This window comes from Lolium rigidum, chromosome 1 (assembly GCF_022539505.1).
Source record: "Lolium rigidum isolate FL_2022 chromosome 1, APGP_CSIRO_Lrig_0.1, whole genome shotgun sequence".
Classification (NCBI taxonomy): domain Eukaryota; kingdom Viridiplantae; phylum Streptophyta; class Magnoliopsida; order Poales; family Poaceae; genus Lolium; species Lolium rigidum.
Window position 1 is genome coordinate 279338548 of NC_061508.1, and position 72089 is coordinate 279410636.

At 42.8% G+C, this 72089-nt stretch overlaps 2 protein-coding genes across 2 annotated transcripts; one reads left to right on the forward strand and one right to left on the reverse strand.

Moving 5' to 3' along the window:
• The first annotated feature begins 10291 nt into the window (after positions 1 to 10291).
• Positions 10292 to 13954, forward strand: LOC124683764 (probable methyltransferase PMT26). Its single transcript, XM_047218215.1, has 7 exons — positions 10292 to 11317; positions 11427 to 11576; positions 12033 to 12414; positions 12514 to 12691; positions 12771 to 13043; positions 13183 to 13377; positions 13497 to 13954. The coding sequence occupies exons 1-7, from the start codon at positions 10580 to 10582 to the stop codon at positions 13705 to 13707; spliced, it is 2127 nt and encodes a 708-aa protein (XP_047074171.1). The 5' UTR covers positions 10292 to 10579; the 3' UTR covers positions 13708 to 13954.
• A 10295-nt stretch (positions 13955 to 24249) lies between these two features.
• LOC124659209 (polyadenylate-binding protein 2-like) lies at positions 24250 to 28882 on the reverse strand. Its single transcript, XM_047197142.1, has 6 exons — positions 28645 to 28882; positions 26188 to 26960; positions 26041 to 26118; positions 25847 to 25936; positions 24744 to 24935; positions 24250 to 24579 (listed from the first exon to the last, which is right to left on the reverse strand). The coding sequence occupies exons 1-6, from the start codon at positions 28880 to 28882 to the stop codon at positions 24250 to 24252; spliced, it is 1701 nt and encodes a 566-aa protein (XP_047053098.1).
• Between the last annotated feature and the right edge of the window lie 43207 nt (positions 28883 to 72089).

The following is a 72089-nucleotide window of genomic DNA, read 5'->3' on the forward strand; positions in this document are numbered from 1 at the left end:
AGACAAGAATGAGGCTATTGTTTCAAGTCTCGCCAAGGATCGAGACCATGCTCTTGAGTTGGTTGGTGACCTCAAGAAGAAGATGCTCTTGCTCGAGGAAGGCAACAAAGCTAAAGACGATGAAGGCCCCGATTCTTCCCATGATGAGCCTGTGGATCAAGTTACTTCCTTGAGGAGGCACAATGCCCTCCTCTTGGAAGTCAATGCTCTTCAAGAAGAAGCCTTGGATGAGTACTATCGCTTGTTCAAGGAGAAGACCTCATGTTGCAACCATGAAGAAGAAATTGCCGCTCTTGAGATCACCAAGGCCAAGCTATTGAGTTTGAGTAGCAAGCAAGAAGAGTCATTGGAGGAGTGTCTCCGTATGAGCAAGGAGAAGGATACATGTTGTGATCATGAGGAGCAAATTGCCACCTTGGAGAGAAGGGAAGCCAAGCTCATGGAGATCAACTCCATGCAAGAGGAAACATTGAAGGAGTACTTTCCCTTGAGCAAGGACCGTGCATGTTGCACTCATGAAAGCGACATTGCCAAGATGGAAAATGACAAGCGTTTGCTCATGAAGTTGAACGCTCTCCAAGAAGAAGCTTTGATGGAACACTTCCGGGTGAACAAGGCAAAGGAGGTCCAAGTGTTTGATATTTGTCATCCACATCCGGAGCATGAAGATGAAGTCAATCGCTTGAAGGCCAAGGTTGATAGACTCCAAGTTCAAGCCAAGTACTTGGAAGGAATCATTGAAGCAAAAGATGGAGCCAAAGAGGGCTTGAGCAATGAAGGAGGAGTGGCTACCAAGCCAAAGAGGAAGAGGAAGAGGAGGACCAAGAAGAAGATGGACAAGAAGAACATGGAGACCAACCGTGAAGGGAGCAATGCTAGCTCAAGAAGGGATGGAGTATCCAACTCCACCTCGACGGGTTTCGCTGGCTCTAACAACCCTTCTCATGTTCTTTTTGTTGATTACTATGGACATATTCGTGCTCGCTTTATTGGTCCTCAAAAGGACAATGTCGATTGGACTATTTGGGTTCCCAAGCCCCTTGTTACTAACATGCTAGGACCCATTGAAAAATGGGTACCTAAATCCAAGACTTGATTCCTTGTAGGACTATGCTTCCGGTGGCGCTAAATGGGTGGTTGATAGTGGAGCCACAAGTCATATGACCGGAAGCAAGGATATTGTTGTCGACCTTGGGCCTTCTCTCTCTACCGTTTCATATGGCGACAACACGTGCTCTAAGGTATTGGGTCTTGGCAAGGTGGTGGTAACACCCGACATCTCACTTGTGAATGTCCTCCTTGTCGAGACCCTTGGTTACAACTTACTCTCCGTTCATCAAATTGCTCGTATGGGATTATGCACATTCTTTGATGAACATATGGTGGTCCTCTTGTGGAGCAAGACACTCAATGTAGCTTTTGTTGGATATGTAGAGAACGGTTTGTATGTTGTTGATTTCTCCGGAAAGACAACGTCTTCCGCTCTTTGCCTATTCGCCAAAGGTGACAAGGGTTGGTTATGGCATCGCCGACTAGCCCATGTCAACATGAGGACTTTGCAAAGTCTCCACAAGGGTGGCCACATTCTCGGACTAAAAGAAGATGTCGCTTTTTGCAAGGATCGTGTTTGTAGGGCTTGCGTACAAGGAAAGATGCATGGAGCTCCTCACAAGGCCAAGACTATTATCTCTACCACAAGATGCTTGGAGCTCCTACATATTGATCTCTTTGGTCCACCATCTCATGAAAGTCTTGGAGGAAAGAAGTATTGCCTCGTCATCGTTGATGACTATTCACGCTATTGTTGGGTATTCTTCTTCAAGTACAAGAGTGAGACTCAACGGACCATGATGGAGTTTGCCAACCAAGTTCAACGCAAGTACGACAACAAGATTCTCGCAATAAGGAGCGACAATGGAACGGAGTTCAAGAACTATACATTGGATGAATTCCTCGGCGAGGAAGGAATCGAACACCAATACTCCACGCCATATACTCCCCAACAAAATGGGGTCGCCGAAAGGAAGAATCGAACCTTGATCGAAGCCGCTCGAACCATGATGATGGAATACAAGTCCAACTACATTTTTTGGGCGGAAGCTATCTCTACCGCTTGCCATGCTACTAATCGCCTCTACTTCCGCAAAGGTCTTAAGAAGACACCGTATGAGATCCTCACCGGCAACAAGCCTAATGTGTCATACTTCAAGGTCTTCGGATGCAAATGCTACATACTTGTCAAGGACACGCGCCTATCCAAGTTTGATTCAAGAGCTCAAGAAGGAATTTTCGTTGGCTATGCTACGGATTCTCACGCCTATAGAGTCTTCAACAAGTCAAGTGGACGCGTTGTAGAATCTTGTGATGTGACATTCGATGAAGATGATAGATCTTTGGAGGAGCGAAGTGCTTCTTGTGAGAAAGGAGATGCAATTCCCCTGGATACCATAGGAAGGATGGGTGTGGGCATCCGCCTACCTCAAACGCTACCTTCTATGAGTACCGGGGAAGGACCAAGTTCCACCCAAGTGGAGCCATCTACACCACAAGGCCAAGCTTCTTTCGTTGATCTAACAAATGCAAGCCAACCTCTACAACAACCTCAAGTTCAACCTCAACCTCAAGATCAACCTCGACATCTACAACAATAATCAAGTCCAAGTTCACCTCAACAAACTCAAGAACAACATACACCGCAAGCTCGTCTACTTCAACACCCAACATCAAGTGACCAAGGTCAAGCTTCAAGTTCCTCTCCGAGTGGTTCGGGGACAATCTTCATGGACAATGATACTCCCTATTCCCCCGAGCCGTCCGGATCTCATGACAAGGTTGCCTATTTCAACGACAATGGAGGTCAAGGCGAGGACCTAAACCGTGATGAAGGCCAAGAGGACTCTCAAGAACCATCTCCTCAAGCCGACACTCGCCGTGAAGATCCTACTACAAGACACTTGCGTCTCAAGTCTCATTCCTTGCAAAACATCATTGGTGATATCAAGAGAAATGTCACCACTCGGAGGCAACTTGCAAACTTTTGTGCGCACCATGCCTTTGTCTCTAGGGTGGAACCACTCAAAGTTGATGATGCTCTAAAAGATCCCGATTGGTTGAATGCTATGCAAGAGGAACTCAACAACTTCAAGAGGAATGATGTATGGACTCTCATGAAGCGACCCGATCACCGCCGCAATGTTATCGGCACCAAGTGGATCTTCAAGAACAAGCAAGATGAAAGTGGCACGGTCATCCGCAACAAAGCAAGATTGGTGGCACAAGGCTATTCTCAAGTCGAAGGCATGGACTTTGGTGAAACCTTTGCACCCGTTGCAAGGCTCGAGTCCATCCGTATCCTTTTGGCCTTTGCCTCACATCATGGCTTTAAGTTGCAACAAATGGATGTTAAGAGCGCTTTTCTTAATAGTCCTCTACATGAGGAAGTGTATGTGAAGCAACCCCCGGGGTTCGAGGACCCCCATTTTCCGGACCATGTCTTCAAGCTCAAAAAGGCCCTATATGGTCTCAAACAAGCTCCTAGAGCTTGGTATGAGCATCTCAAGGAGTTGCTTGAAGACCGTGGTTTCCAAGTGGGGAAAATTGATCCCACTCTTTTTACTAAGAAGGTCAATGGGGAGCTTTTCGTATGACAACTCTATGTAGATGACATCATATTTGGCTCTACTAACACAAAATTCAACGATGAGTTTGCTATGTTGATGACAAATAGGTTTGAGATGTCAATGATGGGTGAACTCAAGTACTTCCTCGGGTTCGAGATCAAGCAAATGCGACAAGGCACCTTCATCAATCAAGCAAAGTACCTCCAAGACATGCTCAAGCGCTTTGATATGAAGGACGCCAAGGGGATCGGAACTCCGATGCAACTCAAGTGTCAACTCACTCTTGACGAAGGCGGCAAGGCGGTGGATACCAAGCTCTACCGTTCGATGATAGGTTCGCTTCTCTACCTTTGTGCCTCTCGCCCGGATATCATGTTGAGCGTTGGTATGTGTGCACGGTTTCAAGCAAGTCCGAAGGAAAGCCACCTTGTGGCGGTCAGGAGGATCTTTCGATATTTAGTTGATACCCCACACTTCGGACTATGGTACCCAAGGGACACGGACTTCGCATTGGTTGGTTTCACCGACTCCGATTGGGCGGGCGACAAGATTGATAGGAAGTCTACCTCCAGAGCATGTCACTTTCTTGGAAGATCTTTGGTGTGTTGGTCCTCGAAGAAGCAAAATTGTGTCTCTGTCTCCACCGCGGAAGCCGAGTATATTGCCGCGGCGAGTAGTTGTGCTCAAATCTTATGGATGAGGCAAACCTTGCGGGACTATGGACTCGAGTATAGCAAGGTGCCTCTTTTGTGTGACAATGAGAGCGCAATCAAGATCGCCTACAATCCGGTTCTTCATGGCAAGACGAAGCACATCGAGATACGGAACCACTTCATCCGGGACCACATTGCTCGCGGAGATATTGTACTATCCTATATTGGCACCAAGGAGCAATTGGCGGACATCTTCACGAAGCCCTTGGATGAGAAGCGCTTTATTGAGTTGAGGCATGAGCTAAATATCATTGATCCGTCGAACTTTGCTTGACCGTCATGCGCACATACCAATCTTACCGTCATATCTAGTTGAAAGGCACGCATGGACATAGGGGGAGTGCAGTTTAAATTCATTGAGCTATCACTCCCCCCATAATGCATAAAGAAATCCAAAACATTTGCTATTTGTCAATTAAGTGACTTATGAGCTTCATGTTGAGTTGTAGTCCGTGAGTCCTAGATACATCTACGCGACCTCACAACTACTATACTCTTACACGGTGGCTTCGGCCACCAACACCCCCTCCTTGAGGGTTTTTCGGTTCTTCGTGACCTTATTTTGTCTTTCTTCTTTGCTTTCTTCTTCTTGTTTTAAGAACCTCATTCAAGCTTGTTTGCTCGTGATTTTTGCAAGCTTGGGTGTATGTTCTTTTTCTCCATCTCTCTAGTTACCCTCCTTTTTGGTGTTCCGATGCCAAAGGGGGAGAAGTTCCTAGGTGGATGGAGACCTTCGTTGGTTGTAGCCATTTGGTTCTAGTTGCTTATCTTGTCTTATGGCTACATCAACAACCCTATGGAGGCATCCTTTTGTGAGTTTGGGTATTCTCAAGGCTATGGTATGATAACTTCACCCAAATCTCCGTATATGATCTCATGTTGCCTCCATATTGTGCATATGCCTCTTGAACATGTCATCTATCTATGTTGCATATGTGCTTGGTTTGTAAAAACTAGGGGGAGTGATGTCTCTATAACATGTGTATTTGTATTCAAATACATATTCACGATATGCACATGTGTAGGGGAGCTCCGTCTAGTTTTTGCAAATCTAATGTTCTCATCATAATATCATATGTTATTGTCAACTCTTGTGTTGTCATCAAACACCAAAAAGGGGGAGATTGTAAGAGCAAAATTCATACCCTAAGTTTTGTGTGTTTGATGACAACACTTGAGTAATCTCACCGTGTGCCTTGAGTATCATTGTTAGATTTGCAAGTACACGGTGACCTCGCCGGACGCGTCAAGATCAGAAGACTGAAGCGTAGTTGATAGATTTTCCGGTTTTGTGTGCGTTTAGTTCGAGGTAACAAAGTTGGAGAGAAAAAGGGAAGAAAACCAGTTTTAGCCAGGCCGGTACTACCGGTACCTATAGCGGTAGTACCGCTACCCCTATAGGTACCGCCCTCGGTACCGCTCTGAGTTCTGCTGTGAATTTGTCCCCCAGAACAAGTTGCGGTACCCCTGCAGTACCTGGGGCGGTAGTACCGCTCACGAGCGGTAGTACCGCTCACGGTACCGCTCGAGGTACCGTAACGCGTTACGGCAGTACCGCCCTGGTACCGCTCTGGTACCGCTTCGAGTCCAGTAAGGTCTGGACCCTATTGCGGTACCACGAGCGGTACCTCGTGCGGTAGTACCGCTCTGTGTCCTTTGACCAGATCTGGGTCGATTTTGAACTCAGAGCGGTAGTACCGCTTACACCAAAGCGGTAGTACCGCTTAGGCCAAAACTGGGTATAACGGTTGGATTTGGAGGAACCTATTTAAGGGCCCCTTCTTCCCCACCCGATTTTATCTCTTCCCCTTCTCTCTCCTCCATTGTTGCTGAGCTTAATCCTTGAGGATCTCCTTCCCCCTCCAACCAATCTTGCCCTAATTTTGAGGATAGGTGGAGGAGACCCCGATCTATAGTTCTACCAAGAGAGATTTCACAAATACTAGCTATTCCTTAGTGGATCTTGGTGGTAGGGTTCCTTTGGTGGATCTTGGAGAAGAGTTCCTTTGGTGGAGCATTGGGGAGTTCCTTTGGTGGAGCCTTGGAGAGTTTCTTGGTGGAGCCTTGGAGAGTTTCTTGGTGGAGCATTGGAGGAGTTCCTATGGTGGAGCATTGGTGATGGGTTCCTATGGTGGAGCATTGGAGATGAGCAGCTATGGAGTCTAGCTTGGTGATGTACTAGCTCCATAGGGTGTTGGGAGCATCCTTGTGTGTGTGGAGCTCGCCCCAACCTTGTGAAGGAATCACCGCCTCGACCGGTGCCTTAGTGGAAGAGGGAGAGAACCTCCGTGGAGCTCTCTCGAGGAAGAGGGTGAGGCCTTCCTTCGTGGTGTGGCCGCCTAGTCTCTTGTGTGAGACTAGCACCTCCTCAACGCAGACGTACCTCCTTTAGTGGAGGGAACTGCGGGAAACAAACCTCGACTCGCCTCGCGCCCTCCCGGTTGTCTCGCTCCTTACTTTTACTATCTTGTTGATTCCTTTACTTGTTGCACATGCTCTTGCTTCATTGTAGGACCACCCCATTGCTAAAAGTCACACCTTTACCTTCCGTTGCATAAAAATTGAAAAAGACTAAAAATTGCCGTAGCTCCATTCACCCCCCCTCTTGTTCGCTACGATCCGTACAAGGGGATTCAGGAGATCGCCTCCGGCACCCTGCCGGAGAGGGGAATCATCTCCCGGAGGACTCTTCACCGCCATGGTCGCCTCCGGAGTGATGTGTGAGTAGTTCACCCCTGGACTATGGGCCCATAGCAGTAGCTAGATGGTCATCTTCTCCTAATTGTGCTATCATTGTTGGATCTTGTGAGCTGCCTAACATGATCAAGATCATCTATTTGTAATGCTACATGTTGCGTTTGTTGGGATCCGATGAATAATGAATGCTATGTTATGTTGATTATCAATCTATCATCTATGTGTTGTTTATGATCTTGCATGCTCTCCGTTATTAGTAGAGGCTCTGGCCAAGTTTTTACTTGTAACTCCAAGAGGGAGTATTTATGCTCGATAGTGGGTTCATGCCTCCATTAAATCCGGGACAAGTGACGTAAAGTTCTAAGGTTGTGGATGTGCTGTTGCCACTAGGGATAAAACATCAATGCTATGTCTAAGGATATATTTGTTGATTACGTTACACACCATACTTAATGCAATTGTCTGTTGTTTGCAACTTAATACTGGAAGGGGTTCGGATGATAACCTAAAGGTGGACTTTTTAGGCATAGATGCATGCTGGATAGCGGTCTATGTACTTTGTCGTAATGCCCAATTGAATTTCACACTACTCATCATAACATGTATGTGCATGGTCATGCCCTCTTTATTTGTCAATTGCCCAACTGTAATTTGTTCACCCAATATGCTATTTATCTTATGGGAGAGACACCACTAGTGAACTGTGGACCCCGGTCCATTCTTAACATGGAATACAATCTACTGCAATACTCGTTCTACTGTTCTTTGCAAACATCATCATCCACACTATACATCTAATCCTTTGTTACAGCAAGCCGGTGAGATTGACAACCTCACTGTTAAGTTGGGGCAAAGTATCTTGGTTGTGTTGTGCAGATTCCATGTTGGCGCCGGAATCCCTGGTGTTGCGCCGCACTACACTCCGCCGCCATCAACCTTCAACGTGCTTCTTGACTCCTACTGGTTCGATAACCTTGGTTTCTTACTGAGGAAAAAACTTGCCGCTGTACGCATCATACCTTCCTCTTGGGGTTCCCAACGGACGTGTGCTTTACCGTCACAAGAAGGAGGGTTCTCCTTTCCTCAACCCTAATTGTGTGTTCTCCTACTTCCATATGCCCCACTATATATAGGGGAAGGGGATAGGTGGAGGCTTTGGCCAGGCAATGTGGGACTTAAAAAGGTGGGGAGGGAAGGAGGTGGCCGGCTAGGCCCTAAGGGGGTGGCTGACTGGGCCTACTTGGGCCCATGAGCCCCCTTACCTCAAACCCTAGCCACCCCATAAGCCCATGGGGGAGGGGGTGGTGGCCGGCCACTTAATGGGTTCCCCTCCGGGAGGGGCCCATTAAGGTACTGCACCTTTTATTATTAAATATATAATTAAATATTAATTCATTTAATTTATACATAATACATACTCCCTCCGTTCCATTCTATAGTGCTTATAGTATTTTGGCACGGAAATTAGCGCAAGAGTGTTTTTTACACAAGACCTCCTGGCTGAACGATTTGAGATCATACTAAAATTAGGAAAATCAATAACTTCCTAACTTACCATAACAAATCCCACAAATCTGTCTGGTTGACTCTCCATATATGTGTAGCGAGGTTTAATTTAGAAAATAAAAACATTACTTCCTAAATCTAAGCAATCCTTGGGGACATGAATCGGTAATCTCAATTAATTGTTTCCTATTTTGTATGGATTTTTTCTCATGCATGTCGTGTGGGAGTTGACCGGTGGAGGGGGTAATTGAAAAAAGCCAAGCTACAGTCTTATATTATGAAACAAATTTCAAAAATCTATAGGCACTATAGAAAGGAACGGAGGGAGTATTATTTAACTCATGATGATCCGAGACACCTCTCGAACCACTCCGAACATCCTCCGGATTCTCCTCGAACCCATTCCGGTTCTCTCGTCTCTATTCTCCGGTGTTTCTAATGAATCAAAAACAATCTTAGTTTTCATTGAACCCTACGTCTTCTGGAGAACCTTAATGATCCCTATGTCCTCCACGAATATAAAGTCGTTGAACCGCAAATGTCGAGTCCTATTCCCTTTGTTACTTCGATACTAGACTTGTCCAGATGTGATCATTGGTATAATCATACCTAGTTCGATCTCGTTACAGACAAGGCTATTCAACTCGTTCCCATGTGATTCCATCCTCATGACCTAGTCAGGCGTTGCAACTTGGATGTAATCTCACCGAGTGGGCCCTAAGTATCTTCCGTCACGCGGTTGAACAAATTCCTCTATTGACACATACGCCTCAACCCATCCCTTTGGAATACTTGAGCAACACCTTTATGGCCACCATGTTACGGTGTGGCGGTTGATGATGCCTAAGCAGCCACCGTGATATGTTTAGATATGGCCTCACAATCTAAGGATTATGTTATAACATTTTGTTAGTATCGCAAGGTGAACATTGTGACTTGATCGTGTTGCAATACTTATATATTGAGTATGTCCATCATATCATTCACCGAATGATATGTCTCAATTGTCACTGACATGTGTGTCCATGATCGGAAACCTCGATTATCGATTCTCATCAATGAACTAGTTTGTGTATGCTTAGTAGGGACCCTGGTTTGTTTAGAATACCATACATGCCTCAATGTTTCCGCCTCAATGTTTCCGATTAATACAGTTACAGCATGGCATGAAACTATTATGAACTGTTGATATATAATAACAAGCACCCTTTATTATTTGCCTCTAGCGCACCATATCCAACAATTTCCGTGTCAACTAGGGTTGCAGATGAGACGAGTTGTGGTTCGGGTCTTTTCACTAACCATGCTTTAAGTCAACCATGCTTTAAGTCGATATCATTGATGGAGTCCATTTACTCTACTTTTGCATAAGCTAGACGAAAAGCGGGAGGCCTCTTGCGACCTTTTCTTTTTCTTTTTCGAAACATAGTACAAACGTACGCAAACAGCCTACCCGTATGAGCACACCGAGAAATCGAGTCCATGAAACATGATCCGGCGGGTCTTAAGATAAATTAAGTCACCATAGACACCTGCCTGTCAATAAAAATGACGCATCCAACTAAATAATATTCAGTTTTTACAAGCATGAAAATGTTAAACCTGAGATTTAAACTTCGTGCCACCCTGTCTCAACACGGTCATTCCCTTTGGGCTCTGGCGCCTGGCACAAATAAAAGGCGGAATATGAAATTTATTCTAGTTTTTCACTTTTCTTTTCTTTGAGCAGCGAGCGCCGGGCGACGTGGGTGTTGGTCTGCTGGACAAGCGGCGTTTGTGCGGGAGGCCGGTCGCGTCCGGTCATCGAAGAAATCTGGATCCGCGATTCCATCGCTCGCAACGAAAAAAGAAGCCTTCTTTTCTGTCGGATTCTCCCATTCTTCCTCCTGCTGCTCGATTCCTTGCCAATTCTGAATCGATTTTCCTGGTAATCTTTGAGTTCGGGTCACTCGTTCAACAACTCTCCAGATCTTCTTCCTCCTGCCTCTGTTGATTGCGCTTTTCTTCTTCTATCTCTCGATTGCCTGATGCAATAAGGAGCCAATGGCGCTCGGCCACACGCGCGCCGACGTCCGGTCGGGCTCCTCCTGCTTGTCCGCCACCATCGTAGCCGTCTTCGTCGGGCTCTGCCTGGTCGGGGTCTGGATGGCCTCCTCCACCCTCGTCTCCCCCGTCGAGTTCTCTCCGTTCCAGGCAGCCTCATTGTGGCGCCGCCCCACCCCAACCCCCGCCGGTGCTGGAACGGAGGGGAACACGACCCCCGACGTGTCCCCCGTCGTCGACTCAGAAAAAAGCGCCGATGAGCAGGAGGAGCCTCCTGCGGTGAGACAGGACGCCGTGGCGGAGCCGCTAGAGAGAACAAATCAGCAGCCTGATGAACAGGTTGTGACAGAGCCCAATGTGGAGAAGCCGGATGTGGATCAGGAGCAAGAGTCCAAAAGAGACGCAGAGGTGTTCCCGGATGCAAGCCAGGCCGAGCTCCTCAACGAGACAGCAACAGATCCGGCACAATGGAGCACGCAGGCCGCCAAGTCGGACATTCCAGATACCACCACGGTGGCGTCAACTGCAGCGGCGAGCGCCAATTGGAAGCTCTGCGACACCGAGGCCGGAGCCGACTACATCCCGTGCCTCGACAACGTGGAATTCATCAGGAAGCTGCAGCACGATGAGCACTATGAGCACCGGGAGCGGCATTGCCCCGAGGAGCCGCCGACGTGCCTCGTTCCTCTGCCGAACGGCTACCGGAGCCCGATAAGATGGCCCAAGAGCAGAGATCAGGTTCTAGTTGGTCGCTGAAGAAATTCTCTGTGTTTGATGCATGAGGTCTGTAGTTATCTGCTGGCTGCAGACATGGTTTGTTTACCCACTTGGGGTTTTGTTGCTGCAGATATGGTACAGCAATGTCCCCCATACTCAGCTGGTGGAATTCAAGGGCCATCAGAACTGGGTCAATATCTCCGGGGAGCATCTGGTATTTCCGGGAGGTGGGACTCAGTTCAAGTACGGCGCGTTGCATTACATCGATTTCATTCAGGAGGTAACACTTGACTGCTACCATTCATTACAATATTGATACTGACAAGCTGATAAGTTCAGAGTCTCTGCGTTCTGAAAAAGTTAATTCAATAATTTGTACACAAAAGCTACGGTCAGCATATCATGGTCAGATAATGCTAGTGATATTTTGAATAGGTGATGTGTGCAATTTTTTTTCAGAAATGAATTATGCATAACTATGCTTGCCTACATGATTGCTGTAATCAAGCAGAATACAGTTAGCCGTTCCTCATGAAAAAGGATGGTGTACTTCTTTTTCTTTGGAACGGAGGTTGAAAAGCCACCATCCTGTGCAATGGATGGTGTACTTGATTTAGGAATGCAATGTAGTTTATCTTTTCCGAATGGAATAGCCCCGGCATCTGCAGCGACTGAATGCAATGTGGGAACACAATGTAGTTAACACTGAGGTTCTCTGTTTGACATGCGTTCACAGGCAAAGAAAGATGTGGCATGGGGAAAAAGGACCCGTGTAATTCTAGACGTGGGCTGCGGAGTGGCGAGCTTTGGAGGATATCTGTTTGACAGAGATGTTCTTACCATGTCCTTTGCACCGAAAGATGAGCATGAGGCTCAGGTGCAGTTTGCTCTCGAGAGAGGAATCCCTGCCATATCGGCGGTTATGGGCACGAAAAGGCTCCCGTTTCCTAGCGGGGTCTTTGATGCTGTTCATTGTGCACGCTGTAGGGTACCATGGCATATTGAAGGTGGTAAGCTCTTGCTCGAATTGAACAGAGTGTTACGGCCTGGTGGTTACTTTGTGTGGTCTGCGACTCCTGTGTACCTGAAAAAACCCGAGGATGTCGAGATATGGGAAGGTAAATTAATTGGTGATTGCTTGTTTTTTTCTTTCATTTGTTGCTCCCAAGTTCTGGCAAATAACCTATCTAATATCTTATTTGTTGGCGCTTTGCCAGCCATGTCTGCTCTGACAAGGTCGATGTGCTGGGAATTGGTGAATAAAGTAAAGGAGAGGATAAATCGAAAGGGCATAGCAATTTTCCAAAAACCAAAGGACAACCGCTGCTACGACGCAAGATCTGCTGATGCGAACCCTCCACTGTGTGGAGAATACGATAATCCTGATGCTGTCTGGTAAGGTTATATACTTACATCTTTGACGATGCCACCAAATATTGTTCATAACTTAACATATTTTCTGGTTTCCCTTCAGGAATGTTTCGTTGCAGTCTTGTATCCATAAATTTCCCACAGGCCCCGCCATCCGTGGTTCACGGTGGCCAGAAGAATGGCCACTGAGGGTGGAAAAACCACCTTACTGGTTGAACAGCTCAGAGGCTGGAGTGTATGGAAAGCCTGCTCCAGACGATTTTCAAGCAGACTACGAGCACTGGAAGCGGGTCATACGCAATTCTTATATGGAAGGCTTTGGTATTGATTGGAATGCTGTCAGAAATGTTATGGACATGAAAGCTGTATATGGAGGGTAAGAAAACACATCACATGGTTGTTCTCTTCTAGCATTGAAAAGAATGAAAATTCTGCCACCCAGTCTACAGTTTTCTTGCATGGCAATCGTAATGTAGTACATGCCATGAATTCCTGCCGTCTGCTTGCTGATGTAGGTTTGCAGCGGCTTTGCGAAACATGAAGGTGTGGGTCATGAACGTAGTTCCAATTGATTCACCCGACACACTCCCGATCATATACGAGCGCGGGCTGTTTGGACTGTACCATGACTGGTGCGAGTCGTTTAGCACCTACCCGAGAAGCTACGATCTTGTGCACGCGAACCATATCTTCTCCAAGGTTAAGAAGAGGTAATATTCTTGACAGAAGATAAACTGACGCAACACAAAAGGTGTCGTGAATGAGTGTATGCATGTGGAAATTTTATTATCTTGGTGGTTTAGTAAGACTTGAAATGTTGATGTTGTAGGTGTGAACTGTTGGGTGTGATCGTGGAGGTGGATCGTATAGCGAGGCCGGGAGGGAGGCTGATTGTTAGGGATGACATGGAGACGATAAGCGAGGTCGAGTCAATTGTCAAATCGCTGCACTGGGAGGTTCGGTTGTCGTACTCTCAGGACAAGGAAGGCCTTCTATTTGTGCAGAAGACCATGTGGCGACCAAACCCTTCTTCCAGTTGACTGAAGCTAAAAAAGCTCTCACGATCCATTGGCATATACATATATATATATACACATTGATTTTTTTGACAGAGTATACATTGTTCTTATGTAGAAGAAAGTTGATCTGTAGGGTAGCATATGATGATATTGTTACTAGCAATTCATTTATCTTGAATTAGCAGGGGAGGCAAGACAAGGCAGTGTATGTAGTTTATGTAATACATGATCATTATTTGTGTTAATAATAAGATATACTGTTTTTCCACGCTTGCCGCCAATGCTGACTGATCTCAGATGTGAGAAACAATTAACAGTTTCTTGAAGCATAATAAGAAACAGAAATGATTTGATTACAAAGTTTGAGGCAGTCACAAATGATTTCGATTCCAAAATTTCAGGCAATGTGGATTTGAAGTAACAAGGTTACCCTGCCCGAAACAAGTGTCAGACAAGTCATGAGAATAGGAAGATGCTGAAGAAGAATCGAAGAAAGTTTATGGCGATAATAAGGTGATTTTGCCCTCTTTGTTAACTAGGTTATTTTTTCACCCTACATTTGGGTACGTTCTTCAGTTCTTCTGCCTCTAAACAATTGTGGATGAGAATTGGAGTAACTAGTGGAGAACTAGGGTTTCTGTTTTGCTATTGTATTTTCTCAGGTTTTATTCATGATTGATTTGTGCTTCCGCTAGTAGTGTACGAGCTTTCAATAAAGAAAAGCTTGAACCAAAAGCTTTGGTTTCTACTATGGCACAGAGCGGTTGCTCATGAAGATGGGTTTGTGGGGAATACATTTTCATCTCCACAATCAGGAGGATCGGTTATGTCTCCAAAGCATACTAGTGTTATGCTTAACGGCGGAACAAATGTTAAGGCCGCGGGTACAGGAGTTTATCTTGGAGGGCGATATTCCAGGAGGACATTGTTGCTTTTGGTGGTATTTCAGATAAGGAGATGGAAGTCCTATCGAGTGCAAGAATTCGTTCTCAACCGAATGCTGATGCTCCGCGGATGGAGCGTGCTCAGCTATTAACCCAAGCAAAAAATAAGGTTTCTAGTTCAGGTACTTGTTCCAAATTTGCGCTTGCTTCTTTGTCAAATGATACTGTTATGTCTCGGGCAGTGAGGTTGGGTGTTTCGTAGTCACCTTGGCAAATTGAGGACTCTATTAATCCCTCATGGAATGGTGGCACAAAGCAAAGCACGACACCCCTAGCCCCATGCGCAAGGGATTGGCCACCACCACCCTACTGATGCCCTGGATGACTTGGAAGCATAGAAATGACTGCGTCTTCGAAGGCGCTCAACCATCTGTCCACTCCCTAGTGACTAGGATCAAGGAGGAAAGCAGGCTCTGGGCGCGGGCGGGTGCACAAGGGCTAAGAGTAGTCTAGCCTCCCACCTGGGACGTGCACTGATTTTTTTGACCCTTTTCCTGTAATCTGCCTCCTGGGCCTTTTCAATGAAATGAAACACAAAGGTCCTTTGTATTTTCTAGAAAACAAATTATTATAAAGGAAACAGATAATATGAGGACGCTAGTTATGTTAGCCAAAAATTTAAAAGAAAAAAGTGTTGAGGAGGGTCAGCATGCTATCTTTGGTCACGCTTCTGATTTGTCACTTGATTTAATAGGAGAGGAACAACATGTCGAAGAGGAGGATACTGTTACTTTTGTTAAACCCAAAGTGACTAGGGTGTACAAACGAAAACAAAAAGTAGTGCCAAAAATTGTACGTAGGAGTACTAGGTTGAGCAAGAAGTAGTTTGATTCATACATAAAATGAAAGACGGTTTTTGGAATAGTGGTGGTTTTAGAGATTCAGCGAAGCATATTTTTATCAATGAGACAATTAGGGATTTCAAACTAGATTTTTTTGCTATTTCGGAATCTGGAATAGATAATATTTCTGCACCTCTTTTGAATCATATTTCTGGAGGGTTGGACTTCCAATGGTATTGTGTTCCTCCAATTGAGAGACCAGGTGGTATCTTAGTGGGTATCAACGCTGATACAATCTCAGTCCAAAACATAGTGACCGGAGAAAGGTGTGTCAAATTCTACGTTACTTCTAAACACGATAATTTTAAATGGGTTTTGGTCGCTGTTTATGGGGCTTCTCAAGATGAGCAGAAGCCTGATTTTCTAGCTGTTTAGTCAGGATTTGCGAAGACGAACCTTTGCCTCTGATTGTTGGAGATGATTTTAATATCATCGGGTGAAAGGAAGACAAGAATAAGGATACTTTTAATGAGCGTTGGCTTTTCATTTTTAATGCGATAATTGAAAGTTTTGGATCTCAGAGAGATAGCTCTCTCTGGACGCCAATTTACTTGGGCTCCTACACATAAAAAAGTCGATAGAATTTTATCTAGTATCGAATGAGAGCAGAAATTCCCTTTGGTGATGGTTAGGGCTCTAAGACGGTCCGGCTTGGATCATACTCCTCTGATTCTAGATACTGGGGAACAAGATTTAGCGGCAATAGATCTACGTTCTCCTTTGAACTCGCCTGGTTCAAAAAGGATGGTATCTTAGACATAGTCAAGCGTGAATGAACGTCTATTTCAAGTGGGGATAATGCTATGGAGAAATGGAAAAATAAGATAAGACATCTTAGGCAACTTCTCCAGGGATGGGCACAAAATTTAAGTGGGGATTACAAAGTCAAACGGGATAGATTATCGCACATAATTGATATCCTTGCTTGTAAAGCGGAGACAGTTCCGCTAGATGAGGAGGCGAGAGCCATTTTGCACAAGGCTAACAATGATCTAGCTAAGTTACGCCACGATGAGGAGTCTAAGTGGCTACAAAGAGCTAAAGTTAAACATATCCAAGAAGGAGGGGATAATACGAAATATTGTCACTTAATTGCAAATGGTAAACATCATAGAAAGAAGATTTTTCAGTTAGAACAAGAAGAAGGAAGCATTATGGGTCAGGAAATTTAAAGACATACATATCTGATTATTACAAGAATCTGTTTGGACCACCACAACCGAGTTCCTGTACTCTGGTTGAATTAGTAAATCAGGACATCAAACAAATCTCGGACGACGAAAGTAAAATTTTAATTGCGGATTTCACGAAGGATGAGGTTAAAAAAGCAGTGGCACAAATGGAGAAAAATAAGGCCCCAGATGGATTCCCGGCGGAGTTTTATCAAGCATGTTGGGACTTTATAAAAGGATGATTTAATGGCTACGTTTGAGTGTTTTCACAGAGGTGAGCTACCTCCGTTTCACTTGACTTATGGGACCATAATTTTTTACCTAAAAAAGAAAGGGATTTCTATTTTCGTGCCCTCGGGTCCTTAGTTGTACTCAGTTTTCCCCAGCTCCTTATTTTTTCCTCAGTTTTTCCCAAGACCTTGTCTGAAACCCGCAGAAGGAGCTCGGATGGAGGATTCCCGTTTAGTTGACGTTGGTTGGTGCTGGCAAGTGGGGCCGCTGTTGGTGCCCCACAGTGGACACGTATTCACTTATCCAGATCATCGTGGGACCCACAACGTGTCCACATTAGTGCGCCGGACCCACAGCTTACCCAGGTGACCGTTGCAAAATGGGAGCCCGAGCCAGCCCCGCGCCCGTGCCCGTGCCATTGCTTCCCCTTTCTTTCCCGCGCTCGTGCCCGTGCCATTGCTTCCCCTTTCTTTCCCCGCGCCCCATTGTTCTTCTTCTCCGCCAGCGGCAGCCCTTCTCCGGCAGGCAGGTGATGTCTAGTTTCTCTTCGACCTCCCGTTCTTCATGGCCGTAGTATGGACCCGTGCCTTTGACAAGATGCCCTGACTGCCCACGCCAGGAGCCTCTGAAGCGGTCGATCTGTAAGACGGACGACAACGGCAACCGTGGATGTGAGTTCCTTGCATGCGAGAGCTTGCCATATAGAGAGGGGGATAAGGTTAGATCTCGCTCCAATTTCTCTGTTTTCTCTTGATTTTCTTGTTATTCCCTCGAATTTGGGATTTAGGGTTCACGTTGTTGTTTTCAGATCCTGAAGAAATGCAGGCATTTCGAGTGGATCGATGTGTACGTTCAGAGGCTTCAATTGCAGGAATCAATTGGCGCTATTGGGGAGCGCAATTTGGGAGAGGGGGGGGGACTTGCTGTAGAGAATGCGGCGGAGAGAGGAGCCGTTCCGATTATGCCTAATGCTCCCAATGCAGGACTGGTGGAAGTGAAGGGAGAACTGAAGAAAATGAACAAGTAGTTAAAGCAGCTGATCGAGTTGAAGAAGCAAGCTAATCTGATGGCTAGTTGTTTCTTCTGTTGTATAATTGCGATCGGATTCTTATCATTGCTCACCAGGCGCTAGAAGTTGTTACAAGGGATACCTTGTTACAAATCCATTATTCAGTTACATGTACTTGTAGTTGTTTTCATAGTTAGTGTGTGCATTCACCGAAATTACCAACTATATTGGAATGCTAAAGAAAGTTGATAATTGTTAGAGGGGTGACAAATAATCTATTCACCGAAATCTCCCAAATATGCCAAAACTATATCCCCTAAAAGAAAAGGAAAGCGAAAGATAGTTGATAATTGTTAGAGGGGTGACAATAACGCATTCACCGAAATCCGCAAATATGTATGCATCATATTTATACCAAAATTATACCACTTTTAGGCCGTTTCAAATTACCAAAACTATATCCCCTAAAAGAAAAGGAAAGCGAAAGATAGTTGATAACTGTTAGAGGGGTGACAATAATGCATTCACTGAAATCCGCAAATATGTATGCCTCATGTTTATACCAAAATTATACCACTTTTGGACCGTTTCAAATTACCAAAATTATATCCCAAACTATATTCCCTAAAAGAAAAGGAAAGCTAAAGATAGTTGATAATTGTTAGAGGGGTGACAATAATGCATCCACCGACAGAGAGAGAGAGAGGAGTGGCCACGAAGAGAGAGAGAGGGGTGGTCACGAAGAGACGGGGAGGGGTATACTGCCCGTTAGATCAGTTGATCAACGGTTCGTGGAGTCGATCCATGTGACAACGGCTCAACAGATCAGGATAAGTTTGGGCTTCTGAGAGCATTTGTGACAGAACTTGAGGGCAAAACTGAGTAGTACTAAGAATCCAAGGGCACATAAATAGTAAATAGACTAAGGGATTCAAACAAAAGAATTACAAAGTGAAAAATGCGTGTTTTGTACAATATAATTCATATTGGGCTACATCAAATTATTTGCAATTCAAATATACATGAGTGTGACAATTATGACATCATTTAGACAAACTATGTTTTTGAGGAAGATGTTTTGCAAAGGGGTTTGAGTGGAAAACCATGCATCTTCATAGCTACACTAGTGATTATGAGAAGTGACAATTTGTGGTAAGACTTGATTTATATATGTTTGTTAAGGTTTTCTAGATGGCAGGTTGCGTAGGAAGACTCCATGAGTAGGTGCCACTATGTTTTTATTTTTTTGAATTTTTTTGCGCATGAAATGACTCAATTAGATATGTTAATCTCATTTGTTGACTCTCTGTTGACCAGCTACTTGAGGGTAAAATTGAGTATATTGCACTTGCCAGTCTAAGTACTCGAGGGGAAAACTGAGTACAGATAAAATTTCTGTATAAGGCCCGAGGTTATAACTGAGTACACCAAACGTCCCAGGGTTAGACTCGTGTCGCGGTGCACACTGCAGCCATGCATAGCGGACGCGTGTTGCGGTACACGCCACCTTCGTCTTTATAGAGCCCTTTTTCTCTCCCTCGACGCACGTTCTCACTGCAACCGCCTCTCCTGTCCCATCATCTTCTCCACAATCGAAGAAAAAACCCTGAAGAAAACCGTCGGCGATGGACAAGAATGTGATGCCCATTGTCGGCGCATCAGCCGCCAGCGCATCGGCCGCTGCCCCCATCCAGGCCCCTGTCGCTGTTTCCAACCACTGGCGGGCCTATGTGTAGCTGTCATCTAGGCCAAAACAGTAGCCCAACGGCATCAGTAGCTAGGCTCCCGTGCGTGAGGCTACAGTCCAGCTCAGATTGGCTCGATCTGATCGAGCGTTCTCTACTTCTCCCGATCGAGTGTTATCTACTTCTCCCGGCCATACCATTACAGCTACGATTCATTCTACGCGAGGCGACATACAAAAAAAAAAGCTAGCGACGCCGTTAGCAGAGTCCAGCGAGCGGATGCCGGCTGGAGAACCACAGGCTGAAATTCAGTGAAATTCAGTGACCGGCGTTGGAATCCAGATGTACTAAATTTTTGGTGATAAACTAAGAACACACCGACTAAGAGCAAGTGAGTACCATTTTGAGATGATGCCGTTTAAAAAAACTCGTGAACCTTTTTGTTTATATTGAACAGTTCATCAATCTTTATGTTTGCACTGTTGTATTGCACAATTTTTTAACCTTCAGTTTTACCATTGGACTTTTTTTTTGATTTTGAATACCCATTACAAATTGCCTGTGCCCGCCCATGGGTAGCAGCCGGCGCATCAGCCGCTGGCGCATCGGCCGCCGCCACTGTCCAGGCCTCCGTTCAGACCCCCGTCGCTTGGAACCCGTACGAACCAGTGTCGTACGTCGCGCCGGAGAACCCCTACGACACCAGCATCGTCGACGACGAGCCTAAGGTAACCCTTTGCTCCCTTGTTCTTATCTCATTTCAATCCTTTTGTGTTAGATCTAGCGTTATTAGGGTTCGTCTGTTCCTAGTTCAATCCATTTGTGTTAGATCTTGCGTTATTAGGGTGCGTCTGTTCCTAGTTCATTCCTTTTGTGTTAGATCTTGCGTTATTAGTGTTTGTGATTTGCTTTTGTTTAAGATTTGTGCCGATGATGATGAATATTTGGGCACAAATTGATTTAGGGTTTGGTCAGTAAACAATTGGTGTGTACAAATTTGTTGTGCATGATCTTTGGTTTATCGACTCAAATCCTGGATATAATTGTGTCCAATGTAACTGAGGCTACCTCTTTTTTTCGAGCCCATATTATCATGCATGATCTTTGTTCACTCTCTATTCCATCATCGTTGCAATTGACTCCGTGTTTTTTGCACGATCTTTGGTGCTACGTGACAGGTGTGCAGAGCAGCGACGTCGACAGCGGCGACGAGTCCTTCCACACCAAGACTCGTCACGTCCTCAGGAGGCTACAGTCCGACCATTACGATGGCCCCTTTGCTCGAGGCATTTACAAGTGCTCCTTCTGCAACAGGAAGCTCCGCGCCACCGACTTCAACTACCTGGTGAACCATGCTGAATCCATTGGCAGATGCGGCGCTAGAGTTGGAACGACCGTGAACGTGCATGCGTTCATGGCCAAACACAAAGCACTTGGGATTCACCTGCACAACCTCCAAGCGAGTCACAAGCGCTACCTGGAGGCGTTGAACTGCACTCTCTATATGTGACTGCTCTATCTGTAGAGCAGCTTAAATTCATGTAAAATGTAGCTTATGTTGTAGGGTTCTATCGGTACTACTGTTGGATCTGTCGTGAATATATCTATGCTATGTTGGCTGCCGTATGCAGCTTATCCTATATTTTCTCTGGATTTGTGCCCTAGATTTCCTACCTGATTGGGTAAAAACGAAGGCATAAAGAAATGAATGGCGTTAAAAACAGAATGAGAAGCTGCTCTAGATTTGCTACCAATTTGGGCTATCAAATATGAATGAGATCGAGTGAAAGAGAGGAAAAAAGTACATTGAAAACTGCTAATCTGGGCAAAAGAGACAAAAACCACTCGTGCCCACGTCACGGACCCACACGGCTCCACACGCTACGGCCACACAAACACGGTCTCGTCCTGTCCCACGCGGTTCCTTTCTACCAGCCCCACACGACGCAGCCCCACAAATGACACGACCCCACTCGTCAGCACGAAACGGTCAACTTAACGGATTCCTTCCGTCCGAGCTCCTTCTGCGAATTTCAGACAAGAGCTTGGGGAAAACTGAGGAAAAACTAAGGAGCTGGGGAAAACTGAGTACAACTAAGGACCTGAGGGCACGAAAATAGAAATCCCAAAAAGAAAATGCTATACAAATATAACAGTACCGTCCCATTTGTTTGTTAAATGTTAGTTTCAAATTGTTCACCAAAGTAGGGACGAATCGAGTATCCACAATAGCTGAAAATGTTATACAACCAACCCAAACTGCTTTCATGCCCGACAGACATATTCTAGAGGGAGTAGTTATTTTACATGAAACCATACATGAACTCTATAAGAAAATCTGGATGGTGTGTCGTTTAAAATAGATTTTGAAAATGCATATGACAAGGTAAATTGGTCTTTCTTGCAACAAGCGCTACGAATGAAATGTTTTGATCCTAAATGGTGTACATGGATACAAAAAATTATAGAGAAGGGTAGTGTGGGCAACCGGGTAAATAATTACATATATTTCGAAACTAAAAAAGGATTGTGTCAAGGGGATTTGATGCCACCAATATTATTTAACATCGTCCCGGATATGCTTTCTATTTTGCTTGCAAGTGGAGGGTCTTATTCCATATTTAGTTGAACGGGGTTTGCCTATTCTTTAATATGCCGACGATACCATTTTATTTATGCAACATGATCTTGAAAAGGCACTTAATATGAAGTTAGTGTTATGTATTTTTGAACAGTTGTTAGGCCTAAAAATAAACTTCCACAAAAGTAAACTATTTTGTTTTGGGAAGGCCAAACAGAGAGAGGATGATTATATATCTCTTTTTGGTTGTGACATAGGTTCACTTCCTTTTATATATCTAGGGATTCCTATCCATTTCCGCAAATTGAGAAACTGTGAATGGAAACTGGTGGAGGACAGGTTTGAGACAAAATTTAGTTGGATTGGGATTTTTTTTTTCATATGGTGATAGGTTGGTTCTGATTAACTCAGTTTTAACTAGTCTGCCAATGTTTATGCTTTCATTTCTCGAGATTCTGAAAGGAGTTCGAAAGAGGCTAGATTTCTTTAGGTCCTGGTTCTTTTGGCAAAGTTATGGTCACAAGAAAAAATACAGGCTAACGAAATGAAATATTATATGTAGACCCAGGGACAAGGGCGGTTTGGAAGTAGAGGGGTCTAGATTTAAAAATAAGAGTTTGCTCAGCAAGTGGCTTTACAAACTTTTCAATGAGGAGGGAATTTGGCAAGAGCTCCTCACTAAGAAATACCTACATTCTAAAACTTTGTCACAAGTTTCAGAAAAACCAAGTGACTCGCCATTTTTTAAGGGCTTACTGAAAGTGGAGGAGATTTTTTTATCTCAGGGTTCTTTTGTGGTTGGTAATGGGATGAACACATTTGGTTAGGTCATAAGTCATTGGCGGAAGAGTACCCGTCTCTTTATAATATTGTAAATCACATTAATGTCACGGTTGAAAATGTGTTTGCGACAAATCCTCTAAATATTAGTTTTAGGAGGACTTTAAATGATAACATATGGGAAAGATGGACACATCTCTTACACAGGCTTATTATGGTACAGTTAACTGATAGTGAGGATAGATTCAAATGGAACTTAATGGCTTCTGGTGTTTTTTCTGTGAGGTCCATGTACAATGATCTCCTCTTTAGATACACGGTTTCTCTCAAGAAGCATATCTGGAAGCTGAAGGTGCCACTAAAAATAAAGATTTTTATGTGATTCCTCCACAAGAAAGTGATTCTTACGAAAGAAAGCCGCATGTATCGATTGATGTAGAGGCTAGGAATGCCCCATTTCGAAAAAAGTAATAAGAGAAGACGATATCTATCTGCATACTACAGCAGATTGAATGCAAAGGATGAGAAGACTGCAAAAGGATAAGAGAAGACGCGCACCGTCCTCCCCCGAGTGGAAATTGACGTAACCGTAGCCTGACCTGTGGGCGATGTCATGGCAGACGCGGAGAGACATTACGGGCGCGACTTGGCAGAAGATGGAGTATAGCTACCCCTCCGCGACAGGGAAACGATGTCATGATCAGGCCATGAGCGAACAGCTTGGCATTGCCGCGGGTGTTTGCCTACCGGAGGAGCTATACTGGGTACTCTGGAACTTGGGTTGAGAATAGGGTGTGTATATGTCTAAGTTGAATGAGATTTTTTTAAGTCTTAGTCAACCCAGAAAAGTGTAACTACAGTTCAAAGAAAAGTGTAACTCGGTCCAGTTACACATTTCTGGCAGAAAAGTGCGATTGCACTTTTTTAACAGAAAAGTGTAACTCAAACACTTTTCCGTAAGTGACTTAGACTTAAGAAATTCTCAGTTGACTAAGAAATAGCAAAACCGTTGAGAATATCCTCAGGAACTTGCAGTATTGAGTACTCAATCCAGGTCCAGGGCGGGTGTAATGCATTTTTGCATTGATGCATCTTCACTGTGTGTTCTATGACAGGCCTTTGCAGAGAGAAAACACATTTGCAATAACTAAGAACAGCAAACAAAAGTACAACTCGAAAGAAATGCCATGAATTTAGATCAAACCAGGAACACTTAGTTACTCTCCAACCATCAATAAGAGTGCATCCTAACATGTATAAAACTTAAAAGTAACTCAGCTTTGACATCAATCAGACCAAACCATCAATTATATCATTTCTCAAGCATTGGATGACAAAGGCGCGGAAGCGAGTTCAGCAGAGTCGTCAGAAACACTCGAGGACGACGGTGCAGAATCGAGGTCGGTAGTGTCGTGTGAAGCATTCGAGGATGACAGTGCGGAAGCAAGGTCAGCAGCATCACCGAATTCTTCTACTTTCCTTTGTTGCAGAGCTTCTATTGCTTGTGAAATCTTAACCCGGAGATCACTCGCAGACTCTATCAGATGAAGGACCTCAGTCTTCTCCAGCTCAAGTAGCATCCCAGTTACCTTTGCAGCAAATTCAGGCTCCACTTGTTCAACCAACGAGTACAACTTCTCACCCAGAATCTAAAAAACAAAAGAATTCAAACTAAAAATCCACCCTTCATTAACATAGATAGTAAGTACGAGCACGGCATGTAAATGTATAGTTGTTCAATGAGCACACTCTAATATAAAGTGTGAAAAGTGGCACCTTACAAGCATGAAAAGTAGAGTTAAATTGTCCTCACCTCATGTTGTTTCTCTGCATCAACAGAAGCTAGAGCGTTGTTGTTGTTTGCATTATATGGAGAAGGGACAGTAATATCAGCTTGTGTGAAGCCATGGGCTACAATGGAAGTCGAGAGACGTAGGGGAACCATCGCGGCCGTTGCAGCTCCATTCATGTATGTGACGTCTTGATTCAAAATTGGGTGAACCATCTGCATTGTAAAATCACAATAAGTCAAGTGAAGTGACTATTTGGTGCTAAAATCTGAACTTAGCTAGATACATCCATTATCAAACATCATGAGTGTTCAGGATTAAAACTAGTAATACAAGTTAAAGGGCCATTTATTCACACGAATACCTGTTGGTGTTGTTGATGATGTATTTCTCGACCCACTCCACGCCAAGCACCCACCCTATCGCCATGATGCATTGGCCTCGGTATGTTGTGTGGCATCATGACGTTAGGGACCAATCCAAGGAATAAATTTTGTCTTGGATATTGTTGATATCCAAAACTTGGGAAGTGTGGTGGCAACACGCCATGCGTCCCTGGAACGGAGTATTGATGGCCAGCAATGTTTCGTGGTATTGCGGGTATTACGACTCCAGTGTTTTGAGCACGAGCAAAGTGTGCCTGTCAAAAATGTGGTCAACATAAAAACATATTTTTTTGTCTCTCTAGAGTTCTCAACAAAAAGATGGGATATAAGCATTTCAAGCACCTATATGATTCTACAAATAGTAGAAGATTCAATGTCTAGATATTTAGTGACAAAGGCATCACGAGAACTGGTTGTTATTTCCTAACTTTATTTTGAAATTAAATATAAGAAAAATTACATGATAAAATAAATATTTACTAACTCCTTGTATGTTTTTCTTCGCTTGAGGTAAACCAATTGCACCCGAACAGTTTAATCTATTTGATCAATTTATGCATAAAAAGGATGGATAATGACTTTGAGACAACAACTACACAAGGACCCACGAAAATGTTACACCAGAGATAAGAACAAATGGTTCACTAAATGTAAAATTACCAAGTCGGATCAAACAAACGAGTCACTAGTTAGTAGGCAAAATACTATCATACAGAAGTCAGTTGTGAACTAAGATTTACCTGTAGTATTGCTCTTCTTTCCTCCTTCCGTTGAGCCACACAAATGTACAGCCGTTTTCTTCCAAACAACTTTCCATTCATTTCGTTAATCTGTCATAGTAATTCAATACTATTATTTAATAATAAAAGATATTCACTCGAAAGAAAAAATACCATCATACACAATAAATAGATTTATTATGTATTGAGCTTACAGCTTTGTGTACAGATTCAACAGTTTTAAATGACACAAAGCCATAACCCTTGCTCCTTCCGTGTGAATCTACCATAACCTAAAAAATGTAAACAACACACTGAGCCATGATACAAAAAGAGGAACTAATAAATAAAGAGATAAATACCTTGCATGACCCTATCTCGCCAAAGTTTTCAAATAAGTTTCTCAGATGTACATCACCAATACTATCATCTAGATTCTTCATATACAAATTGAGTCCTTCAAGCTGTTTGAATTTTTCATTTCTCTCGCGCTCAAACTTGGCCTTCAGCTCAGCTTGCCGTTCTTCCTTTTTCTGAGCTCTTCCAACATACATAATCAAATCATTGACCATCTTCCCATTAAGATTTTTAATAGCTTCAATGGCGCATTCTGATCTCTTATAGTTAACAAAGCCAAAACATCTAGAACTCCCATCAGCATCTCTCATAACTAGAACACTAGTAATTTCACCAAATGGTGCAAACTCTTGACGTAAGTTATCATCCGTGAATTCTTTCGGAAAGTTCTTTATGTACACATTTGTAAACATGCCCACTTGAACGTTTTGCCTCTCTTGACGCCGGATGAAGAGACTAACAAAAATTTGTTTGCCATTGGCCACCGTGCCATTCAAACCGTTGATGGCATCCATAGCAGATTTCTCATTTGTGAATTGAACAAAACCATATCCTTTTGATTGACCATTTAAATAAGTGGCCACTTTACTTGAAAGAATGGTGCCAAAGCTAGAAAACATGTCGTTCAAGCCCTTGTTGTCAATGTTTACCTCAAGATTTTTGATGAACACATTTGCCATTCCATTTCTTCGTAGTGTTGGGTCCCTATTTGAGAACATAACCCGGATAGAATTTCCATTGATAGGCGTAAAATTTAAATATTCCAATGCACGATTGGCTGCAGACAATCACATACCAAGTTGTAAGAGGTAATCAATTCTAATGTCAAGCTCAAGTAACTACTAAAAATAGTGATGCATACATAATGCCCCATTTGTGTTACAAAAGAAAGACATGGTGTAGCATGATTTATATTATTACATAATTAATAATGTAACAATATAGTGTATCATATATTGAAAATTACCAAATGTCCAACGAACGAAGACAAAGAGTAAATACATATGAATTTGAATATTTTAACCACAAAAATATCATGTTCATGAGGTGAACATGCAACCTACCTAGTATAATAATATCATATTTGAATACATACTACGCAAACTACATAGAACTCTTAAAGATTAACATGAAAATGACGGTCAATATTTGGAGGCGTGCACTCACGGTAACAATCAGTATTAATTAACTTGAAAATAAACTGCATGAAACAATTAAAAAAACAAAACTTTTTATAATGGACTGTCACAAATAAGATAGATAATACCAAGAAGAGAAACATGCCATTTGGTTTACGAGAAAAAAGTAGAGAAAACTCACTAGTGAGTTTCTAGTTGTGTTTTACAAATCTCACTATGATTCCATATTTGTTTCCAGAACCATTTCCATGTAAATTATTTTCAGATCAAGTACCCGAATCGGATTCGGATTCCGGTAGTCATGTCTATGTTCAGCCAACATTTCTACAACTAGTGGTGAAACTAGAAACTATCCACGGATTGTAACAACAAAGGTCCCCTAAAAACATTACGACATATCAATCATATTATTTTCAAATGTGCGATATTCCGAAGCCAATCCAATATGATACTATTTGGAAGTTTATTCCTAATTTATTGCAGCCTAGACAGTAAATAAGTGCATGAAAATTTGAATAGCTTAATGATAAAAAATCTAGGTTCACGAGGTTTAGTCTACATGTATTGTACTGCCTCTATGCCAAATTTCATTTCGTGTCAGTTTTGGTCAAAGTAAAACTTTGTAGAGTACACAAGTTACATTGTTAGTAACAACAATTTAACCCCAAAGATCCAAAAGGAAAATTATCTCTACAACTTTAGTAAATGAGATGCTTATGAAGCCATTCACTCACAGCAAAAAAAATGAATCTTAGCTAACTTGGAAATAAGCAACATGATATAATTGAACAAAACAACTACAATTGCTTGATTATGGCGAACTCCCAAATGTGGCACCATAAATAAGATATACAACAGTACAAAACCAAATATAGGGACATCTCACAGACTCACAGTACTATATATCGCGCCAAGTGAGTTCCTATTTTTTTTTCTTTTTCAAAACCATATACTCCGACTCCGAGTCGGATTACAACCTCATTTCCATGTCATATTTTTTTCGTGTAAATGGTCACCGGATGGGATTTGGATTAAAACACTGGTGTTAGTACCCAATATGTATTAGTACATTCCCATCATAAAACTTCAAATTCTCATCTCCAATGTTCACAACAACAAAGCTGAACTTCTATAGAGGATGGCCACAAGTTTTACGAACCTAGTAATTCCAAGGTTGTATATATAGTAAGCAACCAGATCTAACAGAAAACATCCCCTAAAACATTACTCCAGCATACATGGAACAACAGATTGAACACAAACGCTTATACAAGAGATGTAAAGACACAGCTGTAAAAAAGGCTGTAAAGGCAAGGCACGCACCGTCCTCCCGCAAGTTGAAATTGACGTAACCGTAACCCAATGACCTGCCGGCGATGTCGCGGCAGACGCGGAGAGAAACCACGGGCGCGACCTGGCTGAAGATGGAGTATAGCTGCCCCTCCGTGACACCCTTCTCAAGGTCACCCACGTACAGGGAGGCTGTCGAGCCTACCGCCGGCTCGGCCACACGTAGAGGAGACGGCGTCATGATCGGGACCAGGAGCGGATGGCTTGCCATTGCCGGCGGACGTTCGCCAACCGGAGGAGCCGGCAGATAGTACATTAACTAGCTACTGCTCTGTCCGAAGCTCGAGCCTCTCCGATGATGCAGTACTGCGTTTGTTGACAGGCATCGTTCCGATCGCACCTCTATTTATTCTGCAAGGCTTTAACCAGATTTAATTGTTCTCTTATTATTTCCCTGGCCGTATTAATGTCTGCCTTGTTATAAGAAGATTTTGAATTAATGCTTTGGCTGAGAAGATGCTTATCTACATACATATTAATCACTGTAGGCGTTTTTTGTTTGAACGGGATTTTGTGTGTGTGAGCGGGATCAGTGTAGGCATGGACTGCAGAGGTCTCAGTTAAACCGAGTCCACCACGTTGCCATTATGGACCGATTGCTGATGCGAGGGTTGTTGGTGGTTTATTGGAATTTAAATGTGTATAAACTATCAAATATGGATTCTAGTACCTGTCGTAATAGTACCTACGGGTTCTTTCTGTGGAGCCTTCAAATGCAATATATCGTGGATTTGTCTAGATACACACATTTATGATGTAGCTATAGTTTTATACACTATTAATATTATGGATCCAAGGAGTAATAAATACTAAAATATAGTATCCGCAAAATATATGCCAAACTGTAATCAAAAGAGATTATTTGATGAGAATCATCACTATTGATGCCACAGTGATATTTTTGCGGGTACTAAATTGACTAGAAAATTCATTGATGTAACCAATGAATTTACCATTAGGGTTTTATTGAAGGTTTTGACTAGTTCTTAGTCAATAATTCTGAGTTAGATGATGCCGTCTTATAAATTTTTACCGCATGAATAACTTTTATTGTGTAAACATTTTTTTTCTCATGTGCAACATAAAAATTCCAGTTGCAACTTCACTTGCAGTTGCAACTTCACTTGCAGTTGCAGCATCACTTGCAACAAAAAAAAATCTCAGTTTCAACCCTACTTAAATCATATAACAAATCACGATGCAAATCTGATGATCTAGAGTTGAATGAGCTCTGAACTAATTCTTAGTCGACTTAAGAATTAGCAGAATTTTTTGTTAAAAAAATAAAGTACGTGTTAGTGAAATATAGTAGTAACCCGTTCTAATGTATGGTTTAATGACTATTTCTCGATTAACCTAGACCTAGCCGCTTCCTTAATGTATACGCAAAAATGCGGCAGATACACAAAAATCCATAATTAATCCTCTCCCAAAAAACAATTCTTCAATGCATGTGACAATCATGGGGTGGGGTGGGGGGGGGGGGATTTGGATAGTTTCCACAAACTATTATATCTATTTGCACAAATACCTTGACGGTTTCCAATCGTTAATAAATGAAGTCCTATAAGCATGTCTTGGGTTGGTACGCAAATAGGATCTCCAATAGCGGGAGATAAGAGATTCATATGGCAGTGATTCTCTACATATTCCTTCGGGCCGCTTAGTTATCAGGATGAAACATGCATAAAGATGCGACGCGAGGTCGCTACGCATTCGCTTCGTCTTTGTGTCGACTGTCGAGTAGACACCCCGTCCGTCCGACAGAAGGATCATCTCACATGACGACTTTTTTGAGTTGCCTCGTGTCTTGTGTCCTACGTGCACAAACGGCAGTTGCCTAAATTTGTTTCACACTAACGACGGTCTAGATTCCAAATCAAGCATTTGCGTCGTCATTTCTTTTTTTTGCGAAAGAACTTTATTACTCAAAGATATCTGAGATTACAATCGGTATGTCATATGCTCATTAATTAGCCAAGAAGTGGCTACTATTGGTCTGACACCTTAAAACATGAGTAACACAAGTTTGACGAATTATCTCTTCAACGGTTGAGCAGTAGACAGAGAGATCCACATCATTATTTTTTTTAGCATCGATACTAATTCCGAACAATCCATCCACCAGTGTAAGGCAAGCGCCAATCCTTCTCAGACTGCTGAAATTGCTCCTTGGTAGAACTTGCTCCTGATTATGAAATTGCTACTGCCTCTTTAGTGCACATGTTGGAAGCTAGATTTGTTAATCTTAATCCAATAATGCAACATATGTTTCTTACACTCGGTGATATGGAAGAAGGAGAAAAGAAAGATTTTGTTCTAGATACCCTTCTTAGAGAATTTGGTGATGTAGCTAGAGAAGCTAGGAAAGTCTTTATTCGATATAAGATGCTAGGCTTGTGTACCAATTTTGCAAATATCCTTGAAAAAAGGGAAAAAGATAGGCTAAGATACACTAATAAAGTCAATTGTGAGGGGGAGATTAAAATACCAATACCTCATAAACTCATAGGAATGCACGAGGCATTAGACAAGAATTTTGATTGGATTGTCCCTGAAAATTTATTTCAGGAGGATAGTAAGCCTAAAGGTATTGAAAAGGGAGTTCCATACATAAATAAAATAGAATGCATAGTTGAGAAAACTCCCAACTTCCGAGGTAATAATGTTGAAGCTTCTTCTCTAGATAATACTTGATTTGCACTTTCTGCGCCTAGCTGAAAGGCGTTAAAGAAAAGCACTTCTTGGGAGATAACCCATGTTTTATTTATTTACTGTATTGTTGAGTCTTGGAAGTTGTTACTACTGTAGAAACCTCTCCTTATCATGTTTTTGTGCCAAGTAAAGTCTCTATGGTAAAGTTGATGCTAGATTTGGATTGCTGCGCAGAAACAGAATTGCTGTCTGTCACGAATTTGTGTAGAACTCTCTGTAAAAAAATCAATTTTTTTTGCCAATTTACGTGCGTGATCCTGAGATACGTACGCAACTTTCATTAGTTTTGAGTTTTTTCGTTTGAGCAAGTTAAGTTCCTCTGTAAAATTCATCTTTACGGACTGTTCTGTTTTGACAGATTCTGCCTTTTATTTCGCATTGCCGCTTTTGCTATGTTGAATGGGTTTCTTTGTTCCATTAACTTTCAGTAGCTTTGTGCAATGTCCAGAAGTGTTAAGAATGATTATGTCACCTCTGAATATGTGAATTTTTGATTATGCACTAACCCTCTAATGAGTTTGCTTGAAGTTTGGTGTGGAGGAAGTTTTCAAGGGTCAAGAGAAGAGGATGATACAATATGATCAAGAAGAGTGAAAGGTCTAAGCTTGGGGATGCCCCGGTGGTTCATCCCTGCATATTTTAAGAAGACTCGAGCATCTAAGCTTGGGGATGCTCAAGGCATCCCCTTCTTCATCGACAACTTATCAGGTCACTTCTAGTGAAACTATATTTTTATTCCATCACATCTTATGTTCTTTACTTGGAGCGTCTTTTGCTTTTGTTTTTATTGTTGGTTTGAATAAAGTTGGATCCCACCATCCTTATATTGGAGATATTATGATCCGCTTTTTCATATGGAACACTTGTGTTCTTAGTTATGCTTTAATGTTCATGGCGAAGGCTGAAAATTGCTTCGTTGATTGCTATTTGGTTGGAATCAGAAAATGCTTCATATGGTTTGGAATAACTTGAAACTTGGCAATTGTTTTGATCTCTCATTAGATCATGTTTAGGCTCTTGCATCATGTGGTTTAATCTATTAGTGGAGAACTACCGTAGAGCTTGTTAAAATTTGGTTTGCATGATTGGTTTCTCGAAGTCTAGATATTTTCCGGTATAGTGTTATAACAACAAGGAAGACAATGTAGAGTCTTATAATGCTTGCAATATGTTCTTGTGTAAGTTTTGTTGTACCTATTCATACTTGTGTTTGCTTCGAACAACCTTGCTAGCCCAAACCTTGTACTGAGAGGAAATGCTTCTCGTGCATCCAAACACCTTGAGTCAAAACCCATGCCATTTGTGTCCACCATATCTACCTACTATGTGGTATTTTTCTGCCATTCCAAATTAAATTACTTGAGTGCTACCTTTAAAATTTCATTCCTTTATCTTTGCAACATATAGCTCATGGGACAAATAGCTTAAAAACTATTGTGGTGATGAATATGTAGTTATGTGTCTTAGTTCTTATAAGTTGCTTGTTGAGCGGTAACCATGTTTATGGGGATGCCATCAACTTTTTACCTTTGCTGGATATCATGTGAGATGCTATGCATGTTCGTCTTGTCTGAAGTAAGGGCGATTTTCATGATCAAATGGTTTGAGTATGCATATTGTTAGAGAAGAACACTGGGCCGCTAACCAAAGCCATGTATCATGGTGGAAGTTTTCAGTTTGGACATACATCCTCAATCTCTTATGAGAATATTATATGTTGTTGAATGCTTATGCATTAAAAGAGGAGTCCATTATCTGTTGTCTATGTTGTCCCGGTATGGATGTCCTAAGTTGAGATCTATTAAAAACGAGAAATCAAATGCAATTGATCTCCTAGGACCTTTGTACAGGCGGCATAGAGGTACCCCTTTGTGACACTTGGTTGAAACATATGTTCTGCAATGATAATCCGTGTTAATCCAAGCTAATTAGGACAAGGTGTGAGCACTATTGGTATTCTATGCATGAGGCTTGCAACTTGTAGGAAGTATTATGCATAGCACATATGAATTATTACTACCGTTGACAAAATCGTTTCTATGTTTTCAAAATAAAAAGCTCTAGCACAAAAATAGAAATCCATGCTTCCCTCTGCGAAGGGCCATTCTTTTACTTTATGTTGAGTCAGTTTACCTACTTCTTTCTATCTTAGAAGCAAACACTTGTGTTAAATGTGTGCATTGATTCTTACATGTTTACCTGTTGCACTTGTTATACTACTCTATGTTGACAAACATCCATGAGATATACATGTTACAAGTTGAAAGCAATTGCTGAAACTTAATCATCCTTTGTGTTGCTTCAATGCATTCTACTTTGAATCTATTGCTTATGAGTTAGCTCCTATGCAAGTCTTGTTGATACTTGTGTTGAAAGTACTATTCATGAAAAGTTTTGCTATATGATTTATTTGTTTAGTCATCATCTTTTGTTAGCAATCTTTTGCTTCAGATCACTCCATCCATCTCATATGCTTTACAATAATGTTGATCAAGGTTATGTTGGTAGCATGTCACTTCAGAAATTATTTGTTGTTATCGTTTACCTACTCGAGGGAGAGTAGGAACTAAGCTTGGGGATGCTTGATACGTCTCAAACGTATCTATAATTTCTTATGTTCCATGCTACTTTTATGATAATACTTGCATGTTTTATACATACTTTACATCATTATTATACATTTTCCGGCACTAACCTATTAACAAGATGCTTGAAGTGCCGATTCTGTTTTCTGCTGTTTTTGGTTTCAGAAATCCTACAAAGGAAATATTCTTGGAATTGGACGAAATCAACGCCCAGGGTCTTATTTTTCCGCGGAGCTTCCAGAAGACTGGAGGGGTTACGAAGAGGGGCCACGAGGGCCCGGCACCATAGGCCGGCACGGCCAGAGGGGGGCCCGCGCTGCCCTATGACGTGGGACACTCGCGCCGCCTCCTGACCTACCCTTCCGCCTACTTAAATCCTTCGTCACGAAAACCCCTGTACCGAGAGCCACGATACGGAAAACCTTCCAGAGACGCCGCCGCCAATCCTATCTCGGGGGATTCAGGAGATCACCTCTGGCACCCTGCCGGAGAGGGGAATCATCACCGGAGGGCTCTACATCATCATGCCCGCCTCCGGATTGATGCGTGAGTAGTTCATCCTTGGACTATGGGTCCATAGCAGTAGCTAGATGGTTGTCTTCTCCGCTTGTGCTATCATGTTTAGATCTTGTGAGCTGCCTAACATGATCAAGATCATCTATTTGTAATGCTACATGTTGTGTTTGGTGGGATCCGATGGATATAGAATATTATGTCAAGTTGATTATCAATCTATCATATATGTGTTGTTTATGTTCTTGCATGCTCTCCGTTGCTAGTAGAGGCTCTGGCCAAGTTGATACTTGTAACTCCAAGAGGGAGTATTTATGCTCGATAGTGGGTTGATGCCTCCATTGAATCTGGGACAGTGAAAGAAAGTTCTAAGGTTGTGGATGTGTTGTTGCTACTAGGGATAAAACATCGATGCTTTGTCTAAGGATATTTGTGTTGATTACATTACGCACCATACTTAATGCAATTATATGTTGTTTACAACTTAATACTGGAGGGGGTGCGGATGCTAACCTGAAGGTGGATTATTTAGGCATAGATGCATGCTGGATAGCGGTCTATGTACTTTGTCGTAATGCCCTGATTAAATCTCATAGTAATCATCATTGATATGTATTGAATCTTTATTTGTCAATTGCCCACCTATAATTTGTTCACCCAGCATGTTAGTTATCTTATTGGAGAGACACCACTAGTGAACTGTGGACCCCGTTCCATCCTTTTACATCTGAATACAATCTACTGCAATCATTATTCTTTACTGTTCTTTGCAAACAAACATCATCTTCCACTCGATACGTTTAATCCTTTGTTTTCAGCAAGCCGGTGAGATTGACAACCTCACTGTTACGTTGGGGCAAAGTATATTGATTGTGTTGTGCAGGTTCCACGTTGGCGCCGGTTTCACTGGTGTTGCGTGATACGTCTCCAACGTATCGATAATTTCTTATGTTCCATGCTACTTTATTGATGATACCTACATGTTTTATGCACACTTTATGTCATATTTGTGCATTTTCTGGAACTAACCTATTAACAAGATGCCGAAGTGCCGGTTCTCGTTTTCTGCTGTTTTTGGTTTCAGAAATCCTAGTAACAAAATATTCTCGGAATTGGACGAAATCAACGCCCAGGTTCCTATTTTGCCCGGAAGCATCCAGAACACCCGAGAGCCGCCAGAGGAGGGCCCTGTGGGCCCCAGATGATAGGGTGGCGCGGCCTGGGCCCTGGCCGCGCCAGCCTATGGTGTGGTGGCCCCAGGCCCCCTCCGAGGCTGCCCTTTCGCCTATATAAAGCCCCTGCGTCGAAAACCCTTACGGAGGAAGCCACGGTACGCGAAACCTTCCAGAGCCGCCGCCATCGCGAAGCCAAGATCTGGGGGACAGGAGTCTCTTTCCGGCACCCTGCCGGACGGGGAAGTGCCCCGGAAGGCTTCTCCATCGACACCGCTGCCATCTCCACCGCCATCTTCATCAACGCTGCTGCTCCCATGAGGAGGAGTAGTTCTCCATCGAGGCTCGGGGCTGTACCGGTAGCTATGTGGTTAATCTCTCTCCTATGTACTTCAATACAATGATCTCATGAGCTGCCTTACATGATTGAGATTCATATGAGTTTTGTATCACTATTCATCTATGTGCTACTCTAGTGATGTTATTAAAGTACTCTATTCCTCCTCCACGTGTGTAAAGGTGACGAGTGTGTGCACCGTGTGAGTACTTGGCGTAGGCTATGATCATGATCTCTTGTAGATTGCGAAGTTAACTATTGCTATGATAGTATTGATGTGTATTATTCCTCCTACATAAGCATGAAGGTGACGAGTGTGCATGCTATGCTAGTACTTGGTTTAGTCGTATCGATCTTTCTTACACTCTAAGGTTATTTAAATATGAACATCTAATTGTGGAGCTTGTTAACTCCGGCATTGAGGGTTCGTGTAATCCTACGCAATGTGTTCATCATCCAACAAGAGAGTGTAGAGTATGCATTTATCTATTCTGTTATGTGATCAATGTTGAGAGTGTCCACTAGTGAAAGTCTATTCCCTAGGCCTTGTTCCTAAATACGCTATCGCTGCTTGTTACTTGTTTTACTTGAGTTACTACTGCTGCGTTACTACTGCATGTTTACTTCCCGCAATATTACTACCATCAACTGCACGCCGACAAGCACTTTTACGGCGCCGTACTACTCGCTCATATTCATTCATACCACTTGTATTTCACTATCTCTTCGCCGAACTAGTGCACCTATTAGGTGTGTTGGGGACACAAGAGACTTCTTGCTTTGTGGTTGCGGGGTTGCATGAGAGGGATATCTTTGACCTCTTCCTCCCGAGTTCGATAAACCTTGGGTAATCCACTTAAGGGAAACTTGCTGTCTGTTCTACAAACCTCTGCTCTTGGAGGCCCAACACTTGTCTACAAGAATAGAAGCTCCCGTAGACATCAAGCACTTTTCAGGCGCCGTTGCCGGGGAGGAAAGTTAAAAGGCACTCATACTTCGGTTCCGAGTAACGAGTACTTTTCCGGCGCCATTGTGTGTGTGCTCGAAGCTATTTCCTTTAGACTCTGCAATTGCGACATTTGGTTTCTTGTTTACACTAGTTAGGCATAATGGACAACAATGACCTTTTTATTCTATTTCCTGATTTAAGACATGGATGGTTTGATGCGAAAATTAAAAAACCCATGGAACATATTAATATGAATGCTTTGAACACTATTGTTGCTAATGCTATGGAAAATTCTAAGCTTGGGGAAGCTGGTTTTGATGAGCATGATATTTTTAGTCCCCCAAGCATTGAGGAGAAAATTTACTTTGATGATACTTTGCCTCCTATTTATGATGATTATAATGATACTAGTCTTTTGTTACCACCTGTTATGGAGGATAAATTTGATTATGATTACAATATACCTCCTATATTTGATAGCTACTTTGTTGAATTTACTCCCACTACAATTAATAAGAATGACTATGCTTATCTTGGGAGTAGTAATAATTTTATGCATGAGACTCATGATAAGAATGCTTTATGTGATAGTTATATTGTTGAGTTTGCTCATGATGCTACTGAAAGTTATTATGAGAGAGGAAAATATGGTTGTAGAAATTTTCATGTTACTAAAATGCCTCTCTATGTGCTGAAATTTTTGAAGCTACACTTGTTTTATCTTCCTATGCTTGTTACTTTGCTCTTCATGAACTTGTTTATTTACAAGATTCCTATGCATAGGAAGCATGTTAGGCTTAAACGTGTTTTGAATTTGCCTCTTGAAGCTCTCTTTTGCTTCAAATACTATTTCTTGCGGGTGCATCACCAAAACTGCTGAGCCCATCTTAATGGCTATAAAGAAAAGAACTTCTTGGGAGATAACCCATGTGTTTTTACTACAGCAATTTTTGTTTTGTAGAGTCTTGGAAGTTGTTTACTACTGTAGCAACCTCTCCTTATCATGTTTTTGTGCCAAGTAAAGTTTCTATGTTAAAGTTGATGTTATATTTGGGATCGCTGCGCAGAAACAGCATTTCTATCTGTCACGAATCTGGGCACAGGCCTCTGTAGAAAATTCGAAAAAATCTGCCAATTTACGAGCGTGATCCTCAGATATGTACGCAACTTTCATTAGTTTTGAGTTTTTCCATTTGAGCAAGTCTGGTGCCATCTTAAAATTCGTCTTTACGGACTGTTCTGTTTTTGACAGATTCTGCCTTTTATTTCGCATTGCCTCTTTTGCTATGTTGGATGAATTTCTTTGATCCATTAATGTCCAGTAGCTTTATGCAATGACCAGAAGTGTAAAGAATGATTGTGTCACCTCTGAACATGTAAATTTTTATTGTGCACTAACTCTCTAATGAGTTTGCTTGAAGTTTGGTGTGAAGGAAGTTTTCAAGGGTCAAGAGAGGAGGATGATATAGTACGATCAAGAAGAATGAAAAGTCTAAGCTTGGGGATGCCCCGGTGGTTCATCCCTGCATATTTCAACAAGACTCAAGCATCTAAGCTTGGGGATGCCCAAGGCATCCCCTTCTTCATCGACAAAGTATCAGGTTCCTTCTCTTGAAACTATATTTTTATTCGGTCACATCTTATATACTTTACTTGGAGCGTCTGTATGTTTTTGTTTTTGTTGTTGTTTGAATAAATGATTGTTTGGGAGAGAGACACGCTCCGCTGGTTCGTATGAACACATGTGTTCTTAGCTTTTAATTTTCATGGCGAAGGTTGAAACTGCTTCGTTAATTGTTATATGGTTGGAATTGGAAAATGCTACATGTAGTAATTCTAAAATGTCTTGGATAATGTGATACTTGGCAATTGTTGTGCTCATGTTTAAGCTCTTGCATCATATACTTTGCACCTATTAGTGAAGAAATACATAGAGCATGCTAAAATTTGGTTTGCATAATTGGTCTCTCTAAGGTCTAGATAATTTCTAGTATCGAGTTTGAACAACAAGGAAGACGGTGTAGAGTCTTATAATGTTTACAATATGTCTTTTATGTGAGTTTTGCTGCACCGGTTCATCCTTGTGTTTGTTTCAAATAAACCTTGCTAGCCTAAACCTTGTATCGAGAGGGAATACTTCTCATGCATCCAAAATCCTTGAGCCAACCACTATGCCATTTGTGTCCACCATACCTACCTACTACATGGTATTTCTCCGCCATTCCAAAGTAAATTGCTTGAGTGCTACCTTTAAACAATTCAAAAGTTATTACCTCTTATTTGTGTCAATGTTTTATAGCTCATGAGGAAGTATGTGGTGTTTATCTTTCAATCTTGTTGGGCAACTTTCACCAATGGACTAGTGGCTTCATCCGCTTATCCAATAATTTTGCAAAAAGAGCTGGCAATGGGATTCCCGGTCCCAAATTAATTAACAAAAATAGACACTCCTCCATGGTATGTGATTGTTGGATGGCACCCGAAGGATTCGGTTAGCCATGGCTTGAGAAAGCAAAGGTGGGGAGGAGTGTCATCATAATAAAACTAAAATAAAAAGGCACTCCTTCATGGTATGAGATTGTTAGCGGGCACCCGAGGATTCGGTTAGCCATGGTTTGTGAAAGAAAGGTTGGAAGGAGTGCCACCCAAAAATAAAATAAAATGGGAGCCGCTCTTTGAAGGTTTGTCTGGCAAGGGGGTTAGAGTACCCACTACCATTCGTTGACAACAACAAACACCTCTCAAAATTTTACTTTTATGCTCTCTTTATGTTTTCAAAACCAAAGCTCTAGCACAAATATAGCAATCGATGCTTTCCTCTTTGAAGGACCTTTCTTTTACTTTTATGTTGAGTCAGTTCACCTATCTCTCTCCACCTCAAAGAAGCAAACACTTGTGTGAACTGTGCATTGATTCCTACATACTTGCATATTGCATTTGTTATATTACTCTATGTTGACAATTATCCATGAGATATACATGTTACAAGTTGAAAGCAACCGCTGAAACTTAATCTTCCATTGTGTTGTTTCAATGCCTCTACTGTGAATTATTGCTTTATGAGTTAACTCTTATGCAAGACTTATTGATGCTTGTCTTGATGTACTATTCATGAAAAGTCTTTGCTTTATGATTCACTTGTTTACTCATGTCATTACCATTGTTTTGATCGCTGCATTCATTACATATGTTTACAAATAGTATGATCAAGATTATGATGGCATGTCACTTCAGAAATTACCTGCTCGGGACGAGCAGAACTAAGCTTGGGGATGCTGATACGTCTCCAACGTATCGATAATTTCTTATGTTCCATGCTACTTTATTGATGATACCTACATGTTTTATGCACACTTTATGTCATATTTGTGCATTTTCTGGAACTAACCTATTAACAAGATGCCGAAGTGCCAGTTCCGTTTTCTGCTGTTTTTGGTTTCGAAATCCTAGTAACAAAATATTCTCGGAATTGGACGAAATCAACGCCCGGGTTCCTATTTTGCCCGGAAGCATCCGGAACACCCGAGAGCCCCCGGAGGAGGGCCCCGTGGGCCCCGGATGATAGGGTGGCGCGGCCTGGGCCCCGGCCGCGCCGCCCTATGGTGTGGTGGCCCCAGGCCCCCTCCGAGGCTGCCCTTTCGCCTATATAAAGCCCCTGCGTCGAAAACCCTTACGGAGGAAGCCACGGTACGCGAAACCTTCCAGAGCCGCCGCCATCGCGAAGCCAAGATGCGGGGGACAGGAGTCTCGTTCCGGCACCCTGCCGGACGGGGAAGTGCCCCCGGAAGGCTTCTCCATCGACACCGCTGCCATCTCCACCGCCATCTTCATCAACGCCGCTGCTCCCATGAGGAGGGAGTAGTTCTCCATCGAGGCTCGGGGCTGTACCGGTAGCTATGTGGTTAATCTCTCTCCTATGTACTTCAATACAATGATCTCATGAGCTGCCTTACATGATTGAGATTCATATGAGTTTTGTATCACTATTCATCTATGTGCTACTCTAGTGATGTTATTAAAGTACTCTATTCCTCCTCCACGTGTGTAAAGGTGACGAGTGTGTGCACCGTGTGAGTACTTGGCGTAGGCTATGATCATGATCTCTTGTAGATTGCGAAGTTAACTATTGCTATGATAGTATTGATGTGTATTATTCCTCCTACATAAGCATGAAGGTGACGAGTGTGCATGCTATGCTAGTACTTGGTTTAGTCGTATCGATCTTTCTTACACTCTAAGGTTATTTAAATATGAACATCTAATTGTGGAGCTTGTTAACTCCGGCATTGAGGGTTCGTGTAATCCTACGCAATGTGTTCATCATCCAACAAGAGAGTGTAGAGTATGCATTTATCTATTCTGTTATGTGATCAATGTTGAGAGTGTCCACTAGTGAAAGTCTATTCCCTAGGCCTTGTTCCTAAATACTGCTATCGCTGCTTGTTACTGTTTTACTGAGTCACTACTGCTGCGTTACTACTGCATGTTTACTTCCCGCAATATTACTACCATCAACTGCACGCCAGCAAGCACTTTTCTGGCGCCGTACTACTGCTCATATTCATTCATACCACTTGTATTTCACTATCTCTTCGCCGAACTAGTGCACCTATTAGGTGTGTTGGGGACACAAGAGACTTCTTGCTTTGTGGTTGCAGGGTTGCATGAGAGGGATATCTTTGACCTCTTCCTCCCTGAGTTCGATAAACCTTGGGTAATCCACTTAAGGGAAACTTGCTGCTGTTCTACAAACCTCTGCTCTTGGAGGCCCAACACTGTCTATAAGAATAGAAGCTCCCGTAGACATCATTGCGCCGCGCTACACTCCTCCACCAACAACCTTCACGTGCTTCTTGGCTCCTACTGGTTCGATAACCTCAGTTTCTTTCTGAGGGAAAACTTGCTGCTGTGCACATCACACCTTCCTCTTGGGGTTCCCAACGGACGTGTGCATCACGCGTATCACCCTTCGCAGAGGGAAGCATGGATTACTATATTTGTGCTAGAGCTTTTATTTTGAAAACATAAAAACAATTTTGTCAACGGTAGTAATAATTCATATGTGCTATGCATAATACTTAATACAATTTGCAAGCCTCATGCATAGAATACCAATAGTGCCCGCACCTTGTCCTAATTAGCTTGGATTACATGGATTATCATTGCATAACATATGTTTCAACCAAGTGTCACAAAGGGGTACCTCTATGCCGCCTGTACAAAGGTCCAAGGAGATCAATTGCATTTGATTTCTCATTTTTAATAGATCTCAACTTAAGACATCCATACCGGGACAACATAGACAACAGATAATGGACTCCTCTTTTAATGCTTAAGCATTCAACAACGAGATAATATTCTCATAAGAGAGTGAGGATGTATGTCCAAACTGAAAACTTCCACCATGATACATGGCTTTGGTTAGCGGCCCAATGTTCTTCTCTAACATATGCATACTCAAACCATTTGATCATGACATCACCCTTACTTCAGACAAGACGAACATGCATAGCATCTCACATGATATCCAACAAAGGTAAAAAGTTGATGGCGTCCCCAGGAACATGGTTATCGCTCAACAAGCAACTTATTAAGAAATAACATACATAAGTACATATTCAATACCACAATAGTTTTTAAGCTATTTTTCCCATGAGCAATATATTGCAAAGACAAAGGATGGAATTTTAAAGGTAGCACTAAAGCAATTTACTTTGGAATGGCAGAAAAATACCATGTAGTAGGTAGGTATGGTGGACACAAATGGCATAGTTTTTGGCTCAAGGATTTTGGATGCACGAGAAGTAATCCCTCTCAATATAAGGCTTAGGCTAGCAAGGTTGTTTGAAGCAAACACAAGTATGAACCGGTACAACAAAACTTACACAAGAACATATTGCAAGCATTATAAGACTCTACACTGTCTTCCTTGTTGTTCAAACACTTTTACCAGAAAATATCTAGACCTTAGAGAGACCAATCATGCAAACCAAATTTCAACAAGCTCTACGGTAGTTCTCCACTAATAGATTAAACTACATGATGCAAGAGCTTAAACATGATCTATGAGAGCTCAAAACAATTACCAAGTATCAAGTTATTCCAAACCATATGAAGCATTTTCTGATTCCAACCAAATAGCAATCAACGAAGCAATTTTCAGCCTTCGCCATGAACATTAAAGCATAACTAAGAACACGAGTGTTCAAATGAAAAAGCGGAGCGTAATATCTCCAATATAAGGATGGTGGGATCCAACTTTATTCAAACCAAAAGAAAAATAAAAGCAAAAAGACGCTCCAAGTAAAGAACATAAGATGTGATGGAATAAAAATATAGTTTCACTAGAAGTGACCTGATAAGTTGTCGATGAAGAAGGGGATGCCTTGGGCATCCCCAAGCTTAGATGCTTGAGTCTTCTTAAAATAGGGATGAACCACCGGGGCATCCCCAAGCTTAGACTTTTCACTCTTCTTGATCATATTGTATCATCCTCTTCTCTTGACCCTTGAAAACTTCCTCCACACCAAACTTAAAGCAAACTCATTAGAGGGTTAGTGCATAATCAAAAATTCATATATTCAGAGGTGACATAATCATTCTTAACACCTCTGGACATTGCACAAAGCTACTGAAAGTTAATGGAACAAAGAAATCCATTCAACATATCAAAAGAGGCAATGCGAAATAAAAGGCAGAATCTGTCAAAACAGAACAGTCCGTAAAGACGAATTTTCCAGAGGCACTTAACTTGCTCAAACGGAAAAACTCAAAACTAAGGAAAGTTGCGTACATATCTGCGGATCACGCACGTAAGTTGGCAGATTTTTTTGATTGTTTTACAGAGAGTTCAATGCAAACTCGTGACAGACAGCAATTCTGTTTCTGCGCAGTAATCCAAATCTAGCATCAACTTTACCATAGAGACTCTACTTGGCACAAAAAAACATGATAAGGAGAGGTTGCTACAGTAGTAAAAACTTCCAAGACACAACAAAACGGTAGTAAAATAAAGGGATTTCTATTTTCGTGCCCTCGGGTCCTTAGTTGTGCTCAGTTTTCCCCAGCTCCTTAGTTTTTCCTCAGTTTTACCCAAGCGTTTGTCTGAAACCATCACACGTGATGTAACGGCCGGTTGCCCGACGGTTGACCGTTATCTTCGACTAGTGGGGCCACGTAGAGCCTGCAAAGACACGTCGGACCATCCATCTTTGTTTGACCGTAAGCATCGGCTGTATCCACGACCAAAACGCGAACGAGTGGGGCTTCGGTATATCAAATGACAAGTGGGGCCATGACGCTGATACAAGGGGCAATACACGGGTAGGATTATATTTTTAAACGGAGCTCTACAGCGATGGCACGGAGGAGGTGGCATGCGGGGTGCCGAGATGAGATCGACGTCCACAAAGAACTGCATGAGGCGAGACCAGACGCATTAGATAGATATGAACTAGGCGCGTTTAACCATGCAAAGAAGAGAAGAAATGGTCGACGACATCGACGACCACCTCAAAACTTTGACTGACCGTGTCGGACACGAACGCGAGCAATGTAGAGAAAACTAGTGTCTCTCCTTTACGGCGTGTATAGGTGGGTGCTAGGAGAGTGTGGTGGCGAAGGGAAAGACCTCGCGGCGGTCCGTGGCGTCCAGCATAGCGGGTCGGCGTGGCCGTGCCCACGGCGGCGTGCATGCATGTTCGGCATTGGCATCGGCATGTACGTTCGGCATTGGCCTCGGCGGTATCTCTGGTGTGTCGGTGATCGAATGAGGGGACGGGATTGAGGGTGCATCCCGACGTTGACCTAGCAGTGGCGGCGAGCATAGCCGTTCTGACCATGCCGATATCGGCATCGGCATCGTTTGGAGGCTGTGGTGCTCGAATCAAGTTGAGATTTGTTTCTTGTAGGCCAAAATGAATTTGAAACAAGTTTCATGTTGAAGGTTAGGTAACGAAAGTTTGTAACTATCCCAAAATTATACTAGCGCCATGGTGAGGTTCTTTTTGATAGAGCTATACGGTTGGGCAAACTTTTTTGACACTTTTTAGATAGGGTTCCTTGTTGTTACACGTATGGCATCATGTATGGAAAATTTGGGGTAATTTGGAGATGTTCGAAAAAATCACTTTGCTTAAGCGCATGCCGTTTCGTCTCGTGAAACCTGCTTTTCTAACAAGGTGATTTTTTCTACCTTCTCTAAATAACCTCAAATTTCATACAGATGATCTTCTATACATAGATAGATAGATTGTTTCGTTTTTACGTTTTTCGAACTTTTTATTTCCCTTTATAATACCCAATTGATTTTCAGGTCAAAACCTCGAAAAACAGCATCATGTATGGCATCATTTTCACCCTAAATTTCAAATTTTCTGAAACTTTCCCTTTTAGATATTCCTTATTGTTATAGGTATGCCATCATGTATGCCAAACTTGGTTAGGTCTCACTGAAACCAGCTTTTGTAACAAATTAGTTTTTTTCTGCCTTTTCTAAATGACCTCAAAAATCATACGTGATAGGTTTATCATTCTATACAAAGATAGATGGTTTATGATTTTTTGCGTGAAAAGTAATGGCTACAACAAAGGGAATCGGTGATGGTTTATCATTTTTTTTGCGAGAAAAGTAATGGCTATAACAAATTGTTGATGGTTTATCATTTTTTTTGCGTGAAAAGTAATGGCAACAACAAATCGGTGATGGTTTATCATTTTTTTGCGTGAAAAGTAATGGCAACAACAAATCGGTGATGGTTTATCATTTTTTTGCGTGAAAAGTAATGGCTACAACAAATTGTTGATGGTTTATGATTTTTTGCGTGAAAAGTAATGGCTACAACAAATCGGTGATGGTTTATCATTTTTTTGCGTGAAAAGTAATGGCAACAACAAATCGGTGATGGTTTATCAATTTTTTTTGCGTGAAAAGTAATGGCAACAACAAATCGGTGATGGTTTATCATTTTTTGCGTGAAAAATAACGCCTAAATGATTTTATAATTTTTAGCGCGTGAAAAATAATACAGAAAACTGCCCTTCAGCATACATAGAGGGTGGAAGCTAATTAACCGCCAACAGAGAGAGAGGGGTTATCCTGCCCGTTCCCTATATCATACGATCAACGGTCGGCGGGCACGATCCGCGTGACATGGGCTAGACCAATCGGGCGATGTTGCACGTCCGCGAGAATTTGTGAAGAGAGAGGGCAAAGCCGAGTACTATCAAGAAACCAAGGGCACCTGAGTAGTAAATAGACTAAGGTATTCAAATATGAGATTTAAAAAATGGAAAATGCGTGTTTTGTACAATGAAACCCATCTTGGCCTACCTCAAACTATTTGCAATACCAATATACATCAGTGTGAGAATTGTGGCCTCATTTAGACAAAGTATGATTTGGGGGAAGCTGTTTTGGGAAGGGCTTATTGTGGAAAACCATGCACCTTCATAGCTACTAGGTGATTTGAGAAGTGGCAATTTGTGGTAAACTTGATTTATCTATGATTTGAGAAGTGGCAATTTGTGGTAAAGACTCCATGAGTAAGTGCCACTCTTTTTCGGATTTTTTTGCACATTAAATGACTCATTTAACTAGTTAATCCCATTTGTTGACTCTCTGTTGACCAGCCACTTGAGGGTAAAACTGAGTATATTGCACTAGCCAGTATTAGCACTCAAGGGGAAAATTGAGCACACAAAAAATGCTAGTATAAGACTCGAGGGTATACCTGAGTATATCTAAATTTCCAGGGTTAGACTCGAGGACACATGCAATTGTTGACGCGTAGACACGGGTCGCGGTGGAGAAGTCGAGACGTGCAATCGTGGACGCGTGTCGCGTTGCAGAAGTCCAAGACGTGCAGACGTGCATCTGTGCACGCGTAGGACGCGGGTCGCATTAACCACCCCTCGCCTTTATAGACGCCTCCTCGCACTCTCTCTGTCACTCTCACTCGCTCACGCATCGCCAACTCTCTCACGTCCCATCATCTTCTCCAAAGCAAAAAACCCTCTCCCTCTCCCTCTCCCTCTTCCTCTTCCTCCGCCGGAGAGATGGACAAGGAGAATGCCAATCCCATCGTCGAGGTAGGCTCGAAGCGCGACGCCTCCATCTTCGGCGCCGTCCCCTCTACGGAAGTCGCCGCCGCCGCCGTCGCCGGTGCATCGGAGGCTGCTGCCGCCGGTGGCAGTCAGATCCCGGCGGGATGGGACCCCTACGACCCCGTGCCGTACGTCCCGCCCCCGAACCCCTACGACACCTCCTTGGAGGACCCATGGAACGAGGTAACTACGGTTTGCTTCCTTTTTTGTTCCCCATTCCTTTTTGAACCCTATTTTTGCTGGTGTAGATGGATCTGTAGATTGATGAGTATTGGGCAAATTTTTACGCCGATTTTATTCCATTTTGTTTTGATCACTTCTTGATTTAGTTTAAGATTTGGGGTTCGGCTGTTCGGTTAATTTATGCAAGTAATATTGGATCTCAATCAGTTAATTTATGCAAGTAATCATGGGATCTCAATCAGTTATTTTATGCACTAATCAAAAGATATCAACCGTTTAATTTTGCAAATAATCTCGAATGTGTTCAAGTTCAGATCTAGTTCAGATCTAGAATCTGTTTCTTTGCCTATGATGAATGGTTGGGCACAATTTTTTACGGGGAGGGTTCAGCGAACCATTGCTGTGTACAAATCTGTTGTGCATGAGCTTTAGTTCGCTAACACCTTCCCCGTAGATATATAATCATGTCCACTCTAACCGAGGCTGACTCGTTTTTCTTAACTTTGTTATCATGTACGTTAGTCATCGTTGCAACTCATTCACTAGTTTCTGTTTGATATGGATCAGATGTCGGCAGCGACGTCGGCGGCGACGAAGAGGAGGAGGACGTCAAGACTCGTCGAGTCTTGCGGAGGCTGCAGGTCGGCCGATACATCTCCTACTTCGCCAAGGAGGTCTACGAGTGCCCCTTCCGCACCGGGAGACTCGGCGCCACGGACTTCAAGCTGCCTCGTCACGCATGCTGAGAACATCAGCAACACTTTCCCCAACGTCGGCACGACGGTGAACGTCCACTCCTTCCGCGCCAAGCACGGGGCGCTCGACATGCACCTCCGCGGCTTGCGGCGGGTGGAGATCTCCGCCGGGCGCATGCCTCCGCTCAAGCCCAAGGCTCCCAAGGGGAGCAAGAGCAACAAGTGGAGGCAGAGCCGGATGGGGTAGGCGGAGTCCTGGACGTGTGCTGCTGTCTGCTCGCCTCCTAGTTTGTTGTTGGGATCCCTTTTTGTTAGCTAGGGATCCCTTGTTGTTATGTTAGTATGATGGTGCTGTGAAGAACCTGTTACTATGTTGGCTGCTGTGTATGCAGCTTATTATCTATCCATATTATCTAGGGATTATCTATCCCTAGTCTACTATATTTTGTTCGCCGTACTTAGTTTTCTTGATTTACTTTGACTCGTGAATTTATCGTACATTATCCTGGAGATTTGCTTCTAGATTTAACTACATACATATGGACCGGAGGGAGTACTAGATTTGCTGCCATATTGGGCAAACAACGAGGGCCAAAAGGCACAAATAATTGAAGAAAGTCAGAAATGCAAGCTTCTCTAGATTTTATACTAATTTGGTGAAAAGGACGAGAGAGAAAGAGGGGAAAAAGGTGCACTTAATAATGCCAATTTGGGGCCGAGAGAGACAGAACCCAGCTCCTGCTCACGTGCAACCAAACGCTTCTCGTCCTGTCCCACGCGGTCCCTTTCTACCAGCCCCACGCGACGCGGGCCCACACGACGCAGCCCCACACGACGCGACCCCACACGTGACAGAATGGTCAACTAAACGGAATCCTGCCGTCTGAGCTGCTTCTGCGGGTTTCAAACAAGGGCTTGGGGAAAACTGAGGAAAAACTAAGGAGCTGGGGAAAACTGAGTACAACTAAGGACCTGAGGGCACGAAAATAGAAAGCCCTAAAATAAAACCATGGGTTATCTCCCAAGAAGTGCTTTCTTTATAGCCATTAAGATGAGCTCAGTAATTTTAATGATACTCTCGTAAGAAATAAGATATGAAGCAAAAGAGAGCATCAAGAAGCAAATTCAAAACACATTTAAGCCTAACCCAGTTCCTATGAAAAGGAATCTTGTACACAAATAAATTCATGAAGAACAAAGTGGCAAGCATAGAAAAGCAACACAAGCACAATTTCAAGATTCTCAACATAAAGAGGGGAACTTAATATTATTAAGATGCATATAACCATGTTTCCCTCTCTCATAATAACTTTCAGTAGCATCATGAACAAACTCAACAATATAACTATCACATACAACATTCTTGCCATGAGCTACATGCATAAAATTATTACTCTCCACATAAGCATAATCAATTTTATTAGTTGTAGTGGGAGTAAATTCAATAAGATAACTATCATTATTATTCTCATCACCATAATCATCATATATAGGAGGCATATTGTAATCATAATTAACTTTCTCCTCAATAGTAGGTGGACTGAAAATATCATATTCATCATTGCAAACATCATATATAGGAGGTAAAGTATCATCAAAGTAAATTTTCTCCTCCATGCTTGGGGGACAAAAAATATCACAACCAGCTTCCCCAAGCTTAAATTCTTCCATAGCTTTAGCAATAATGGTGTTCAAAGAGTTCATGCTAATAACATTGCTACAACTATTTTGCAAACAAAGTTCCATGGGTTTTTTAATTTTCTCTTCAAACACATCATGTCCTAATTCAATATAAAGTTCATAGAGATCTCTAATTTTTTTGTTGTTTTTCATTAAGCGTAACTAGTGAAAATAAAAACAAGAGACAAAAAGATATAATTGCAGAATATAAAGGAGATACCTTCGAGCACTCACACACCGGCAACAGTGCTAGGAAATAGCTTAGTAGTCGGAGGATGTGAATACCTTTTACCTTACCATCCCGGCAACGGCGCCAGAAAATAGCTTGATGTCTATGTGTGCTTCTATTCTTGTAGACAGTGTTCGGCCTCCAAGAGCAGAGGTTTGTAGAACAGCAGCAAGTTTCCCTTAAGTGAATCACCCAAGGTTTATCGAACTCAGGGAGGTAGAGGTCAAAGATAGTCCTCTCAAGCAACCCTGCAATTAAGATACAAGAAGTCTCTTGTGTCCCCAACACACCTAATACACTTGTCAGCTGTATAGGTGCACTAGTTCGGCGAAGAGATAGTAAAACACATGTGGTATAGATGGTAGTAAATAGTAATTGCGATCTGAAATAAATATTGCAGCAAGCGAACATGTAGCAGAACTTGTTCGAAACGGTGTTTCAATGCTTAGAAACAAGGCCTAGGGATCATACTTTCACTAGTGGACACTCTCAACATTGCAATCATAATTGAATATAAATATAAGCACTTCACTATGCTATTCTGAATTACTCGCTGGCTGGATAACGAACACTGATTCACCATGTAGGGATGCAAAAGCAAACCTTAAAGATGCATTCCCAAGTACTAATAAACACCCCACGCTGTCACTTTGAGCATTCATAGGAGGTACTAACACACCACAATTTCATAGAGACATCCAACTCAAATCATAACCCAGTGAACAAGTATTCTGTGAAATATAGCCTAAGAGACCCACACGGTGCACACACTATCACTTTTACACACGTGGGACAAGGAGTCTCCGGAGATCACATAAGTAAAATCCACTTGAATAACATAACTACATCTAGATTACAAAGCTCATCATATGGATCTCAATCATGCAAGGCAATTCATGAGATCATTGTATTGAGGTACATGAGAGAGAGATTAACCACATAGCTACCGGTAGAGCCCTTAGCCTCGAGGGAAAACTACTCCCTCCTCATCATAGGAGACAGCAATGGCGATGAAGATGGCGGTGGTGTCGATGGAGATGACTCCGGGGGCAATTCCCCATCCCGGCAGGGTGCCGGAACAGAGACTTCTGTCCCCCGAATTGGAGTTTCGCGATGGCGGCGGCGTCCCTGGAGTCTTTTTGGAGTTTCGTCTATCGCTGTCGTGTTTTTAGGTCACGAGGGGTTAAATAGGCGAAGAGGCGGCGCGAGGGGGTGCCAGAGGTGGGCTCCCCACACCTGGGCGCGCCCCCCTCCTTGGCCGCGCCGCCAGGTGGTGTGGGGCCCCCCTGGCCCCTCTCCGGCTCCCCTTCGGTGCCCTGGTTCGTCTCGGTGAATTATGATGTTTGGTCTTCGTTTCGTCGAATTCCGAGAATATTGCCCGAACAGCCTTTCTGGAACCAAAAACAACAGAAAACATGAACTGGCACTTCAGCATCTTGTTAATAGGTTAGTTTCCGGAAAATGCATAAAAACGATATAAAGTGTGAAGAAAACATGTAGGTATTATCATAAAACTAGCATGGAACATCAGAAATTATAGATACGTTGGAGACGTATCAGAGTGACTCAAAGATAAGCTTGAGCACCAATTTCATACTTCACTTCTTGATGATGGCGATCATAATAGCTCTTTTGGCGTGACTGAGCAGTTTTCAGACGCTCGCGAATGATGCGAACTTGATCTTCTGCTTCATTGATTATATCTGGTCCGAAGAACTTTCTTTCTCCGGTTTCAGACAAGTTCAAAGGAGTTCTACACCTTCTGCCATACAAAGCTTCAAAAGCTGCCATGCCCAGGCTGGATTGGAAGCTGTTGTTATAGGTGAACTCGGCAAATGGAAGGCACTTTTCCCAATCTTTACCGAAGGATATAACACATGCCCTAAGCATGTCTTCAAGAATTTGATTCACTCTTTCGGTTTGACCACCAGTTTGAGGATGATAGGCTGTGCTGAAGGAAAGACGAGTTCCCATAGCTTGTTGAAAGCTAGACCAGAACTTTGAGGTAAATAAACTCCCACGATCAGAAATGATCTTCTTAGGAACACCATGGAGACTGACTATCCGTGAGATATACAGATCTGCTAGTTGACTAGCTTTTATGTCTTCTCGGATAGGAAGGAAGTGAGCAACCTTGGATAGACGATCAATGACTACCCATATAGCATCTTTTTCATTTTTGGTCTTGGGGAGACCGGTAATGAAATCCATGCCAATTTCATCCCATTTCCACTCTGGAATTGATAGAGCTTGGAGAGTGCCAGAAGGTCTTTGATGTTCAGCCTTCACACGACGACAAACGTCGCATTCAGCAACGAACTTAGCGATTTATTGCTTCATCCCGGACCACCAGAATCTTTGGCGAAGATCCCGATACATCTTGGTACTATCAGGATGGATGGAGAGGGGTGATTCATGAGCTTCTTTAAGGATTAGCTCTTTTAGATCCGATTTATCCGGCACAACTAGACGCTTGCCGAAATAAACGGTACCTTGATCATCGATGGAGAAACATTTAGCAACTCCGCTAGCAATGTTCTTCTTGATCTCGGTAATGCCAGAATCTTGCTTCTGAGCTTTATTGATCTGGTCTTCAAGAGAGGGCTTCACCTCTAGATTAGCAAGGAATCCGCTAGGAACAATCTCAAGGTTGAGCTTTGCAAGTTCCTCATAAAGAGAAGGTTGAGCTTGCTTAACCATCAGATTGTTGCAATAGGACTTCCGACTTAGCGCGTCAGCAACGACATTGGCTTTGCCGGGTTTATAGTTGAGACCCAAGTCATAATCTTTTATGGCTTCCAACCACCTTCTCTGTCTGTTATTCAGATCCGGCTGGGTGAAAAGATACTTCAGACTTTGATGATCCGAGTACAACTCGCAACGGTTACCATAAAGGTAAGGTCTCCACTGCTTAAGAGCATGAATCACAGCTGCAAGCTCGATATCGTGAGTAGGATAATTGAGCTCATGTGGTTTCAACTGTCGAGAGGCATAGGCCACCACATGGCCATCTTGCATCAACACACATCCGAGCCCTTGGAGAGAGGCATCGCAATAGACAACGAAGTCTTTGCTTGTGTCCGGAAGGATGAGCATAGGAGCAGTAGTCAGCTTGGTTTTCAAAACCTGGAAACTTTCTTCAGCCTTTTCTGACCATTCGAACTTCTTGTCTTTCTTGAGAAGATCGGTCATTGGCTTTGCAATCTTGGAGAAATTTTCAATGAATCGGCGGTAATAACCCGCCAGACCGAGAAAACTTCGAATCTCCTTAGCTGACTTAGGTGTCTTCCAGTCAAGAACGGCTTGAACTTTATCTGGAATGACTGCAACACCTTTTTCAGAGATAACATGACCCAGGAATATGAGCTCTTTTAACCAGAACTCACATTTGGTGAACTTGGCGTAGAGACGGTGCTCACGAAGTTTTGTTAGCACCAGACGGAGATGTTCATCATGTTCATCTTTGGTTTTGGAGTATATCAGAATATCATCGATGTAGACCACGACGAACTTGTCAAGATACTCCATGAAAACAGAGTTCATGAGCCGCATAAAAGTGGCAGGAGCATTTGTAAGGCCAAAGGACATGGCAGTGTACTCGTAAAGACCATAACGAGTTGTGAACACTGTTTTTGGAATGTCCTCCTTGCGGATTTTGATTTGATGTTACCCTGATCTCAAATCCATCTTGGAGAAGACTGTGGCACCGGACAACTGATCAAAAAGATCATTGATTATAGGAAGAGGATATTTGTTCTTGATAGTCACTGCGTTGAGCGGACGGTAATCAACAACCAGCCGCGGAATGTTGGTATCTCTCTTCTTGACAAAGAGGGCAGGGCATCCCCAGGAAGAAGTACTAGGTTGGATGAAGTTCTTCTCTTCTAACTCCTTGATACGTCTCCAACGTATCTATAATTTCTGATGTTCCATGCTTGTTTTATGACAATACCTAGATGTTTTGTTCACACTTTATATCGTTTTGATGCTTTTTCCGGAACTAACCTATTGACGAGATGCCGAAGTGCCAGTTCCTGTTTTCTGCTGTTTTTGGTTTCAGAAATCCTAGTAAGGAAATATTCTCGGAATTGGACGAAATCAACGCCCAGCATCCTATTTTTCCACGAAGCTTCCAGAACACCCGAGAGGGACCAGAGGGGGCCACAGGGGCCCCACACACTAAGGCGGCGCGGCCTGAGGGGGGGGGCGGCCTGGTGTGTGGTCCCCCCGTAGCCCTTCCGACTCCGCCTCTTCGCCTATAAGAAGCCCCTGACCTAAAACCCCGATACGAATAAGCCACGGTACGAGAAAAGTTCCAGAGCCGCCGCCATCGCGAAGCCAAGATGCGGGGGACGGAGTCTCGTTCCGGCACGCCGCCGGGACGGGGAAGTGCCCCGGAAGGCTTCTCCATCGACACCGCTGCCATCTCCACCGCCATCTTCATCACCGCTGCTTGTCTCCCATGAGGAGGGAGTAGTTCTCCCCTTGAGTGAGGGCTCTACCGTAGCTATGTGGTTAATCTCTCTCTCTGTACTCCAATACAATGATCTTATGAGCTGCTTTACATGATTGAGATCTATATGCTGAGCTTTGTATCGCTACTAGTTTATGTGTTACTCATGTGATGTTATTAAAGTAGTCTATTCCTCCTGCATGGTGTAATGGTGACAGTGTGTGCATCGTGTAGTTCTTGTCGTAGATTATGATCATAATCTCTTGTAGGTTATGGAGTTGATTATCGCTATGATAGTATTGATGTGATCTATGCCTCCTTCATAGTGTGATGGTGACGAGTGTGCATGCTATGTTAGTACCTGGTCTATTTTGCAAAGATCTATTATACTCTAAGGTTACTTAAACATGAATATCGAATGTTGTGGCGCTTGTTAACTCCGGCTTGAGGGAGCTCTTGTAGCCCTACACAATTAGTGGTGTTCATCATCCAACGGGAGTATATGTAGCACAAAAGGAAGAGAACTTATTTATTATGTGATCAATGTTGAGAGTGTCCACTAGTGAAAGTATGATCCCTAGGCCTTGTTTCCACCACAAAGAATTGCTTCCCACGCCGACAAGCTATTTTACGGCGCCGCTTGTTTCTTGTTTCTTCGCATCTTTACTTTCTGCAATATTACCACAATCTATACCACATGTGTTTTACTATCTCTTCGCCGAACTAGTGCACCTATACATCTGACAAGTGTATTAGGTGTGTTGGGGACACAGATTCTGCCTTTTATTTCGCATTGCCGCTTTTGTTAAGTTGAATGAGTTTCTTTGTTCCATTAACTTTCAGAAGTTTTGTGCAATGTCCAGAAGTGTTAAGAATGATTGTGTCACCTCTGAACATGTGAATTTTGATTATGCACTAACCCTCTAATGAGTTTGCTTGAAGTTTGGTGTGGAGGAAGTTTTCAAGGGTCAAGAGAAGAGGGTGATATATGATCAAGGAGAGTGAAAAGCCTAAGCTTGGGGATGCCCCGTGGTTCATCCCTGCATATTTCAAGAAGACTCAAGCGTCTAAGCTTGGGGATGCCCAAGGCATCCCCTTCTTCATCAACTTATCAGGTTTCTTCTATTGAAACTATATTTTTATTCGGTCACATCTTATGTACTTTACTTGGAGCGTCTGTGTGCTTTTATTTTTGTTTTGTTATCTTAGTTCTCTGAATAAGTTCATCCTTGTGTGGGAGAGAGACACGCTCCGCTTTTTCATATGAACAAATGTGTTCTTAGCTTTTAATGTTCAAGGGCGAAAGTTGATCGCTTCACTTGTTGCTATTTGGTTGGAATAAGAAAATGCTTCATATGGTCTTGAATAATTTGATACTTGGCAATTGTTTTGAGCTCTCATTAGATCATGTTTAAGCTCTTACATCATGTAGTTTAAATCTAGTAATGAAGAATTACATAGAGCTTGTTGAAATTTGGTTTGCATGATTGGTCTCTCTAAGGTCTAGATATTTTCTGGTAAAAGTGTTTGAGCAACAAGGGAGACAGTGTAGAGTCTTATAATGCTTGCAATATGTTCTTATGTAAGTTTTGCTGTATCGGTTCATACTTGTGTTTGCTTCAAACAACCTTGCTAGCCCAAACCTTGTACTGAGAGGAAATGCTTCTCGTGCATCCAAAAACTTGAGCCAAAACCTATGCCATTTGTGTCCACCATATCTACTTACTATGTGGTATTTCCTGCCATTCCAAGTAAATACTTCATGTGCTACCTTTAAACAATTCAAAAGCTATTATCTCTTATTTGTGTCAATGTTTTATAGCTCATGAGGAAGTTTGTGGTGTTTTATCTTTCGATCTTGTCATTTACTTCTGACAGACTTTCACAATGGACTAGTGGCTCATCCGCTTATCCAATAATTTTGCAAAAAGAGATGGCAATGGGGTTCCCAGCCCCAATTAATTAACTTGCATTAATAATTCTCCTCACATGTTTTGCCCTGATCAATCAGTAAGCAACTTAAATTTGCAAATAGACACTCCTCCATGGTATGTGAATGTTGGTCGGCACCCGAGGATTCGGTTAGCCATGGCTTGTGTAAGCAAAAGGTTGGGGGAGTGTCATCTAATAAATAAAACTAAAGTACCTGTGTAAACAAAAGAGAAGAGGGATGATCTACCTTGCTGGTAGAGATAATGTCCTTCATGGGAGCCGCTCTTGAAAGTCTGGTTGATAAGGTAGTTAGAGTACCCATTACCATTCGTTGACAACAACAAACACCTCTCAAAATTTTACTTTTATGCTCTCTATATGATTTCAAAACTTGAAAAGCTCTAGCACATGATTTAATCCCTGCTTCCCTCTGCGAAGGGCCTATCTTTTATTTTATTGTTGAGTCAGTTTACCCATTTCCTTCCACCTTAGAAGCAAACACTTGTGTCAACTGTGCATTGATTCTTACATACTTGCTTATTTGCATTCATCATATTACTCTATGTTGACCATTATCCATGAGATATGCATGTTGAAAGTTGAAAGCAACTGTTGAAACTTATATCTTCCTTTGTGTTGCTTCGATGCCTTTACTTTGAATTTATTGCTTTATGAGTTAACTCTTATGCAAGACTTTTTGATGCTTGTCTTGAAAGTACTATTCATGAAAAGTTTTGCTATATGTCATCTATTTGTCAAACTATAGATCATTGCTTTGAATCACTCCATTCATGTCATATGCTTTACAATAATGTTGATCAAGATTATGATGGTAGCATGTCACCTCGAAATTATTCTTGTTATCGTTTACCTACTCGAGGGCGAGTAGGAACTAAGCTTGGGGATGCTGATACGTCTCCAACGTATCTATAATTTACGATGTTCCATGCTTGTTTTATGACAATACCTACATGTTTTGTTCACACTTTATATCGTTTTGATGCTTTTTCCGGAACTAACCTATTGACGAGATGCCAAAGTGCCGGTTCTTGTTTTTCTGCTGTTTTTGGTTTCAGAAATCCTAGTAAGGAAATATTCTCGGAATTGGACGAAATCAACGCCCAGCATCCTATTTTTCCACGAAGCTTCCAGAACACCCGAGAGGGACCAGAGGGGGGCCACAGGGGCCCCACACACTAAGGCGGCGCGGCCTGAGGGGGGGGGCGGCCTGGTGTGTGGTCCCCCCGTAGCCCTTCCGACTCCGCCTCTTCGCCTATAAGAAGCCCCTAACATAAAACCCCGATACGAATAAGCCACGGTACGAGAAAAGTTCCAGAGCCGCCGCCATCGCGAAGCCAAGATCTGGGGGACAGGAGTCTCTGTTCCGGCACGCCGCCGGGACGGGGAAGTGCCCCCGGAAGGCTTCTCCATCGACACCGCTGCCATCTCCACCGCCATCTTCATCACCGCTGCTGTCTCCCATGAGGAGGGAGTAGTTCTCCCCTTGGGCTGAGGGCTCTACCGTAGCTATGTGGTTAATCTCTCTCTCTGTACTCCAATACAATGATCTTATGAGCTGCTTTACATGATTGAGATCTATATGCTGAGCTTTGTATCGCTACTAGTTTATGTGTTACTCATGTGATGTTATTAAAGTAGTCTATTCCTCCTGCATGGTGTAATGGTGACAGTGTATGCATCGTATAGTTCTTGTCGTAGATTATGATCATAATCTCTTGTAGGTTATGGAGTTGATTATCGCTATGATAGTATTGATGTGATCTATGCCTCCTTCATAGTGTGATGGTGACAGTGTGCATGCTATGTTAGTACTTGGTCTATTTTGCAAAGATCTATTATACTCTAAGGTTACTTAAACATGAATATCGAATGTTGTGGCGCTTGTTAACTCCGGCTTGAGGGAGCTCTTGTAGCCCTACACAATTAGTGGTGTTCATCATCCAACAGGAGTATATGTAGCACAAAAGGAAGAGAACTTATTTATTATGTGATCAATGTTGAGAGTGTCCACTAGTGAAAGTATGATCCCTAGGCCTTGTTTCCACCACAAAGAATTGCTTCCCACGCCAGCAAGCTATTTTTACGGCGCCGCTTGTTTCTTGTTTCTACTGCATCTTTACTTTCTGCAATATTACCACCATCTATACCACCTGTGTTTTACTATCTCTTCGCCGAACTAGTGCACCTATACATCTGACAAGTGTATTAGGTGTGTTGGGGACACAAGAGACTTCTTGCTTTGTGGTTGCAGGGTTGCTTGAGAGGGATATCTTTGACCTCTTTCTCCCTGAGTTCGATAAACCTTGGGTGATCCACTTAAGGGAAAACTTGCTGCTGTTCTACAAACCTCTGCTCTTGGAGGCCCAACACTGTCTACAAGAATAGAAGCACCCGTAGACATCACTCCTCTAACTTCTTCTTCAGTTCAACCAACTCTTTCGGAGGCATACGATATGGTCTCCGGGAAACAGGAGCAGTTCCGGGAACCAACTCAATGACAAAGTCCACACTTCGATCAGGTGGCATGCCAGGTAACTCTTCAGGGAAGACATCTGGAAAGTCACGGACCACCCAGACATCAGAGATTTCTGGTTTAGGTAGGGCTTCAACGGCATACAACTCGGCTTCAGGGGTAAACCTTGCCGATGGAGGTATTGCGGATGGAGCCCAATACATAATGCTTTTACCAGAAATATCGGTCAGAACAATAGACCTAGCTGCGCAATCAATGACAGCCTTATGCTTTACTAGCCAATCCATGCCCAAGATGACATCAATGTCAGTTGGCTTGAGGGAAATGAGAGAGGTGGGGAACAACAGGTGCCCTATGCTGATTATAACCTCAGGGGTAATCCAGATAGTTTGCCAATGAGACCCAGGAGTTGTGATCTCTAGAGGGGAGGGCATTGTCTCGAAGGGTATATCATGCTTTCTTGCAAACTCTTGAGATATGAATGTGTGCGATGCTCCGGAATCAAACGGAACTGTAGCTAGGATTGAGTTTATATAGAGCGTACCCATTAGGACGCTTGGACCCTCTTCAGCCTCATCGGCGAGAGACATGGGTCGGACGAGCACGACCGGAGGCGGGATATTTGTCATCCTTCTTGGGCTGAGAATATCCACGACCAGCGGACTTACGGGGGCACTCCTTTGAGTAGTGGCCGGGCTGACCACAAGAGTAGCAAGCACCACTAGGCACAGTACCCATGGCAGGACGATAGCTTGAACCACCAGATGGTGGCTTTGAGTTATTGCCAGAAGACCTTGGTGCATAGGGAGCACGAGGTACAACACTATGAGGGATCCAGACACGGCGCTTCTTGTTGTTAGAGGAAGACGCACGAGAATCACCTTCTTCACGCCTCTTGGATTTTTCCAGATCCTTTCTTCCGTTCTCCATCAGAAGAGCACGGTTATGCAGGTCTTGGAATGACTGGAAGGTGAAAGGCAGCATCTCATAGCGTAGCTCAGGGTTAAGTCCCTTGCGGAACAGATCTTGCTTATCAGCATCATCAACCACATCACGGGGTGCATAGCGAGACAGCTGAGTGAACTCACGTCCATATGTCTCCACATCCAGCTTCCCCTGAGTGAAGTCCAGGAATTCCCTCCTTTTGATGTCCATGACAGTCTTGGGGATATAGGCTGCACGGAAAGCTATGACAAACTCCTCCCAGGTAACATCATGTCCTGGAGCTTGAAGAGCCAGAAAACCTTCCAGCCAAGAACCAGCTGCTCCCTCTAACTGGTAGGTGGCGAAGTTCACGCGTTCACCTGGTGGAACATGAAGAGCATTGAACTTGCGCTCGATGGTGCGAAGCCAATCATCAGCGTCAAGAGGCTCCTTTGGGTGGGTGAAGACAGGAGGCAATGCACGGATGAAGTCCCCAAGTGTGACACAGTTGTCGGGACGATGTTCTGTGTTTTGAGCTACACTCTCTAGGAGTTGTTCATTCCTCAGGCGGTTGGTCTCAATGTTGTTAAGAACTTGCGCCATTGTGGGAGGTGGCGGCAGTTCCGGTTCAGCATTTTTTTGTCCACGTCGGTTACGACCACGACCACGACCAGCCATCCTGAAGATAAAGACAAAGACCATGAGAAACGGATTCCTTGGAAAGGATTCAACAGAAAGATAACATCAACTGAATGGAAGGAACAAGATTCAGATCAATTGATGCAACTTAAGGAACACTGAGTTAAGCGACCAAGTACGGAGTACTTATAGAGAAAACAACCCAAACCCGTAGATCCTATAAGTTTGGAAATATCAGGGCAGAGGTAAAACCTTTGAAATCAAAACAAGGTAAGATGACTCAGCATTAGAGTGACACCAGGTAAGGAGTAAAAAGAGTCATATTCAGATGTTTTTGCAAATACTTTTAGGTTTCAAATAGTTTTCACAACTACTAGACTCAACATCGACCAGTCGAAAGGGTTTCCTATAGGCAGTCCTGCTCTGATACCAAAACCTGTCGCGACCCCGGAGGTCAGGGCTAGACAAACCCAGATATCAGATCTGGCATAAGCCTAACCTAGATCTCTAGGGCCTACAGGGTGAGAATCGGTAACACAACAGTGACTCTACGACTGAAAGCAAATATATTACAACTCTTAAAAGAGTTAAGATCCAAATTTATTACACGCAGAGGTCACTGACCACAATTCAACAAGCAACGGAAAGCAAATTATGTTATCTAGATAACAAGACTGCAAAGGGCCTAAGAGGCCATAACATAAGGCGACGTCCCAGCCCATAAGTCTCAGGCTGCCGCCTGAGGAACTCCGAACTACTCGTCGACGTCAAGGTAGAAGCCACCATCTGTTGGAAGGACTTCTTCTGAAACAAAACATGCAAGGCTGAGTACAGGGACTCAGCAAGACTTAGAGCATCTCCAGTCGCATCCCCCAAACGATGTCCGGGCAAAGCGCCGGATTAGTCGTTTGGGGGACGTCCGGACAAAATTTTCGTTTTGAGAAGGTCCCTTTTCTAGCCACGTCCCCCAAACGCGACCTCCAAACAAAAAGTAAGTGTAAAAGTCGTGTCCGGCGTCCCCGGTAGAGACTCTATACACAAGCGATGGGCTAGGGATGCCGGACAACATTTGGAGCACGTCCGGACCGAAGCGGCCTTTGGGGCACGCGACTGGGATGTTTTTTTGGCCGGCGTCCCCCAAATCCCTTTGGGGGACGCTTTGGGGGACGCGACTGGAGATGCTCTTAGTACAACCTGTTAGCAAAGCGGGTATGCGAGGCTTTATGTGGAGCTTATTTTGCGGAAAGCCAGTTTTCCTTTGTAAACAGGAGGGAGCAGAAGCTCGTCTATCCAGACCATTTTCAAAAGGGGATAAGAGAGCGATATCAACTCTAGCTCTAATATCATCATGTTGAATCGACCGAATCTTCATCATCACCTGAACCTATCACCTAGGATCACCCCCTCGACACCCTGAGAGGGGATCCTTATCACACATTGACATCAAGTTTTACGATTAGGTTCAAGTTGTCTATGATCACAGAATCCATCACCAAGTCGTCCATAACCGTGGACACGGCTTTTCGAAAAGATTTACCCTGCAGGGGTGTACAACTTTACCCACACGTGCCGACCGACTCTTAGTGCCACTAGATTAACACACTTCCTTGGTGTGCCGGCAGAGGGTGGTCGACCAAAACCTTTCCCTTACTTCGCCTATTCCATGAGTCAAACTAACTGGGGAACTCCGTCATTGTAGGTAGCCACTCTCCGAGGCGGTCCCGGTCATTATGCGCAGGGGATCCAGTTCAATGCCTCCAGCATCCTTCACCCTAGCCACGCCCTGTATGATGCACTTTGAAAACCTTTTTCACCTTTTCCCCATGTGTATGGCAAATGGAACTCGCAAACTAAATGACTCATGGGTAAGCTAGGAAAGTTCGGGCCAAGGGGTTCCCATGGGCCCCGTGTGGTTGTACGCTCAGTCTTGGTTCCGAAGGCGAGAACTCAGGTCCTAGTATTGGCGATAACGAGTCAAATCACCACATCCCCAAGTGGCGGCCCATCCAAGCCTTTAACATGTTTATCAACATCATCACTGATCTTACCTCGTCATCATGTCAAACTAGGTTCATTCGTAGCTCTGATTCATCAACCGGATGGATCAGACTTCAACAGCTAAGCATGGCTAAGCATATCATATATAAGGCTCTAGCGTTGCGAACAAGCTCAAACCTAGTTTTGCTGGGAGCGGTGGATCAGGAACTCTCGGCTACAAGGATGGAATATGCACACATAGGATAACTACAACTGCCGATAAAACATATTTGAAGCTGATGCAATATGTAAGAACCAGAAGTAAAGCATTTCGAAACCATATATGAACCAGGTTAGGGCTTGCCTTGTCCCTCGTTGTTCGGGTGTTGCTCTCCGGTGGCGTTGATCTCAGGCTCGCGTTCGGTCCTTATCGTGAAGAACCAAACACCGGAAAGGAAGAGCACAATCAAGACATGGATCAATGCAATGCACATAAAGTATGATGACATGTCATATTAAAGGGGTTTGGGTAACCCTAGGTGCATCGACATAAATTAAAGGGGGTTCGGCATCGATCCCGACATATGAGAGGGGTCAATTTAGGGTTTCTACTAGGGCTCATATTTAATTGGTTCAACCATGTATGAAACATGGATAAACAGCTAGGAAATGTTTTTCTAATCATTTTGATATATAATTTTATATTTTTCTGATTTAAAATGAATTATTTTTGAATTTCCCAAGTTTAATTCATTTTAAATCAATTTCTGAAAATTCTATAAAAATAATAAAAGTTTAAGAATTTGGACCCACATGTCATATTTTTATTCTTTTCTAAACATCTATGAAATTATTAAATATCTGACAGTAGGGCCCGCATGTCATATTATTTTCTATTTAAAGAAATACAGAAATAAAATACAGAAAATACATAAAAAAGAATTATGGCGTCAGCATGACGTCATGGTGACGTCATCTGGCCATGAGCTCACAATTGAACTCGGCCGGAATTCAATCGGCCGATTTAGGCCGCGATAGAGCGCGTGAGCAGGGGCAAAAGATGCGCCTAGACGTGGGGAGTTGAGTGGTGGTGGCTCCGCCGGCTATTGGTCGCCGGAGCTCGGCCGGCGGCGAGCTCGAGCGGAGGCCGGGGGCAGGTCCGCGTGGCGGCGGCGCTAGAGAGGGTTAGGGAGGGAAGCGAGGCTATGGGGAGAGAGAGGAGCTCACCGCGAGCGTCGTGGAGGGGTCGGCGACGGCCGGGGATGCTCGCCGGAGCCGGAATCGAGCGGCGGCCGGCCGGTTACTGCGAGCTAGGGTTGGCTCTAGGGGGCGCGGGAGAGAGCGGGGGAGGGGGAGAGTGGGGGCTAGGGTTAGGGCGGCGGCGGGGCTAGTTATAGCCGCCAGGGGGCGGCGTCGGGGATCTTGGCGTGGCCGGCCATCGGGTGGCCGGGCTGCTGCCACCGAGCGCCTTCGGTCGGCGGTAAAGACGATGCCCTTTTGCAAAAACCCCCCCTGGGGTGTGGTGGGGTGCGGCTGGGCCGACCTGGGCCGAGCTGGGCTGGGGCCAGGGAGGGAGAAAGAGAGGGAGGAGCTGGGCTAAGCCCATGAGAGAGAGGAGAGGGTTCTCCCATTATTTATTTTTTTGGTTTTGTTTCTCCAATTCAAAATCAAATTCAAATCTGTTTTTGAATAGAGTTTGGAACTCAAATTTTCAGAGAACAATAAACACACACATGGGTTTTATTGAAAACAACAAAACCATGTGACTTATTTTATAAAATCTTGAGAGAATTTGAGACAAAAATTAGAGAAGGATTTGCATAATAGAAAATGGAGATGCAAATTTTGCTCAAATTCAAACTATATGCATGCAATGCTCATGAACACTCATTTATTTATAAACACAAGGTTGGGATATTACAATATGGTTCACTAAATGTAAAATTGCCAAGTCAACAGATCAAATAATAAAGCCATTAGTTATTAGGATAAAAAATATCATTAAAAAGCAGTTGAGAACTAAGATTTACCACTAGTATAGCTCTTCTTTTCTCCTTCCGTTGAGCTACACAAATATACAATGTTTTTTTGCCACCCATCTTTCCATTCATCTCTTAAATTGTTACAGTTATTCAACATTATTTAAAAATAATGCTATTCAACTGAAAGCAAAGGCATCGTTATATAAAATTAATCGATAGTTATGTATTCACTACAAGAAATCTGTCATAATATGACGTTTTTTTATGATTGGAAATCAAAATGTCATAGCTTTATGACGTTCCTAGCTTTGACCGTCCTTGGCCACTCGGGGGGGGGGGCAAAACCCTAGAAAATCGTGACGTTATTGGGCAAAAACGTCATTGGCAATTTAGGTCAAAACGTCATTAGCAAAATTAAGTGGCCTACGACGTTTTTCCACTGCCGATTGCGACAAATCAATAACGTCATTGGCATTTGGCTCAATACAATTGTATGCAAAATATTATTTTAAACCATAAATATTTACATGTATATCTGTCGCACGTGATCCTTTCAGAACCGATCCTGTATTAAACAAAACTCCAAAAACAAAAATACCGGCTGTCAATTTTGAACTTGTTATTATTAAAAGAAAATGAGTGAATTGTACACACCATAGGACATCCAACTTTAGCCACTCTATTATGGGACCCCAAAACTTGGGTCCCGATATCAGTCACATTCGTTGGATTAGACTCGCGCCACCCGCTCCATTTCCCGCTGCAAAACAAAAAATTGTTTAAGTCCCGCCCAGTGTGGGAGGCCCACACCCACTCGCGGGCGAGCAAAATTTTCGTTCAAGTCCGGTCCACTCAGACGCGCGGAACGAAACCCTACCTCATTCTCCCATCTAGCTCTACGCCACCGCCGCTGCCCCTCGCAAGGAGAGGACCTCAACAGCAGCCGTCCCCCTTTAGATTCCCCTCGCGAGTCCCGCTCCCCCGTGCGCGCGCTGCGCCGGATGACCGGCGCCCTCCTCGCCGCCGCGCGCCTCCGCGGATCCTTCAGCGCATCCAAATGGTGCGTCCCCTCCCTCCCTCCGTTCCTCCGCCCCCATCGGGCGCGCCGTGTTCGATGTCTCGCAAGACTACTAACTGACGGGCGCGCGCGGTGTTGTGGTTTGCAGCAAGACCGAGGCGCGGATGGCGGCGGCGAGGATGAAGCTGCTGCGGAACCGCCGCGACGCGCAGCTGCGCAAGATGCGCGGGGACGTTGCCACGCTGCACTCTCCTCGCGATCTCACCAAGCCTCTCCTCTCCTCTCCACTCCACTCTTCGTCCCGTCGGGGTTGCTCTCCTGCATATCCACCAGTGGATCGGCCTCTCTCCAAGACACAACCATGCTCCCCGTGATGAAACCCTAGGGGCGGCTGCGATCTGAGGCGGGAGGTGTTGTGCCAGCCATGGTCGCTGGCGGAAGGACCTCTGGAGATAGTGATGCGCGTAGATGTACACGTCCGTTGGGAACACCAAGAGGAAGGTATGATGCGCACAGTGACAAGTTTTCCCTCAGAAAGAAACCAAGGTTATCGAACCAGTAGGAGCCAAGAAGCACGTGAAGGTTGTTGGTGGAGGAAAGTAGTGCGGCGCAACACCAGTGAAACCGGCGCCAACGTGGAACCTGCACAACACAATCAAAGTACTTTGTCCCAACGTAACAGTGCGGTTGTCAATCTCACCGGCTTGCTGAAAACAAAGGATTAAACGTATCGAGTGGAAAATGATGTTTGTTTGCAAAGAACAGTAGAGAACAATGATTGCAGTAGATTGTATTCAGATGTAAAAGAATGGACCGGGGTCCACAGTTCAGTAGTGGGTCTCTCCAATAAGATAAATAACATGCTGGGTGAACAAATTACAGGTGGGCAATTGACAAATAAAGATTCAATACATATCATGATGATCACTATGAGATTTAATCAGGGCATTACGACAAAGTACATAGACCGCTATCCAAGCATGCATCTATGCCTAAATAATCCACCTTCGAGGTTATCATCCGAACCCCTTCCGGTATGAAGTTGCGAACAACGGATAATTGCATTAAGTATGGTGCGTAATGTAATCAACACAAATATCCTTAGACAAAGCATCAATGTTTTATCCCTAGTAGCAACAGCACATCCACAACCTTAGAACTTTCTATCACTTGTCCCAGATTTAATGGAGGCATGAACCCACTATCGAGCATAATTACTCCCTCTTGGAGTTACAAGTATCAACTTGGCCGGAGCCTCTACTAGCAACGGAGAGCATGCAAGAACATAAACAACACATATATGATAGATTGATAATCAACTTAACATAATATTCTCTATTCATCGGATCTCACCAAACACAACATGTAGCATTACAAATAGATGATCTTGATCATGTTAGGCAGCTCACAATATCTATAACAATGAAAGCACAAGCGGAGAAGACAACCATCTAGCTACTGCTATGGACCCATAGTCCAAGGATGAACTACTCACGCATCAATCCGGAGGCGGGCATGATGATGTAGAGCCCCTCCGGTGATGATTCCCCTCTCCGGCGGGGTGCCGGAGGAGATCTCCTGAATCCCCCGAGATGGGATTGGCGGCGGCGGCCTCTCAGTAATGTTTTCCGTATCGTGGCTCTTGGTACAGGGGGTTTCACGACGGAGGCTTTAAGTAGGCGGAAGGGTAGGTCAAAGGGCGTCACGAGGCGCCGACACCACAGGGCCGCGCGGCCAGGGCCTGGGCCGCGCCACCCTGGTGTCTGGCCACCTCGTGGCCCCACTTCGTCTCCTCTTCGGACTTCGGAAGCTTCGTGCAAAAATAGGACCACGGGCGTTGATTTCGTCCAATTCCGAGAATATTTCCTTACTAGGATTTACTGAAACCAAAAACAGCGAGAAACAACAGACCGGCACTTCGGCATCTTGTTAATAGTGCCGGAAAATGTAAAATAACGCTGTAAAGTATGTATAAAACATTCAAGTATTGTAATAAAAGTAGCATGGAACATAAGAAATTATAGATACGTTTGCGACGTATCAAGCATCCCCAAGCTTAGTTCCTACTCGTCCTCGAGTAGGTAAACGATAACACAAATAATTTCTGAAGTGACATGCTACCAACATAATCTTGATCAACATTATTGTAAAGCATATGAGATGAATGGAGTGATCTGAACAAAAGATTGCTAACAAAGATAATGACTAAGCAAATGAATCATATAGCAAAACTTTTCATGAATAATACTTTCAAGACAAGTATCAATAAGACTTGCATAAGAGCTAACTCATAAGCAATAAATTCATAGTAGAATGCATTGAAGCAACAAAAAGGATGATTAAGTTTCAGCAATTGCTTTCAACTTGTAACATGTATATCTCATGGATATTTGTCAACATAGAGTAATATAATAGGTGCAATAAGTAAACATGTAAGAATCAATGCACACGAGTTAACACAAGTGTTTGCTTCTAAGATAGAAAGAAGTGGGTAAACCGACTCAACAATAAAGTAAAAGATTGGCCCTTCGCAGAGGAAGCATTGATTACTATTTTTGTGCTAGAGCTTTTGTTTTGAAAACATAGAAACAATTTTGTCAACGGTAGTAATAATTCATATGTGCTATGCATAATACTTCCTACAAGTTGCATGTCTCATGCATAGAGTACCAATAGTGCTCGCACCTTGTCCTACTATCTCGGAAACACAGATTCTCATCGCATAACATATGTTTCAACCAAGTGTCACAAAGGGGTACCTCTATGCCGCCTGTACAAGTGTCTAAGGAGAAAGCACGCATTGGATTTCTCGCTTTTGATTATTCTCAACTTAGACATCCATACCGGGACAACATAGACAACAGATAATGGACTCCTCTTTTTCATGCTTAAGCATTCAACAATAGTTAATATTCTCATAAGAGATTGAGGTTGTATGTCCAAACTGAAACTTCCACCATGATACATGGCTTTAGTTAGCGGCCCAATGTTCTTCTCTAACATATGCATACTCAAACCATTTGATCGTGAAGTCCACTAATTCAGACAAGACGAACATGCATAGCATCTCACATGATATCCAACAAAGGTAAAGTTGATGGCGTCCCCAGAAAACATGGTTACCGCTCAACAAGCAACTTATAAGAATTAAGACACATAACTACATATTCATCACCACAATAGTTTTTAAGCTATTTTGTCCCATGAGCTATATATTGTAAAGGTAGAGGAATGAAATTTTAAAGGTAGCACTCAAGTAATTTACTTTGGAATGGCAAGAAATACCACATAATAGGTAGATATGGTGGACACAAATGGCATGGAGTTTGGCTCAAGGTGTTTGGATGCACGAGAAGCATTTCCTCTCAGTACAAGGTTTGGGCTAGCAAGGTTGTTTGAAGCAAACACGAGTATGAACAGGTACAAAAAAACTCACACAAGAACATATTGCAAGTATTATAAGGCTCTACACTGTCTTCCTTGTTGTTCAAACACTTTACCCGAAAATATCTAGACTTAGAGAGATCAATCATGCAAACCAAATTAAACAAGCTCTACAGTAGTTCTTCATTAATAGATTAAACTACATGATGCAAGAGCTTAAACATGATCTATGAGAGCTCAAACAATTGCCAAATTTACCAAACCATATGTAGCATTTTCCACTTCCAACCAAATAACAATTTAACGAAGCAATAAGCTTTCGCCATGAACATTAAAGCACAATTAAGAACACAAGTGTTCCATATGAAAAAGCGGAGCGTAATATCTCCAATATAAGAATGGCGAGATCCAACTTTATTCAAACCAAAACAAAAATAAAAGCAAACCGACGCTCCAAGTAAAGAACATAAGATGTGATGGAATAAAAATATAGTTTCACTAGAAGTGACATGATAATGTTGTCGATGAAGAAGGGGATGCCTTGGGCATCCCCAAGCTTAGATGCTTGAGTCTTCTTAAAATATGCAGGGATGAACCACCGGGGCATCCCCAAGCTTAGACCTTTCACTCTTCTTGATCATAGTATATCATCCTCTTCTATTGACCCTTGAAAACTTCCTTCACACAAACTCCAAGCAAACTCATTAGAGGGTTAGTGCATAACCAAAAATTCACACATTCAGAGGTGACACAATCATTTTTAACACTTCTGGACATTGCACAAAGCTTCTGAAAGTTAATGGAACAAATAAACTCATTCAACATAGCAAAAGCGGCAATACGAAATAAAAGACAGAATCTGTCAAAACAGAACAGTCCGTAAAGATGCATCTGGACTGGGCACTTAACTTGCTCAAATGGAAAAACTCAAAACTAATGAAAGTTGCGTACATATCTGAGGATCACGCTTGTAAATTTTCAGATTTTTTAGAATTGTTTACAGAGACTTATGCCAGAATTCGTGACGGACGAGCAATGTTGTTTCTGCGCAGCGATCCCAAATATAACATCAACTTTAACATAGAAACTTTACTTGGCACAAAAACATGATAAGGAGAGGTTGCTACAGTAGTAAACAACTTCCAAGACTCAACAAAGCAAAAAATTTCTGTAGTAAATAAACACATGGGTTATCTCCCAAGAAGTGCTTTTCTTTAACGCCTTTCAGCTAGGCGCAGAAAGTGCAAATCAAGTAACATCAAAAGATGAAGCATCAACATCATAACTTGTTCTAATAATAGAATCAAAAGGCAACTTCATTCTCTTTCTAGGGAAGTGTTCCATACCTTTCTTGAGAGGAAATTGATATTTAATATTACCTTCCTTCATATCAATAACGAGCACCAACGGTTCGAAGAAAAGGTCTTCCCAACACAATAGGACAAGATGCATTGCATTCGATATCCAAGACAACAAAATCAACGGGGACAAGGTTATTGTTAACCGTAATGCGCACATTATCAATCCCCCCCAAAGGTTTCTTTTTAACATTATCGACAAGATTAACATCCAAATAACAATTCTTCAATGGTGGCAAGTCAAGCATATCATAAATCTTTTTAGGCATAACAGAAATACTTGCACCAAGATCACATAAAGCATTACATTCAAAGTCATTAAATTTCATCTTAATGATGGGCTCCCAACCATCTTCTAACTTCCTAGGAATAGAAGCTTCAAGTCTTAATTTCTCTTCCCTAGCTTTAATGAGAGCATTTGTAATATGTTTTGTAAAGGCTAAATTTATAGCACTAGCATTGGGACTTCTAGAAGGTTTTTGTAAGAACTTTATAACTTCAGTAATATGACAATCATCAAAGTCTAAACCGTTATGTTCTACAGCAATGGAATCATTGTCACCAATATTTTAGAAAATTTCAGCAGTTTTATCACAAACAGCAGTTTCAGCAGTTTCAGTTAATTTTGTGCGCTTTGCACTAGGAGTAGAAACATTGCCAACACCAATTATTTTACCATTGATAGTAGGAGGTGCAGCAACATGTGAAGAATCAACATTACTAGTGGTGGTAATAGTCCATACTTTAGCTACATTATTTTCTTTAGCAAGTTTTTCTTTTTCTTCTCTATCCCACCTAGCATGCAATTCAGCCAACAATCTAATATTATCATTAATTCTAACTTGGATGGCATTTGTTTTAGCAAACCTAGCATCTTCAACTTTCTCGGGCATAACTTTCAATTTTAAAAGATCAACATCGAGAGCAAGACTATCAACCTTAGAAGCAAGAATATCAATTTTATCAAGCTTTTCTTCAACAGGTTTATTGAAAGCAGTTTGTGTATTAATAAATTCTTTAAGCATGGCTTCAAGACCAGAGGGTACACTCTTATTATTGTTGTAAGAATTACCATAAGAATTACCATAACCATTACTATTAGAAGGATATGGCCTAAAGTTGTTGTTACCATAATTATTCCTATAAGCATTGTTGTTGAAATTATTACTTTTAATGAAATTCACATCAACATTTTCTTCTTGAGCAACCAATGAAGCTAAAGGAACATTATTAGGATCAATATGAGATCTACCATTTGCAAGCATAGACATAATAGCATCAATCTTATCACCCAAAGAAGAGGTTTCTTCAACAGAATTTACCTTCTTACCTTGAGGAGTTCTTTCGAGTGTGCCATTCGAGTAATTGATCATCATATCATCAAGTAATTTAGTCACGGCGCCCAGGGTGATGGACATAAAAGTACCTCCAGCAGCTGAATCCAATAGGTTCCTTGAGGAAAAATTCAATCCTGCATAAAAGGTTTGGATGATCATCCAAGTAGTCGATCCATGGGTTGGGCAATTCTTTACCAAAGATTTCATTCTCTCCCATGCTTGAGCAACATGTTCATTATCAAATTGTTTAAAATTCATTATGCTACTTCTCAAAGATATGATCTTAGCAGGAGGATAATATTTACTAATAAAAGCATCTTTACACTTAGTCCATGAATCAATACTATTCTTAGGCAAAGATAGCAACCAATCTTTAGCTCTTCCTCTTAATGAGAAAGGAAACAATTTCAGTTTTATAATATCACCATGTATATCCTTATACTTTTGCATTTCACAAAGTTCAACAAAATTATTAAGATGAGCAGCAGCATCATCAGTACTAACACCAGAAAATTGCTCTCTCATAACAAGATTGAGTAAAGCAAGTTTAATTTCATAGAATTCTGCTGTAGTAGCAGGTGGAGCAATAGGAGTACATATAAAATCATTATTATTTGTGCTAGTGAAATCACACAACTTAGTATTTTCAGGAGTACCCATTATAACAGTATTAAAGTAAACTAGGCAAATAAAGTAAAGACAAGTAACTAATTTTTTGTGTTTTTGATATAGAGAACAAGACAGTAAATAAAGTAAAA

Coding starts and splice junctions, on each gene's coding strand:
- LOC124683764 (XM_047218215.1), top strand. CDS start 10,580: ATGGCGCTCGGCCACACGCGCGCCGACGTCCGGTCGGGCTCCTCCTGC. Junction 11,577..12,032: donor ACATCGATTTCATTCAGGAG/GTAACACTTGAC, acceptor ATGCGTTCACAG/GCAAAGAAAGATGTGGCATG. Junction 12,415..12,513: donor GGATGTCGAGATATGGGAAG/GTAAATTAATTG, acceptor GCGCTTTGCCAG/CCATGTCTGCTCTGACAAGG.
- LOC124659209 (XM_047197142.1), bottom strand. CDS start 28,882: ATGGCAAGCCATCCGCTCCTGGTCCCGATCATGACGCCGTCTCCTCTA. Junction 25,937..26,040: donor TTGAATCTGTACACAAAGCT/GTAAGCTCAATA, acceptor TTACTATGACAG/ATTAACGAAATGAATGGAAA. Junction 24,580..24,743: donor ATGCAGAGAAACAACATGAG/GTGAGGACAATT, acceptor TTTGTTTTTTAG/ATTCTGGGTGAGAAGTTGTA.